The sequence below is a fragment of the Saccopteryx bilineata genome, chromosome 11, assembly GCF_036850765.1.
Source record: "Saccopteryx bilineata isolate mSacBil1 chromosome 11, mSacBil1_pri_phased_curated, whole genome shotgun sequence".
Lineage (NCBI taxonomy): Eukaryota > Metazoa > Chordata > Mammalia > Chiroptera > Emballonuridae > Saccopteryx > Saccopteryx bilineata.
This window is the reverse complement of record NC_089500.1, coordinates 11,282,384-11,343,331: the sequence shown is the minus strand read 5'-3', so window position 1 is coordinate 11,343,331 and position 60,948 is coordinate 11,282,384. Positions and strand designations below refer to the sequence as shown.

General features: G+C 44.8%; 2 long non-coding RNA genes across 2 annotated transcripts; both read right to left on the bottom strand.

Moving 5' to 3' along the window:
- Positions 1-8,978: 8,978 nt before the first annotated feature.
- On the bottom strand, positions 8,979-32,564 carry LOC136315425 (uncharacterized). The gene is made up of 3 exons (XR_010727505.1): positions 32,439-32,564; positions 11,687-11,833; positions 8,979-11,583 (listed from the first exon to the last, which is right to left on the bottom strand). It is a non-coding gene; the product is annotated as an uncharacterized lncRNA (long non-coding RNA).
- Positions 32,565-40,728: 8,164 nt separating this feature from the next.
- Positions 40,729-44,211, bottom strand: LOC136315424 (uncharacterized). The gene is made up of 3 exons (XR_010727504.1): positions 43,906-44,211; positions 42,540-42,695; positions 40,729-40,794 (listed from the first exon to the last, which is right to left on the bottom strand). It is a non-coding gene; the product is annotated as an uncharacterized lncRNA (long non-coding RNA).
- Positions 44,212-60,948: the final 16,737 nt, after the last annotated feature.

Sequence of the window (60,948 nt, the reverse complement as noted above, 5' to 3'; positions counted from 1 at the left end):
TTCAGGATGGACAGGCCACAAACGGTGCACTAGTTGACTGCCCACCTTGAGTCCCAGAAAGGGTCTCAGAATTCTCAGCATTTCCCCCACAGATCAACTCTGAAAATGCAAATAGCCCAAAGGAGACAAATTCTCTTCTTCCAAGATATTTTGATCCATTGCAGTGTTGATTGGGGCATGAAAGTCATGGCAACTTTTTTTTTTTTTTTTTTTTTTTCTTTTCATTTTTCTGAAGCTGGAAACAGGGAGAGACAGTCAGACAGACTCCCACATGCGCCCGACCGGGATCCACCCGGCACGCCCACCAGGGGCGAAGCTCTGCCCACCAGGGAGCAATGCTCTGCCCATCCTGGGCGTCGCCATGTTGCGACCAGAGCCACTCTAGCGCCTGGGGCAGAGGCCACAGAGCCATCCCCAGCGCCCGGGCCATCTTTGCTCCAATGGAGCCTTGGCTGCGGGAGGGGACGAGAGAGACAGAGAGGAAAGCGCGGCGGAGGGGTGGAGAAGCAAATGGGCGCTTCTCCTGTGTGCCCTGGCCGGGAATCGAACCCGGGTCCTCCGCATGCTAGGCCGACGCTCTAGTCATGGCAACTTTTGTAGAGCCGGGAAGAAAAGGGCTTTGATGCTGCCTGGGTAACACGGAATACAGATCCAGAGAGGACCAGGGGTCAGGGAGGACAGAACCCTCTGTCTCCGATGGGACAAAGCATCATCATTGCAGAAAGAGACATCTGAGTCCCTTACAGCAGTGGTCCCCAACCTTTTTTGGGCCACGGACCAGTTTAATGTCAGAAAATATTTTCACAGACCAGCCTTTAGGGTGGGATGGAAAATCTATCATGTGACCAAGACAAGCATCAAGAGTGAGTCTTAGACAGATGTAACAGAGGGAATCTGGTCATTTTTAAAAAATAAAACATTGTTCAGACTTAAATATAAATAAAACAAAAATAATGTAAGTTATTTATTCTTTCTCCGCAGACTGGTACCAAATGGCCCACGGACCGGTACCAGTCCATGGCCCAGGGGTTGGGGACCACTGCCTTTGACATAAGAAGAATATCCCGTTAAAGAGCAAGAAGGCACTGGGTTCTGGAAAGTTTGTGTCAGTAGATCAGTGTTTTTCAACCAGTGTGCCGCGGCACACTAGTGTGCCGTGAGACATGGTCAGGTATGCCATGGGGAAATTAAACATGGGTCCCCTGTGTGCCGGATATGGCCCGCGGAGGCTATTTATCCGGCCCGTCAGCCGCCTCCATCCGAACATAAACATTCCCCTCACAATCCCTCCAGCTATCAGTGACAGGAAGAGTGGACGCACAGGGAATGCTCACTGACCAATCACCTTCTAGGATTCATCCCGACCACTAGCAATGAACCAATAGTAGGCTGCCTCTCATCCACACCCAGGAAGGTCCCGCTCAGGCTGCCTTGCACTTGTCATTGTGTGGCCGCGGCGAGTAGTTGAAGCTGCTACTCCTCCCCATGGTCCCGATTTCTAATCCTGGTCAGGACTGGAGGTAAATGTTGCTACCACTAGATGAAGCCTCAGCCTCAACCTCAGCTGGTTATGTCTATCCTGATGGTGTATATAGATATTTGACCTTTTTCTTTTTAAAAGAGGCCCCCGCAGAGGGTGATATACAATGCATCACAATGTTATCTAACTTTAAAGCTAAAGTTTGCTGATCTTCCTTTGGACAGTTTTTGGTTATCTGTTGCCAAGGAGTTCCCCATTCTGGCCAACAAAGCTATTTTGACATTGCTCCCGTTTTCAACCACATATCTCTGTGAGCTGAGCTTCTCAAGCTTGACTGCGATAAAAACTAAAAACAGAGAGAGACTGAGAACTGTTGAAGAAGAGCTTCGTGTGTGTCTTTCTACCATTCCTGCCAGGATATCCCTTTTGTGTTCATCGAAACAGGCCCAGGTTTCACACTAAGTAAGTATAAATACATTTAGAAACTATATTATTAACTCTATGTATAATATGTACTGTGTTAAGAGTGTCATTTTGTGTCATTTTGGTAGGTGGTGTGCCTCAGGATTTTGTAAATGTAAAAAATGTGCCGCGGCTCAAAAAAGGTTGAAAATCACTGCAGTAGAGGACAGAAAAAGACGATGGCAGCGGGGAGTGGGGGGACAGTAACTGAGCTGGCTCCTGCGCAATTGTGCCCAGAATTGCCTCCACTGTGTGCAGATGCCAGTCCCACATGTGAAGACGCCACATTAAGCCACCACTGGGGTTCTGAAGGAGGACATGGCAGAGGGGGTCTGCCTGAGGGAAGCGTACCTGGCCTGGGATGCTGTGACGGGATGAGGGACAGAGAATAGAGTCAGGGACACCGGGGGCCCTGGAGAGCTGGGAGAGGGAGCTGAGACATGGGGAACAAGGGGCCATGCTCACTCCTTACTGCTGGGAGCTGGCGCTGATCCTATTGCTGCGTTCAAGACAGCTTGTTGACAAGGAGCCGGGGAGTGACCAGACAGAAGTCAGAGCAGGGCAGAAAAGGAGCAAAGCCATAGATTTTCTGCATAAAGCCCACTGTTCCAAAACCTCTCCAGTCTCATACCGAGTCAGAGGTCCCAACTGCAGCCTGCACCTGCCCTGCACCGTGGTGGACACGGCCAGGTACCAGTTAGAAGTATCTATCTGAGTTACAGAAAAGGGTAAAAACAGTGGCCTGGGCAAAGATGTCTTGTTCTCACAAACAAGATTTCTCTTGTTGCCTTTGTGACTCAGTGGTGTCAGGGCCAATGCTGCTGCAATTCTCAAGTTACAAGATAGCACCTTTGGCTTCAACGACCAGATCTCACACTGCATTTCAAGGCAGGCAGCAGAAGACAGGGCTGGGACAGGTTTTCCTCTGGACCTTCCTCTTACCAGACAGGAAAACCTTTCTGGAAAGGCCCCTGCAGACTTCTTCCATTCTTGTTGATCTGTTTCATGTTCCTGCCTTTAGACTGGGGACCATGAACAAATTCCCTAACATGACTAGATCCCCAGTTAATGCCTGTCCAAGATAGGTTACCTTGCTCCTTCCTACGCGCATGGAAGATGCGGCAGTGCCTTCAGAGGGCTCTACTTGTATTATTGCTGAGATCCGAGGGCAGACCAAGTGCTGCTGGCACACGGCGGAGCCATCAAGACCAACACAAGCAGGAGGCAGCTGGGCCTGCCAGTGGAGAGAAGAGCCTCCATCCCACACAGGCATCCTCTCCAAATTTAGAAGCAAGAACCAGCCTTCCCAGAGGCTCCTCTGAAACTGTTAAGAAATTATAATTAGACTTTGCGCTTCTGCTCAGCCTCTCGTAGCGGGAGCTCAGGGCGCTTCCTCGCACCATCTCATTAATCTTCACCCCACCATTCGAGGCAGCCGGCATCTACTGTCACCTTTATTTTCGGGATGAGGGAGCTGAGATGTAGGTGCAGGTTAATGTCTTGCCTGATGTCATTTGCTCAGTGAGTCACCAGCCATCTGGGGATGGGACCAAAACTGACGGATGAAAATAACTACCTCAGTTCACTGAAGAACCTGGGCAAGTACGTGGAGGTCATTTATTTACCCAGATGTCATGAGCCCTGAAAGGTGACTTCATGGACGGATGGATGTCAGGGCTCTGAACAAAGAGGCAAGAGGAGCAGAAGGAGAATGGTGATTCCCTGCCCAGGCATCCTGGACAAGTGACTTGCACCTTCTGAATACTTTCCTGATTTAAAAGAAAAAAAAAAAAAGAATGATAATACGTACCTTCCCACCAGGTGAGGTCATACCAAGAAGATGCCTTCTATGAACCTGGAAGGGGGTCCTCACCAGACATTGAACCTGCTGGGACCTTGAACTTGGACTTCCAGCCTCACAACCTTGCCTGCTACACCGTGGGTAGAAAACATGAGTTTGTCAAATGTATGAATGAGTCTGATCTGACTGTCCAAAGCACCTGAAACAAGCATGTCCATGTTTGGATGTTTTTTAAAATGGTAGTATCTACCCCCATCTAATTCACTCAGCTGATTCAAAGACAAAAGGAATGTGTCCAATGAAACCACATGAACTAGGACATTTTATAAAATCTGCCCATTGAGGGAGTTGGTGAAACCAACATTTAAAATCAGCCTGCTGCTGCCCTGGCCAGTTGGTTCAGCGGTAGAGCGTCGGCCTGGCGTGTGGGGGACCCGGGTTCGATTCCCGGCCAGGGCACACAGGAGAAGCGCCCATTTGCTTCTCCACCCCTCCCCCTCTCCTTCCTCTCTGTCTCTCTCTTCCCCTCCTGCAGCCAAGGCTCCATTGGAGCAAAGATGGCCCGGGCGCTGGGGATGGCTCCTTGGCCTCTGCCCCAGGCGCTAGAGTGGCTCTGGTGGCGGCAGAGTGACGCCCCGGAGGGGCAGAGTATCGCCCCTTGGTGGGCAGAGCCTCGCCCCTGGTGGGCGTGCCGGGTGAATCCCAGTCGGGCGCATGCGGGTGTCTGACTGTCTCTCCCCGTTTCCAGCTTCAGAAAAATACCAAAAAAAAAAAAAAAAGTCAGCCTGCTTCTCTGGGCTCACAAGGACGATCCTAAACTGTTAGCAGAGGGTGTATAGGACCACGAAGTTCCTTTCTGCTCTTCAGTGCACCATGAGCCTATTTTCAGCTCATACTGTATGGGACATGCTACACAGAATGCAGATCTAACTGGGATGTAACCTGTGTCCGCTAGGAAATACAGCCCAGAGAAGAAGGCAGACAGATGAATCGTGTATTTCATTGGAAGGCAAAATACATAAAACCAGACTTATAACAGCCAAGGAAGCCAAACGGGGGAGAAGGGGTAACAGCGGGTTTGGAGTCAGCCAGTGGGCTGGGTGGGGGAGGCAAGGGGGGAGAGGGGAGCAGCGCTCACGAGCTGAAACAGGAGAAACCCTCAGCTTTTCCTTTCCTTCCCCGGGCCCACTGTAAAGCCAGTAGCCAAGGCCACCATCACAGGCCCCTGGCCCATGCAAGTTCGCATTTGATTCAGACAGTCGATAATGAAACAACAGAGCCAAAAACGGGTGGGCCATTACCTTTAATCCTAGCTTGCACCGGGTGGGCAAGTAAAACTGCACACTGGGCTCCAAAACCCACTCATTCAGTGCTCACAAAGGCACTGACTTATCCAAGCTTCCTAGAATCAAAGCTTTCTACCTCACCAGCCCCATTCACCTCCCCATCTCCTTTTCTCTGCACAAATTCTGCACTAACTGGCTTTTCCCTCAGCACTCTGCCATCTTGGCTGCCTCTCCTCTTCTCCACGTGGCCTTACTCTGCTCTCCTCTCTGCTCTCTGCTCTAGTGCTAATCTCAGGAACCGAGGGAGAGCAAGCTCCCAGTCTGCCCCACTTTATAGTGTAAAAATCAAAACCTTTAATCCAATATACAAATAAGGAAGTCTCTGATACAAAGTCACTTATCTGAGGCATAATGAGATTCCTCATGAGAGTGCACCACCCCACATCATGCAATCAGTCAAGGGTGTGGGGAAAAGTTTAGCCTTAAAACTAAGCCTTAGGCTATAAACCACCCTGCCTGCTTACAGCCTGTCCCCCCACACCCATGCAAACTACAAGCGAGCAAACATATATCATATTTAAAACTTATTTGACCAACATCCACCATCCTCCCCTCTGAGCAGAGCGAAGCCGAGGCGATAGAGCAGCAGACGCTGAAGCTGGATTTGCTTTGTTTGTCCTGCAGGCCAGGACGCTCGGGGTGACAATATCCTGGGGCGCGCCTCTCTCTGAAGGCAGCCCTACTTTCGGCCACGGGAGGGCGCCTGTCCTCCTCCGCCGGTCCTTGCGTAGCAGCCAAGGCCGTCCCGCCCCCAAGCGGCATCTGGCTGGGGGGCGGTGCGCCTCCAACACCTTCGCCCGGGAGAGCTGCCCCACAGCTGTGGGACCTGGAAGATGGGGTCACAGGCACGCCGGGCTTCCAACACTGTGTCCTTTTCTTTCTTTCTTTTTTTTTTTTTTTAAGCGAACCGGGAGAGATGTGCAAAAACAATTACTCTCCCATCAACAAGGTATGCGATGAGGACAAGGACCTCTACAGAATTCTCAGGGAGCTATTGAGCTATTGAGGCTGTTCATCCGACAGGAGGCAGCTCAGATGCATTAGGAGGTGGAAAAGGAAATCGTTTCTCTGGGCCTGGCAGCGTGGTCTCCCCATCCCAGGCTTAAAATAGGGTGATGACAACTGATGTGTTTAATGGAAGACTGCTTGTTTGTTTGTGTTTGCCTCCTAGGAGTAATTAATTCCGTGATTCTGGCTTAGTCACTGGAGTAAAGTGGTTTGGGGTTGGGGTTCTTTTTATCTAAAATAAAAAAAAAAGAGTAAGCTTTCTTAAACTTTGAGATGAACAAGAATTATCATATGTTGGGCAGATAAAATATATTATGCTTACTTTGTTTAAGATGGCGCTGCCCATGTGGAAGCCCGTCGCCCATGTGGAAGCCCATTGCCCAGGTGATGGTATTGGTTGCCCTTCTTGCTTGGAATGGGCATGATTATATTAATGTGTGTTGGGGGTGGGCTGTGGGCAGGCAGGATCCTTGTAGCCTGGGGCTTGGTTTTGAGACTAAGCCTTTCCCACCCTTTTTGATGTGGGGTGGTGCACTCTCATGAGGAATCCCATTATGCCTCAGATAAGTAACTTTGTATCAGAGACTTCCTTGTTTGTATATTGGATTAAAGGTTTTGGTTTCTGCACTATAAAGTGGGGCAGACTGGAAGCTTGCTCTCTCTTGGTTCCTGAGATTAACATTAGAGAGGAGAGCAGAGAAAGGCCACGTGGAGGAGAGGAGAAGCAGCCAAGATGGCAGAGTGCTGAGTGAGAAGCCAGTTTGTGCAAAGTTTGTGCAGAGAGAAGGAGATGGGGAACAGAAGTGAATGGGGCTGGTGAGCTAGAAACCTTTGATTCTAGAAAACTTGGATAAGTCAGTAGCTTTGTGAGCACTGAATGAGTGGATTTTGGAGCCCAGTGTGCATTTTTACTTGCCCACCCGGTGCAAGCTAGAATTAAAGGTGATGGCCCACCAGTTCTTGGCTTCGTTGTTTCTTTACCAACTGTCCAAATCTAATACGAACCTGCATGTGAATGGTCACGATGGCGGCTCCTGGCTTTACATCATAGTATGTAAAAACCAAAATTACAGCATGCTAAAATTATTCCCTTCTCATAAAGAAAAAGGAATCTCGGGTTATGAAAAAAAAATTAAACAGTCTAATAATGACACACTAACACCCAAAATAGATCTTAAATAATCTGAGAGATGCTTGAGCTAAAACCCCCTAACTTGCTCCAGAATATCTGTCATGCTGCATACCCCATATGGACTATAAATGGTCACAGGTTCTGTCATCATCATCCTCAGTATATCAGTCAGACGCTGGCTCAGATAAAGCCCATCGTAAAAGGGTTCTAATCCTAATTTTCTACCTTTATTTGCTGAGTCTGGGTCCTATTGCCTGGTACACTTGTTGGGTCATGGACTGACTCATGTCATGTAGAAAACCTCTCTCCAGTTCTCCCCCACCCTCACCATAGCATACACTATAGGTTAAATCTGAATCAGAGTATAAATGAAACGGTGTTCTCATCTATAAAATTGGGGACATGCCTATGGATGCTATGGGTAACATGAGAAGCAATAACTCAGTAGCTCCTAAATGGCCACACTGTCATAAGGTTTATGTTTCTGAAATCACACCAACCACTCACTCCAAGGATATTTGAAGCCAGAAACGGTAAAGAAAATAAAATTAGAGAATAAAGATTATGGGATGGTTAATTTTATGTGTCAACTTGGTTAAGCAATGATGCTCTCAGTTGTTTGGTCAAACACAAGTCTCAATGTGTTGTGAGTATTTTGTAGATGTGATTATGATTTATAACCAGGTGACTTTGAGTTAAGGGCACTGTTCTTGATAATGCAGGTGGGCCTCATCAAATCAGAGCCAATTTCTTAAAATAATTCTCTTTATTTAGTGGGTGTGTTTGTATCAATATATACTATTAGTTTTATTTCTCCGGAGAACCCAGGCTGATACAGGTTTCAACTGAATCTATTTTTTATGCTATCTAAAGTAAAACAATGTAGAGACCTCCAGCAATGCTATTTGGCACATTATACATAGCATGGACTTCTCATTTTGTTTGGGCACCCTGCCCCTCACCAACAACCCACACCTTTCACTGGAAGCTGACCTGCCACCCAGCTTCCGGTGTTGTCTTAATAGGCCTGAGGGTGTGCTGTCCACTTGCCAATGACTGGCTTGTGAGAGGTCATGTGACTTAGTCAGGGCCCATGAGATTTGAGAAGCAGTTTGTTGTGGACTTCCAGGATGGTGCGTCCTCATTCTTCTGAGCAGCTTTACAGAAGCAGCACGCCCGCTGGGGTGGAGGAGAAGAAAGCAGCAGCCCCGGATTGGTACTGGACACCTCCCTTTGCTGGGAAATAACCTGGGTCCCTGATGATGAGGTTGAGCTGGTTGGAGCAGGCAGCCCTAAAGCCCGCACTGGCCCTGCGCTTCCTTTTCAGTGAAGCAAAACACCTTTTTATTGTGCGTGCCAGGTTGAGCCTGCATCCTTGTCAGCTGCAGCCAAAGGTACAAGTTTCTTCTTGCCCTTAGTTTCTCACCTATACGCTGGGAGGGTGGAGCTAGGTCTTCTGAGGTCCCCTCGAGAGCACAATAGGTGTGAATTGCACATTTAGGCACTGTCGCTAACTGTACTTGTCAATTACTGCTTAGAGACCCTATAGTATAGGTTTTTCTCTTAAAAACATCTTTATTTTTAGAAACAGCAATATGATATGTGAATTTTAAGTCCTTTAAGTGTAATTTGATATATGTATTTTTTGCAGTGGTCTTAACCCTAGTCAGCCACTGTCAGCAATAACTTTCACTAATTTTTTAATATATAAAAAGTTCTAAGAAATAAACAATAACCAGAAAAGCAGTCTGATAGGGAAATGGGGAAGGATAAGAACAGTTTCCAGCAAAGAAAATACTAATGAATATTAAACCTATGAAGAAATGTTTGACATTGTCAGAGAGAGAGAGATGAAAATTAAAATGACTGAGTTTTTCACCTAAAAGACTGGCAAATTATCAAAAAGTTTAATGACACACTTTGAAGAAGAATAAGAAAATATCAACATTCATACCAATAATAAAGATAATCAGTGAAGACCTGTATAGAAATGGTACAACTTTCAGCTATATGTTCTTTTAATTTTTATTCATTTTAGGGGAGAAAAAAACCCATCAATTTGTTGTCCCACTTACTTACACATTCATTGGCTAATTCTCACATGTGCCCTGATCGGGGATCAAATCCACAATTTTGACATATTGGAATGATGTTCTAACCAACTGAGCAACCCAACCAGGACCAAAATGTTACAACTTTGAGGGAAAGCTATTGGCATTGACTGTCAAAATTACAAAGGCTTTTTACCCTTTGACCTAACCACTCCCCTGCTAGAACTTTATGCTAGAATTACATTTGTGCATGTATAAAATGATGTTTTTTGTAACTGCAATAATTGCAAACAACTTAAATATGTATCAGTAGAGAAAAGATTAAATTATCATAGATGTATATAATAGAGTAATTCCCAGCTGCTAAATAAATGAGGCAGCTCTCTATGCAGTAAAGTGAACTAATCTCTAAATTATGTGATAAAGCAAGATGGAGAATAATCAGTATTGTATGCTACCATTTATATTTTTTTAAAGAAGAAATAGCTAGCCCTGGCTGAGTAGCTCAGTTGGTTAGAGTGTCATCCTTCTACATCAAGGTGGCGGGCTCAATCCCTGGTCGGGCACATAAGAGAAACAACCAATGAATGCATAAATAAGAGGAATAACAAGTCAGTGTTTTCCTAACTCTGTGTGTGTGTCTCTCCCCTCTCTCTCTAAAAATCAATTTAAAATTTAAATTAAAAAAATAGCTAAATATATGTTTATGTATAAATGAACTAGGAGACTACATACAAAACCTGGTTATATTGTGCTTATATCTAGGAATTAAAACCAAAGACCTAGAGAAAGAGGCTAGAGAGAAAGGTTAACTTTTCACTAAATAGATTTTTGAAACTTTTACATAGAAATGTTTATCAGTTATTTTTAAATTAATAAATTTGGGGGGGAAGTTTTATTATAAATACATTTCCTGATGTGCTATAATGACAGCAATTCTAAAGGTAAATTAGTCCTTATATTTTAGATAAATTATAATTAATGATCAGATAGAAAACAATGATTTGGTCCATTTGTTTTCATTTCCCTTTCTGTCTAAATGAGCTCAGCAGAAAAAGGGTCTGGAATTAAAGAGAGGAAATGAAATTTACCTCTAACGTTTAAAAAAAGAGGTTTGGGTTGGGTAGACATTTGGCTTTTTCATGCATTCCAACCTTAAGTGTCTTTCCTAGCTGTCTTCTAACCCAGTGTCCTAGTTCATTCCCACCCACTCATTCAAGTGGAAGTGATGAAATGCTTTTGGCTGGTGGACACCGGGCTGCACAGGCGGGTCAGACCCAGCCCTTGCCTTCTTCCTGAGCTCAGTCTTTCCAGTGCTGTTACCTTTCAAGCCAGGTGGAGAGAGCACTGATGTAATCAATAAGCTGAGAGCTGCAGGACCTAAAATATGAAGACCCCACCAGCAAAGCAGACCACCACCTGGGAGAGAAGATGGTGAGACTTCATAGATAATACTATAGCTCCCCAGAAATCCACTCCAGAATGAACCTCTTTCTTTCTGGGGTTTCAATGTCCCAAAAATGCTTATTTTGGAAGAAAAATAAGAGAGAAGGGAGGAAGTGAAAAAAAAAAAAAAAGAAAAGAAAAGAATAGGCCCAACTGACAAAAATAATCCAGGAGAAATAACCTCTGAATTTGGGATTAATACAGTCATTGATTCACCTGCTTTTTAACAGATGTTTCCTGAGTGCTTAGTACATGCCAGGTGCTGATGTAAGAGTCAGCCTCTGCCCTTGAGAAGCGAACATGCAAGAGAGACAGATGCTAAATGACTAAATGTGCATGTTGACTGGGTAGCTCAGTTGCTCAGAGAGTCATGTCAACACGCCAGGGTTGCAGGTTTGATCCCGGGTCGGGGCACACACAAAAGTCAACCAATAAATGCATGAATGTGTAGAACAACAAGTTGATGTTTCATTCTCTTGCAAATCAATAAATAAATAAAATTAAAAGAAAAAAAGAAGTGGCCTGAAATTACATCATTAAAAATTTAAAAATAATAATAATAAATAACTAAATATACAATGCACTGGCCAGTGGTAGCAAGTGCTGTAAATAAAGTAAAGCAGGGTAAGGAGGCAGAGGAGACAGCACTGCCATTTAAGGTGGGTGGTGAGGGACGTTCTCTAAGAAGATGCCATCTGAGAAGGGATGTGAAGGGAGTGAGGGAGTCACATGGCTACCCAGGAGAAGAGCTTTCCGGGCAGGGAAGGCACCGAGGGAGCCGAAGAATCAGGAGGCCAGCGGGAGGGGATGTCGTCACAGAGTTTAGGAAAACACAGCTGAGGACCAATGTCTGTTTCCTGCAGAAAACACACCCAACCGTGATGTCACTCCACATACAGTCGTGGATCTTTAGAAGCAGAAACAAAATCTTACATAGAGATGGGATAGGAGTCTACTCACGTGGGCTGCTCTTGGTGATGCTCATGAATTGCCCTCTGACCAAGAAATACTGTTCCACCCTGTGCTCACTGATCCTTGGCTTTCCTTCCACAGGAAGCAGTACTTTGCCATCTATATTTTGAGGTGATCTTCAAATTTTTTAAATGCCTTGGAAAGGTAATATGTAGATTAGAATTCATACCAAGGTAAAAAATAATAATAATAATAACGATTTTCTTATACTGCAGCAAGCAGGGTCTGAATCCAAGGGAGCACAGGGCATTGAGAAACTTAGACATGCCTGGCCTGTGGTGGTACAGTGGATAAAGCATCAACCTGGAATGCTGAGATCGCCAGTTCGAATCCCTGGACTTGCCTAGTCAAGGCACATACAGGAAGCAACTACTACGAGTTGATGCTTCCTGCTTCTCCCCTACCCTCACACATTCTCTCTCTGTTTCTCTTTCTCTCTCTCTCCACTCTCAAACAATCAATAAATAAAATCAAAAAAGAAAAAATTAAACATAACATAAAAAGGCTGCTAGCCCCAAGTCAAGCTTTAGCTGCAATGCTATTTTCTCTCAGTCGCCAAACAGAAATATTCTTGAGAGAGAGAGAGAGAGAGAGAGAGAGAGAGAAAGGTATTTCTGTTAAGCTTCCATCGCTTGTTAGAAATGTCCCTTAGGAACACACAACTCCCCCTGGAGTCTCAATATATATTCGCTTAGTGATGTTCTCCTCTGCCTTTAGCTACCTGGGACCCACCCAGAAAGAGGGCCAACAGCCAAGCCAGGCAACGACACGTTACGTGCTAATCTGTGTATCCTGTTCTATAGAATTCCAACTCTGATGAATTTTGTAAGTACAATAGAGCCAAAGACCCAAATCTGAAACAACCACATCCACAGAAGGAAGTGTTGCTGGGATTCTGATCTGAGCATGCCTTGTGCACTTCACTATTACAGACCTTTCCAGATTTGAAAACTAAGGGAAATCATTAAGTGTCATGTTAATTATATGTTTAGCACAGCTAACATATTAGAAATAAGTCAAGTTTATGATATAGTAAAGTTATATTTTTAACATAACATAGTCATATTCTGTAATAGATTGTGCCTGTTTTATAGTCAACATACACACGTGCATTTATGTCTGTTTTATGACCTTATTGCTTCTCAGCCTTTTGACTAAGATCAAGTGTCTTTTATGACCTTGAACATAATTTTACTATTAATATGATTATAAAGGTTTACAGAGGTAGTGGTTTTACATGAATTATATATTCTTAGTCTGGTCCATAGTTCCTTTTAAACAGGAATGGAACTTTACTTTCAAATCATTTAAGATTGACGCTGTCTTCTCAATAACCTGCTGTGTAGCACAGTTTCCAGGGACACAGTCACAGCGGAAACTGAGGCCTGCCCATTTGCTGTCCTTTTGTTTGAAACTTGTTTTTAATATCTTAATAAAATGTGTAGGTTCGGGGCTGGGTTTCCCCTGACCCTATCACTTGACAAAATCACACACATCTTTTGGATGTTCTCTAAAGATCGCATTTTCCAAAATAACATGTTCTATTCGTGTTTTGGGCTATGATGCGCATTTCTACTGGCCAACGTAGGAAAAGGCTACAAGGAGTGTGCACAGAAAGAGGAGGCGAGTGGAGAACACACCTGGTGCCCCACCACCTGGGTTCGCAGCTTAGACCACAGTTGATGGAAACGGAGGGTTTCGGGGTTGGCCTTTCCCCGGCCTCCCTCACCCACGACGCTGCTTCGGGATTGGCCTTTCCCGGCCTCCCTCACCCACGACGCTGCTCCCCAGCGCCTACCTCCCGAGAGTTCTCTACTAGCGTGATCTCTGCTCGGCCTTTGGCGTGACCTGATGATATATGTGACTGGAGTATATCAATTATTCTGAAATATATATATCAACTTTGCTGAAGAAAAACACGCTTTGCGTTTTCACGATTGCAACAATCTAAAGTTATTCATCCTGGTGTTGTAGGCTGAAGTAGTGCCCCCAAATTCATACATTAAAGAGCAAACCCCCAAGTCCTCAGAAAGTCACTATGTTTGGAGATAGTCTTTAACATGGAAATTAAATAAAAAGAAGCTTATCTGGATGGGCCCTAATCCAAGATAAGAACAAATCGGGATACAGACATGGCACCGGGAAGACCATGTGAAGCCACAGGGAGGTGACCATCTCTGAGCCCAGGAGAGAGGCCTCAGAAGAAATTAACCCTGCCGACACCTTCGCCTTAGACTTATAGCCTCCAAATTTGTAAAAAAGGTGATTCCCATTGTTTAAGCTACCCAATCTATGGGACCTGGTCGTGGCCGCCCTAGCTGATATACTTGGATAAACTTGAGTAAATTGATACTCATCACTAGCACTGGGTCCAGGACCACCCCAGTCCTCCCAGCTCTCCCCCTGCGCATGCGCACTTGAGCTGGACCAAGCCCTTCATCTTCCCTGCTTCCAAAAGTGGAGGGCCCCTTCGAGCCCACATTTCCCAATTCTTCCACATCTAATGATTCAGAGAGTCCGGCTCTTTCTATCCTATGGCCTCGTCATCCTCTAGACCAGGGGTCTCAAACTCAACTCAGCATGTGGGCCACAGAGCAAGATCACAGCCGTTCGGCCGGCCGCACTAGGTCTACAAAAGGCAACTGTTACGCAACACTTTTCTCACTGCAGTTGAAAACAAAAAAAAATCAGTACAACAAGCACAATCGTATATGCAGTTTACTCAGTGTCACAAAACGACCAGAAACTGTAGTTGGCATCACAACTGCTGTTAACTAAGCTAATATCTAGCTAGGATGCTAGAGAAATGAAAAATACAAGTAGGCCCCTAGGCTTACTTAATTTTATCCAAAATATTTTGAACTTCGTGGATTAGTCTGCGGGCCGCACAAAATTGTTTGGCGGGCCGCATGTGGCCCGCGGGCCGCGAGTTTGAGACCCCTGCTCTAGACCTTGAGGTTCTTGTTTTGAGCAAGTAAACAGGAGAGAGTGGTGGAGAAGACATAGTCCCTTCCACTTACATTCCATTGCTAAGAACCGTACTGCGGTCCCACCTGGATACCAGGGAGCTGGGCAGCCACCTCCCAACAACCCTCCTCTGTGGAGGGGACACTATTCTGTGCTGGCCAGCTGGCTGTCTTTGCCACATTCCTTTTACACCTGACCAGACTGTCAGCAGCAACATGTCCATGAGCATGTCCTGTTCTGACACTAGCCCTTCTAGGACCATCGAATCTTCAGGATTCACCAGCTTGCTACCATATTCGAGGATGTTATCAATGTCTTCCCTTCTTGCAAATGAACCTTATAAATTCTACTTCTGAATCCTGAAACCCCCAGGAGTGTGTCACCGTGAGTTCCCTAGAGACCTCATGGGAATGATGGGGATGAGGAGCAGAACAGGCCACGGGTCTATATTTGTCACTCGGGCTTTGGGGATGGAGCTTCCCTCAGGAGGAGCCCGCAGCTCCAGATGGGCTTGACTCACACACCCCGATTAGCACCGCTCTCTGTGGGCTGGTGTTGAGACCACAAAGGAGAGACTCTGCACTTTGAGGAGCTCCTCCTCCAATGGGGAAGATGGACTTTTAGACACAACCACAGGGCCATGTAAAACACACCGAAATGGAGGTGTAGAGAGGCCTGTGGAGCCATAGGGGAGGCAGGTCTAACTCTGCCCAGAGCACTGCAAGGCTTCTTCTAGGAGAAAATGCTGAAGATGCCCAGAGGTCGGGGGAAGGGTGTGCATTCCAACCAAGGGAACAGCTGTCAAGACATGATAGTGTGAATAGCCCAAAGCTGCAGACAGTCCAAGGGTCCATCAACCATCAGTAAATGAATGGACAGATACAAGGTGGTCTAGACACACGGTGGAATATTCCTCAGCCTAAACGGGAAGGAAATTCTGACACATTGTTACAACAGGGATGAACCTTGGAAAGATTACACAGTGAAATAAGCCAGACACAGAGAACTTATACAGGGATGGGGAAAGGAGTTTACAGTTGTAAGTAAACACAGCGGAGTATGTGTTTGTGTACTTATTATTGTATGAATTACTGCTGTTACAACTGGATCGTACGATTTCACTTAGATGAAATATCTGGAACAGGCAAAGCCATAGAGACAGAAAGTAGTCAAGGTTACCAGGGCCCAGAGGCAGAGAGAAGGAGGAATTATTATTTAACAGGCACCGAGCTTCTGTTTGGGAGGACGCAAAGTTTTGAAAACAGCAAGTGTTCATGGTAGCACAGTACTCTGAATATAATTAATGTCACCAAACTATTCTTTGTAAAATGTCTACAGTGGCAAGGTTCAGGGTCTTGTTATATGTTACCACAATTTTGTTAAAAAATAAATAAATAAAAACAATATGATTGTGTGAAAAGGGATAGGGAAAGGGAAGAAGTTTCTTAATGAGCTCTATTTTTAAACATTGAAAAATCTAATTAAAATCAATTTTGTTCCTGGCTATAGCCTGAAGCTTTCTTTCTTTTTCTTTTCTTTTTTTCTTTTTCTTTTTCTTTTTTTTACATTAAAAGGGAAGAACTGAACAAGATCAGAAAGGAAGCAACTCTCAGAAATCCAACTGCAGGGAGCTCCACTGAGATTTTATTTTTTCAGTGGATGAACCGCTGCTGAGTCGAGAAAAGCCCTGTGTGCTTCCACTAGGACTGTCTTCCTAGTGGTCTTTGTACTAGGTAGTAGTCCATTAAATTAGATTAAATTAAAACTGATTCAGTCGATGGCCTAAGCTTGCATAGTCAGTCTCCCCAAAGACAACATAGGTTTGTGCCGTTGATTCAAAAACCCCTCCCAGCTTGGCAACCACGTGGTAAAATAATTTATTGCCTTGGTGAAAGCAGGCAGTACTGTCGACCTACAGAAACATGGCGCCAGCCACCGCTGCCGAGCAGAGGCTCTTAGCTGGGATTAAATCAGCTGTTCAGGGGCCGTGCGTCACAAATGGAGACTATGCGCACAAATCAAGGGGCCAAACTAGAAAAGCCAACTCCGTTTCGACTGCATTGTGCACGCTAGAAATGGGATTTCACTCTGCCGAGGTTATCACATGGAAATTTTAAAAAAAGAAAAAGAAATGCAAAACATCCCTTCTTTTAGAAATAATAAATGGCATAAATCATCGTGACAGCTGACCATTACACTGTAACATTCAGTGAGTTTTGCACTAATAAGAAGCTGAATTAGATTAATAACTGTTCATTCTCCTACACATTTCAAGGAAATTAATTTAGCTCTCCACGTGTCTGAGCAAAATGCTTTGGAAACGTTAACTACCCGATTCTTATCACCAGAAAAACATTCTCTTCACACCTATTTGCACCTAGGACTTTGCTAAGCACTTTCTAAGCAATTCAAACGGATGGATTATATAATCTAAAAATGCAGTTTTCCTATTAAAAAGACAATCTGGAACTTTAGTTGAGTGCTATGCGGCACTGCCTTTTTTTTTTTAAGTTGGATTCTTTCTGGTGGTAAAAATGTGGGGAGGTCTTATTTCATACAAAGGATGCATCTCACAAGACCTGTGTAAGTAGAACTTGCATAATTCAGGAACGATTATCTCAAGGGAATAAATATAAAATAAGACGCGTATTCTCGGAGCACATTTACAAGTTGTAATATATTTTTGCTTGAAAGCCACTTTTCCTGTTCCTGGCATTGTGTCTAATATTTCACAGTGTCGTCTCCTGTATGAACTGCTCTGTGCGCCACCCTGGCTGCTTTGCCCTTCTCCTTGGCATCTCATCACATTTAACTATCTGTCAAAAGCTATTGATTTGGGGGCACATTTTTTCAGCATGGGCACATGCAGTGCTGTTTGATGACTCCCACTGCCCTCCCCTTATCTGCAGGGGTTTGTGTTCTAGGACCACCAGGGGATGCATGAAACCACAGGCGGTCCTCAATCTCTCCATATACTAAGTTTTGTCCTAAACATTCATACACTTCCAGGCTTCTCCTTGGCATATCCAAAGTGCCAGCAACACTACTCTCGCCCTTTGGGGCTATTATTAAATAAGGTGACTTGAACGCAAACATCGCAATCCTCGACAGTCAATCAGAGAACGGAGTACTACTAAGTGACCTACAGGCAGGGAGGAGAGGGTTTGTGTCCCGGCGGGAGGGAGCCCAACAGTGTGGGGTTTCATCACATCACTCAGACGAGGTGCCATTTTGCTGGGCATTAAAGCCATGGTAGCTAAAGGACAGACAGGTTCAGAAGGTGGAAGAGACCCGTGTCATCCCGTATGATGTCTGCAGGGCAGGCATTGCAGGGTTCACATTCTCCAGAAAATAAGGATTACTCACAGTCCGTGTTCGCCCCAGCACCTTTATCCTCCCTTGCCTCTGAGAAGGGGTGTGGGTTTAGGGTGGAGAAAGGAGTCTGGGCTTTAGTCCTGGCTTGATCATGCTGCCCTGCTGAGGGAGGTTAGAGCCCTCCCTCTGAGCTCAAGCTTTCGCATCTGTGAGGGATGCTGCCAACCTCTACCAGGCTCCCCTTCCTGGGTGGCTGTGAATTCAAATGAACTAATTACAGCCATTCTCAACACAGGGAAGGAAGCACACCAATCCAGGTGTTAGGAGACCAGTGCAGCCTGAAAAGCATTTGAAATTCTTTCTTAAAGAGAACAAAGATGGAGTTACCACTAGAACTGGAAATGGACTAGCTCATTTTAAATACACATGCAGGAACTGTGAAAAATTCCAAAGAGCATGAAAAAAAGGGCAAATAATTCATTACTCCATTACTAAGTGTAGACCCAGTAGTGACCACCATCGCTGCCAGGCATGTGCAGGTTCCCATTAGATTCAGACAGACAGTAAAGAAACTGTGGAGCCAAAAACTGGTGGGTCATTCCTTTATTCAAGCCTTGCACCCGGCAGTAGAGTAAAACACACACAAAAGGAAAACTCTTCCCTTTCTCTCAGGGCTCCCAAAGCCACTTACACATTCTCTGGTCCCACAACCAGGAGAATCTTCCCCGGGTTTTCCTAGAATCAAAGGCCCCACCAGTCTCAGTGGAGCTCACAAAGCCCCTCGCCTCTCTAGTTCCCCATCTGCCAACATGGCTTCTTACTCTGAAAAATTGGCTTCTCTCTCCTTCCCTTCCATCTTGGCTTCCTTCTCCTTCTCCTCCTTCTTCTCCTTTACAAACTTTTCTTGGCATGAAAACCCCCGCTCCAGTACACATTAGCATAACAAAGTCTCTTTCCAAGCAGGGTGGTAATTAGCAGTTTCACTTGGGCAGTGGCTATTTTTAACAATAAAAAGTGAGCAAACCCAAACAGCACAAATCTAACAAACTTATTTGCCCAACACTAAGAAACCGGCTGTCTGAAATGATCATGCACTTCCCCCTCTTCCTTTACCTGTGCCTTTATTTTTTTCATTACTATTATGACATATATCATTTTTTATTCTATTTTTAACTTATTCTGGGGAATTTTCATGTCATAATATAATATAATATAATATAATATAATATAATATAATATAATATAATATAATATAATATAATATAATTTCATGGAACAATAATTGGCACAACTGATCACTCCTAACTTTTAAAACACTTCTTTAGCTGATCTTCTAGAATATTATTCTCTCTTGACATTTTACCTACCTCACCAATGCTCCATGTCAGTATCCACCATTCCAATCTCTATCCACCTTCATTTTCTAAGTGACTCATCTTGTTACATGGTCTCAATTGTCTTTATATTTTGACAACCCTCAAATTTATATCTTTAGCCCAGACCTCTGAATTCCATACATACATTTCCAATGGCCCATATGCTATCTCCACTTGAATGTGGAGGTTGAATGATTAACATTCACACCCTTGGCCATGTGACTTCTACATTTTGTCTCCCTAAAGAGGCACGGTCTACTCTTCCTGCCACCCCTGATGAATGTGGGCTTAGCCATGTCACCTGCTTTACCAATAGGATGAGGCAGAATTCATGGTGTCCACGTTTCAAGCCTACCCCTCAAGAGTATGTGTTTCCACTTACTGTCTCTTGTGATTCTGTCATTTCATGAAAAGGACAAGGCCAGCCCAGCCCTCTGGTCTCAAGAGGAAGATGAGAGACTTAAACCAGTTTCCCTAATAAGGGACCTCAGGATAGGCAGACTAGAGCAGATTACCTATAAACTAGACCAGTGTACCAGTAGACAGGTAACTTGCAGACAGGTAATGAGAATAGTTTTATGTGTAGCCTAAAGCAGCTGAATTCCATTTACCCCCAGCACTATAATAAATAATTATGGCTTTAAGCAATTGAGGTTTTATAAAAAAATAATTTTAGATTTAATTTGTGTAGTATATATTTCATATCTTTAAAGGGTATAATACAAAGCATTTTGATTGTGTATACACTAGAGGTCTAAAACACTTAGCATTGTCAATCTTTTTAATTTAAGCCATTCTGATAGGTAGGTAGGGGTATCTCATTGTGTTTGTAATTTCATTTTCCTGACGACTAATGATGTTGAATATCTTTTTTGTGCTTATTGGGGAATTGTTTATCTTCTTTTGTGCTATCCAAATTGTTTTCTTCTTTCAAAATTGTGTATAGGTCTTCAGACCTTTGAGTTGTAAGAGTTCCTTATATATTCTAGATATGCTATTTGTTAGAGATATGTGTTATAAATAGTTTCTTCTGTGGTGTATTTTGGTTTCTAAATAGCAAAAGTTTTTCACTGTCATAAAGTTCAGTTTTCCTGGTTTGGATTCTTTTTGTGCCTTTCCCATAGCCCCTGAGACTGGAAATAAGGGGAGTAAGAATACTAGGGGAGGTATACCAGATGCCTGTTGAACCATGTGACCATAAACCCAATCTCCTCTGGCCAGAGAAGAACCCTTTTGGAGAATGGGCTCTAGTTAAAGCTTATTGCAAACAGAAAGGATTTATTTGATTCAGCAACTGTGTTTTCTCTGTGGCAAGAAAAGAAGGTATTAAACTGCAGAAGCTAAAGTCATGACTGAGCCAAAGCCACCTTGCCTGCCCATATTCTTCCGGCATTCTTCTCTAAGAGAGGTGAAAGGGGAGGGGAGGTGACATTGGTACCACATTTCCCTGAGACCTGTCAGCAAACCAGGATGGCTTGGATTGATTGGCATTGGCTCAGAGGGACTAAAAAACATACCCAAGGTCATCTAGTTAATAAAGGGGAAAACCAGAGCACAGATCAAGGACTATTTCCAAAGCCCATCTTCTTTCAACTAAATGACCCTACCAGCTTGCCAAAGTGGATATCAGAAAATAGACATCATTCAAAGGTACAGGGCAAAACCAATTCATCTGTAAAAGTTCTTCTAAGGAGAAGAAAGGGGGAAGGGTGGTTATTGGTCAAATAACTTTGTAAATATAATATATGTTTGCTCACTTATAGTTTGCATTGGGTGTGGGGGACAGGCTGTAAGCAGGCAAGGTCGATATAGCCTAAGGCTTAGTTTTAAGACTAAGCTTTTCCCCACACCCTTGACTGTTGCTTGATAGGGGATGGTGCAGTCTCATGAGGAATCCCATTATACCTCAGATAAGTGACTTTGTATCAGAGACTTCCTTGTTTGTATATTGGATTAAAGGCTTTGATTTCTATACTAGAAAATGGGGCACAGGAGCCCATGCAGGAGGAGAACAGAGAAAGGCCACGCGGAGGAGAGGAGAAGCAGCCAAGATGGCAGAGTATTGAAGGAAAAGCCAGTGTGTGAAGAGTTTATGTAGAGAGAAGGAGATAGGGAACAGAGGTGAATAAGGCTGGTGAGGTAGAAACCTTTGATTCTAGGAAACTCGGATAAGTCAGTGGCTTTGGAAGCCCTGAATGGAAAGGGAAGTGTTTTCCCACTGTGTGTATTTCTTGCCCACTAGGTACAAGCTAGGATTAAAGCTAATGGCCCACCAGTTCTTGGCTCCATTGTTTCATTACCATCTGCCTGAATTCAATGCAAACCTGCATTGGCCAGGCGGCTGTGATGGTGGCCGTGGCTACTGGCTTTACAGTGGTGGAGATCAGTAACGGCATGTTATATTTCTAGCGATGGGCAGTGGGAACAGACACTACAATTTATAGAGAAGGAAGGGGATTTGTATTCCCTGGGGCTAGAAGGTTGTTGGACATTAATAGCAAGAAAATTGTTAGGAAGCTGACAAAAGGAAAAAGGAAATGTCCTTGCTTTCTCCCCTGCAAAAAAACCAAAACAAAACAAAACAAAAAAACAAAAAACAAACCCTCCCTGCAGGAAGAGTGGGCGAGAACACAGGATGGGAAGGCGAAGCTGGTTTAGGACAGAAGAAAACACAGGAGGGGACCCTGAGAAAGTCCGGGAGGAAAACATGATGACATGAGAGCACTTCAGAACAGACAGAAAAAACGAGCTTATCTGTTGTAAGAAGAGCAGGACGGTTAATTAACAAGGGGCATAAAGATGGCCTTTATTCCTGCCCATCTGTCAGCTCCATCTTCCCCGCGTGTCTGCCATCACTAACACAGGTCGTTAATTTATTGAAACTACCACTGAAATTAGATTGCTTCTGGCTTTCCTATGGTTTTTAACTTAAAAAAATTTTGTGTGTGTGTTTATTTGTTTGCCTGTTTGTGTTTTTACTGGCAAGTGGCGGGGATGGGAGGGGGTATGCTCTGGCTGGGAAACATACTCTTCCCAACCCAGAACAAAGTAAGAGCACAGGAACCGGTCCTCATGTTCAGAAGCCCTCCGCCTGCCTTTGCAAACCAATTTTGTCGAATGTGCCCGCAGGCACCTCCCTTTTCCCCTCCGGTGAGAATTCAATTTCCAATCCGGAACATTCAGACAAAAACAGAAACAATGGCAATATGGTGTTCATTCACCTTAGCAAAGATCATAGCTAGATGGGTAGCTCTTATCACCAACACATCCAGTTTACATTTAAAAAATAATAATAATCCATTAGAGTCCCCTAAGAAATCAGTAGGTGGTACATTTCGATTACACCCATTTATATTTCAAAAACCAGGATAAAGAGCCTTCCTGTCAACTCTGCCACAAACTAGCAAAGGAAGAGAATTGTGACATTTTTTAATGTCACCATAATCAGATTTTTACATCAGCAACCAAGTGTATATTTTCAGAGTCATGAAAACAGACAAACAATCTCTGCAAAGGGCCTGAGGCCTTGATTTGATTTCTTTGGCTTCCCAAGGTTGCCCCCCAAAAGAAGACAGGACACCCAATTCTTCCAGCTCGTCAGACCTGGCCCGGCCCCAGGAGCAGTATATAAATAAGCTTTCACTACAAGGGTCCCACCCAGGCTGGTCAGCTGCAAATGTGAGCTGCTATTCTTTCTCCTTATTTCCCAGGAAGCCTGGGAGAGAAAGCTTGGTGCCTCTCCCCACCTGGAGCCATTCCCTGCCCCCTCCCCTCCCATTCTGGAACTGAGCAACCTTTTGACCAGAGATCACAGCTGCTCCTCACCTCCGGGCACCTGAGGGCCTGGTGTGCTGGACAGAGGGGAGCAAAGGCCAGACTGGGGAAGCAAACCCCAAAATGAGCTTTTCTCTCCACCTATCTTAGCTTCATTGGCTGGGACCCTCAAATCAAATGATAAAAGACAAATTAACAAGAAAAAACAAAACAGATTTAATTATGTTTGTGTATCCATGGGCATTGCACAAAGGTAGCAGGCAGACCATGGTACCTAAGATACCATCTTAGGCTAAACAAAAAGGTCTTGGGGGCTTTGGGGCTTCCAGGCAGGTTGGATGCAGTGGGGGGGCAGTTATGGGAAAGTGACAAGTAAAAGTGGGAGACAAGGGTTGTTTAGTAAAGTTTGTTGTGCAGAGTTAAGTAGGTTCCTTCTGCCTAGATGAGAGTTGTTAAGGATCTTCCTTGTCCCAGTAGAGCCCAAGCTCTACCTCGATCAGGCGTCCCTGACTCAACTTCCCACACAGTGGGACACTCCTGCTTCTCAGCAGGGCTGGCAGTCTCTTCGAGACTACTCTTGAGGTAGCTGTGAGGATGCTATTGATAAGTGCCGACACTGCCACCAGAGGAAAACACAACCGACACACAAGTTAGTTGAAAGAATCACACTGGCAGTTTATTACTCACAAATCCTTTTGGCATGCCTGGGTACAGCTTAAGGGGGCCCGGTCAGTGTGCTCCTCTTGGCTGTCTTTGGTTAGAGCTCAGAGCTGCGTGGAGACAGTTCACGTTCACATTCACGTTGGAGTCTGGGCTACTACCTCAGCCCCTCAGCTTTAGTACCTTTTCTGGCTAACGCCTTCTATCAGGTGTCAATCTATAGGATTATCACCTCAAACCACCTTTCCGGGAGTTCCTTGCACAGAACAGCTTTTATGTTAATCTACTGAAATGTTACATCAAACCACTTTTTAAGATGTTTTTGTTTACGTTAACTTACAAAGTTATGACATCAAGCCACTTCTTATCTATGTATAACTTCACACACATATTATATTAATCCCTATCCAGATGGCATAACTTTATTTAATTTTCTTAATTAATTTTAATATTATATCTTAATTACTTTTATATATCTTCCATAGTTCTGTTTTTTATATTTCTATATATTTAATTATTAAAACATTATAATACTACAACATTTCTGTACTGGAGGGGGAGATACTTTTTCAAGTGAAAACATCTTTTTGTTGTTGTTTTGTTTTTTCTTTTGTTATTTTCTACCTATTTTCTTTTTTTGTCCAATCACCTTTTAAGTATACTCAGATGAGTTCAGTTTAACTATCTTAAAAAACAACAACAAAAAAAAACAACCCCACCCACATCTTGAATTCTCTGGATTTTCTAGTTCCAATTTCTTGCTTTTCTTCAAGTCATATGAGCTCACTGGAGTCTTTCTTGGAATGCTAGCCCACGGCGTGAAGCTTCAACCTGGTCTCTGGAAAGTGCCTGTATAAATGTAAATTGCCTTTACAAAAGGATAATTTGTGCCTTGTTTTCAAAGCTTTTCTTGCACCTACTAGTTCCCAATAGACTTTAACTCGAAATAGTTTATTTGCCAAAGAGAGCTATTTGGGGACGGCATAGTCTAGTGTCCTTCAACTGGCTTTTGCCTGAAAATAAATATTTGAGGGAGGAGAAAAAAAATGTTTTAAAGCCTGAAGGACTGGATGGACATTAAGCCATTAGTTGCCACAAACTAAAAAAAGTATGTATCAGTAGGGGTTCAGAATGAATCCCCCCAAGATGTGTCTCTGTGGTATGTTGGTAGTTTTGAGCTAAAGGCAACTTTAGCTGCAGCTCAAAAGAAACTTCTGCCCCTCCCCTTAACAACCTAAAATAATTTGAATTAGGGGCCTTCCTTGCAATAAAAGATGACCACAGATAATTGATTTTGACCTATCTCTAGGGCAGGACAAACTTCCGATTATTAAACATCTGCTCTTCTTGTCATCCTGCAATGACCCTCTGAAATCTCCAAGGCCCTCACCTCACCCTTAGCTCAGAATGTCACATACACCGCAGTTTCCTTCTCTGTCTTTGAACCTCTCATGTATCTGGGATCTCTGAACCTCTCATGAATATAGAGTTTCCCTATGTACGTGCGTAATGAGATGTGGTTGTTTTTCTCTCGTTAATCTGTCTATTTAATTATTAGACCAGCTGATAGAACCCTGATAGAAGCTGATAGAACCAGCTTCTTCCTCCCCCACATATCTCAATTATAAAAGTTCAAAATAAAAAGAAAATGAAGTGGCAGAGGTACTGTAAAGCCAGCAGCCAAGGCCACCATCACAACAGCCTGGCCCATGCAGGTTCGCATTGGATTCGGACAGTCGGTAAAGAAACAATGGAGCCAAAAACTGGTGGGCCATAGTCTTTAATCCTAGCTTGCACCCGGCGGGCAAGTAAAAAAACACACACACACACACACTGGGCTCCAAAACCCACTCACATTCAGTGCTCACAAAGCTACTGACTTATCCGAGTTTCCTAGAATCAAAGGTTTCTAGCTCACCAGACTTATTCACTTCTGTTCCCCATCTCCTTCCTTGTGCCTGCACAAACTCTGTACAAACTGGCTTCTCATTCAACACTCCGCCATCTTGGCTGCTTCTCCTGGCCTCCTCCACGTGGCCTTTCTCTGCTCTCTGCTCTCTCATGCTAATCTCAGGAACCAAGAGAGCAAGCTCCCGTTCTGCCCCCATTTTATAGTGTAGATTCAAAACCTTTAATCCAATATACAAAATAGGAAAGTCTCTAATACAAAGTCACTTCTCTGAGGCATGATTGGATTGTACCACCCCTCATCAAAATGGGTGGAAAAGGCTTAATCCCAAAACCAAGCCCCAGGCTACAAGGATTCTGCCTGCCCACAGCCAGCCCCCAACACACATTAATATCACCTGGGTAACGACCTCCACATGGGCAGCATCATCTTTAACAAAGTGAGCATAATACATTTTATCTGCCCAACAGGTACCCTGGTGGATTAAGGGTGGACAGGTCCCCAAACATCATCAGCCGACACTCTGAAGTTTTAGAACAAACTTTATAAATGAGGGGGAGGATCATCAAAGTGTGGCCAACTTCCCCCAAATGTTCCTCAAGCTTACTTCAAAGATGCTATTCCCTTTGTGTGTTAAAGACCTGCCAATGTCCCTCTAATTGGAATATCCAGTAACATGGTTGTTGGGCAGATAAAATATATTATGCTCACTTTGTTAAAGATGGCGCTGCCCACATGGAAGCCTGTCGCCCAGGTGATGATATTAGTTGCCCTTCTTGCTTGGGATGGGCATGATTATGTTAATGTGTGTTGGGGCAGGGCTTTCGTGCCAAAAGGTTTTAAAAGGAGAGATCACGTTGTTCTGAAAGAAGAGTGATTATTTTCTAGGAGGAGCCCATGCTGTAGGAGAGCAGAGAAAGGCCACATGGAGGATAGGGGAAGTAGCCAAGATGGCAGAATGCTGAAGGAGAAGCCAGTTTGTGCAGAGATTGTGCAGGGAAAAGGAGATGGGGAACAGAGGTGAATAAGGCTAGTGAGCTAGAAAACTTTGATCCTAGGAAACTCAGATAAGTTAGTGGCTTTGGGAGCCCTGAATGGAAAGGGAAGTGTTTCCCCACTGTTTTTACTTGCCCACCCGGAGCAAGCTAGGATTAAAGGTAATGGCCCACCAGTTCTTGGCTCCATTGTTTCATTACTGTCTGTCCAAATCTAATGCAAACCTGCACTGGCCAGGCGGCTGTGATGGTGGCCGTGACTTTACAATGGTGGTACCTGGTGGCACCGGCTAACTTGTTCCAAGGCACCCAGAGAACTAATGTCAGGCGATGCCACTTCAAAACATGCCTCTCTGGCTTAAGGATTACTTTGAATTACTTATTTAAGACTCAGCAGTCACAAGGAAGGCTCTAAAGACATACCATAAGCTCCCCTTTTGTAAAAGAAACTTACATTTATGAAAAACATCTCCATTTAGGAGGATGACTCTTAATCACAAAAGACTCATTAATATAAAAGGCACTGACATAAACCTGTATAACAAAACTGGCCTGTTTTCCATAATCTCCTGGCCATTTTCCAGACCTTTCCTCCCCAACCCAGAAGCCCCCAAACCCCTTTTCTTTTTTTGGTGCTTTAACCTGCGGACAAAAAAAGGGAGGAGGGGTGTTCTGTAATAAAACTGCCAAGTCCAGTGAAGGAACATAACCTCACAGGGTGATCTGATCACGAATTCCTAACTGGGCAGGTCACAGCGGGGAGTCATGCCCCAGGCATATCACCTTTTTTTTGTTTTTAATTTTGAGAGTTTATTAAAGCTGGGGACACTGAAACAAGGAAGGGCCTAGGAGACAAGCAGCAGCAGGAGAGAGGAGAGGCGGGGCTGCCCTGGCTCTCTAGAACCTTCATGGGAAAGAAGTGAGGGGAAGCGGGGGTGCTGTCCTCTCACTCAGATGTCAGAGAAAAGGGGGCCTGGGAGGCCGGTCCAGATGGTTAGCGCAATGCTCCCCTGGTTGCAAGTCTCCTGGTGACTCTGAGAGTTCAGGAGAAAATAAACTCTCGAACAGGAGTTTCGAGGGGGTGTGCCCCAATGAGGATGGTTTACCTTTGCCTTACCTAAGCCCTGTGCCTGGTCTTGTGCACCTAGGACAACACACCTTTGAAAGGCCACTGATGGGCTTAGCTGGAGGGAGTGTTTTGCTTTAAACCAGTCCTTCTGGTAGAGCCCAGGTCTCAACCTGGCTGCAGCTTAGGATTCTCTGGGGAACTTAAAAAATGTCTTCAGCCCATCCAAGAGGAAACTAATCCAAATACCTGGGGACGGGGTCCAGACACTCCTTTTCTTTACTTCGTTAAACTCCCGAGATGATTCTAATACACAGCCAGCTCCAGAGCCACTCTGGCATCTGGGGTGCCCTCCCAGCCTTCAGCAATCTCCCCCCGCAGCTCTGTTGAGTGGAGTGTCCTAAGCAGACAGGGAGTCATGCTGCAGGGGTAAATGATGACATTTCCAGACAGGAAGTCATGCTGCAGGGGTAAATGATGACATTTCCTCTGTTTACTAAAGTGGAGGTAGGCAGCCTCTCCTTGAAAACATAATAGTTCCATTAATAGGCCTGACCTTTGGATGTCACAATGCAAGGTCATCAGCCTTCTGACCCTTGGGACTGCAAACACACATCTCCCAAATTAACTCAAGAGACTCTTGGGAAGAGTACAAGAGATGAACACAAGGTCCCTTCATTTGTCTCTGGAGAAGACAAAAGAAGTTCTACCTGGTCCTTCTCTTACTTTCCTCTATAAACTAGTGTGGAATTCCATGCAGGCTGAGCCATCTCTCCCCGTCTGCTTGCATTCCTGCCTTCTGATGCGCATACTGAAAAATGAAGTGTGTTCTCTCTGCAGCCTCTCTGTTGGTGTAAAGGGGTCTACAGACCCAAGACTGAAGTATGAACTCCTGGTCAGCACTGGGCATCAGAGATCAGAAGGAGAAAGAAGAGTTAGACAAGGAGTTAGAGAGAAATTATTAGGGAGAGGGATAGAGAACCAGGATCTTGAAGGGTTATAATATCTTTAAGATCAGTATGTTAACTTCTTAGTGCTGCCATCACAAATGCTATAAACTGGATGACTTGAAACAGCAGAAATTCATTGTTTTCAGAGTTCCAGGGGCTACAAGTCCCAAGTCAAGGTGTCGGCAGGGCCACACTTCCTCTAAGCCTAGTAGAGAGAACACTGCCTTGGCTGGTGACTGCCAGCCATCCTTGACTGGTAGCTGCATCACACCAACCTGTCCCCACTGTCACATGGCCATCTTCTCTCTGTGTCTCTCTCTCTTTTTCTATACCAATCAGATTGTATTTAAGACCCAGCCTAATGAGCTCAGCTTAATTTGACTACATCTACAATGACCTGATTTCTAAATAAGGTCACATTCACATGTCTGAGGGGTTAGGACTTCACTTATTTTTCGAAGAGACACAGTTCAATTTGTAATAATTAGCAATCTCAAAGAAAAAGAGAGTGATTAGCCTTACATGCTTTTGAGGAGGCTGGGACTGAGAGTGGGTGGTTTTTAAGAGCTCAGGAGTGACTGTTTTCAATAAATGTTGGTGGTGAGGAAAGTCAGCTTTCAGGAGATGAACAGAAAGTAGAAGGCAGCAAGAAGAGGCCGCCATTTTGGATGCGACTGGTGACAGTGTGGGACAGGGCTGGCAGCATGGCCTGGTCTCTGCTCCGATGCCACTGTGGCACTGACCACAGCAGCTCCCTGCCTTGGCTCCTCCCACAGTGCTCGTCATTTTCCTGCTTCCGAGTCTCTGCACTCTCCGGGGCCACCCACTGACATCCTCTTTCCTGTCTGAAGGACACCATGGCTCATCTGCGGGGGAGAGATAACGGATATGCCAATGAATGATGAGCAGGGGACCCAGCTACCTCCCTTTCCTTTCTGGTGACTCACTACTCTGGTATTCCCAAAGAAAGTGGGATGATTTTTTTATTATTAAATTATATTATTAAGATTTACATATCAGAACTACATAACTAAGGGTATGGACTTGTAAACAACAGTGCGATTTAACCCCACAGTTCCTACAGAGTATGCAAGGAGAGCTGGTCAGACATGTAAGCCCAAGCAGAGTGGCTCAGCAGGTGGCCAGGCCCAGACCAGAGAGAAGTAGGAGTCAGAGCGTGTAGACAGCTGCAGCATTCAGGCAGGGAAGCTGGGGCCCGGGGCCGCCCGATGGACGTGGTGCAGCTGCTCTCCACCAATGGCCTTCCTTCAACATCAGAGGAGGGGTTCCAGATTCAGTCTTTGGAAAGTCTGTCCTCTGTCCTGCCTTTCCTCCTCTGTGACCTGATTTGCTATACATTTTACTTATTCTTAAAAGACAGCCCCATTGAACACTGGTCCCAAAGTGTGTGCTTATTCTCTGTATAACATAAACGTGGGTTAACAAGGCACATATAGGTGGTATATGCAGAAGACTCAGAAGGCATGGGCTCTGAGCAGGATCCAACCCTGCAGCCCTCTAGGTCCTGAGGGCTCAAGAACCATTGGAGCTGAAGGCATTTGAGCTCTTAAAGTCCCTTATCTGCTTGAAAGCAGAGCTTCCCAAAAGAAACCAATTGTCCTAATTCCCTCCCCAGAGCAATGCTAATCTCTTCTTAGAAGGAAATTGGCACCACATCCAAAAAGACAGTGTCCCCAAACTATCCGACTTTCCATATATTCTCCAAGGGCTTATTTATCTTGAAAATAACCTCTTCCTCCTCTTCTTACTCCTCCTTCTCCTTCTTGTCTCTTTCTGGTCCTGCACAATTTATCTTTCATCCTTTCATGTGCAAGAGAGAAAAAACCTATGTCCCGCCTGGTGGAGCATGAGGGTAGCAGCACAAGGACAAGAACAAGAGCGAGTCAGAGCCAGCTGCCTTCAGGATGCCTCTGTGCCCAGGGATGCAATGAGTAATTAAGGGCTTGCTGGTAAACGTTCTGGCTCAGGAGTGAAACTTGGGCAGGTTCGCTTCATCAGTTAGCATCTTAAATGCCATGTTCTAGAACGTTCATAAAGAGGAGTGCCACTTGGACCTTGCCAGGACCTCTTCTAAGAAAGCTGTACAGTTCTTAGGTGTTTGAAAAAGGATTCCCTCACATTTCCAGATGGAACAAGCTGAAGAAAAGAAATCATCGCCTTCCTGCTGTTATGGTTTCTAGTCACACTTTCTGGATTTATGAGTTTGTGTAGAGGAGTCAAGAGTTAACATCTTAGAACAGTGCCTGGTTCAGATTAGCACAGACTAAATGTTAGTTGTTGTTACTGTTATTATTATTATTATTGCTATTTTTCTCTAGTGAGTCTGAATGAGCTCAGTAATTACCTCCTCCTTTCTAAAAGGGTCTTCAGGAATGTCAGGAAGTTGGGAGATGCACAAAGGTCTAACTGAGCTTTGCTTCTCTTGGGAACTGCATCCTGCTTCAAGTATAACTTTCTACACGTGCATCCTGCATTAAATGGGACTGTCTTTTCTTCTTCTTCTGTCCACTGAGAACGAGTTAAAAAAATCTGTTGCCCTATCAGAACTATGTAAACTGACCTTGGCCACGGATTATTCCAGACTCTTCCAAGTTACCTGCCTTGTCTATAGGCAAGTCTGAAGGATGGGTTCTAAGTGCAGAGACAAATATAATGGAGATTTTGGAAATTTGTCCCCAAATCCTAAAGGGAAAACTTAAAGAAGCATGTCCTCCCCTCGCTGCATCCTGGATCGGCAATCATGGGCCGTACTGAGGTTGTGGGTTCAATCTCTGTTCAGGGTCTATACAAGAATGAACCCAGGAATGCATTAGTGAAACATCAGATTGATGTTTCTCTCTCTCTCTTCCTTTCTCGCTCTCTCTAAATCCATAAAGAAAAAAGGAAAAAACGAATCATTGAGATGAAAATCCTAGTAGCCTGGCCTCATACATGGGGCTTGACCTCACACCTGATCATGTTCCATTCCTTTGCAGTCCACCCCCTACCTTCTGCTGGCCCTCTGAATCTCAGGCTCCTCCCTCTCTCCGCACCCTCCCTTCCGCAAGAGCCCTCCCACAGCCACGTCCACTTCCGCCTCCGCCTCCGCCTCCACGACAGGGTTCTCTGGGCCTTGCACATTTTCCTCTGAATACAAGCAGCCTTAGAAAAGGAAAACATTGCTACACACTTGGGATTCATTTCTGATAACTGCACATGCATTTATGTGAATAAAATCAAGTCAGGGAATACCGTGACAAAGAAGGACTTCACAGTAAACTGCATCATCTTCTATGTCTCAAATTAACTTAGAAACAAAGAAACAAACTAACCCGTGTTTTTCATCCTTCCATCCTTACTCGCCTGGGCGTCTCCAACAGCCGGCAAATGTCTAATGTGGAATTTTAATGCACAAAGGCTCTTTCGTGTTATTAAAGGACCTAAAATGTCTATGCAAAGGCGAGAGCCTCAGCAGTCAGTGTTTTCGCAGCCTCATTCAATTTCAGCTGCCTTTTCCTTGGAGGCTCCGATCAAGGCCAGCACTCAAGCCCTGAAACGTAATGTCAGCTCATGATCTATCCCAGCAACTATCACTGCATTTCCAGAGCACACCAATGGGAGTGATTACTCCTATTTCCAGGAAACCATATTTTTCTGGGAAATCGCTATATTTATTTTCTCCCTTAAAGTTAATGAAAATCAATCCTGAGTGAAGAAGTGACCATTACCTTTCATTCTGTATCCCCCGCTTGTTGTCGCCGTATACTTCACTCGCGCGTGACCATGACAACACTGTTTCCAAGTTTGTAGGATGCACTGTTGTTTACTGGCCATAACTTTAAAGGGGGAGAAAACTAGATATGAGACACAGAAACAACCAATCACTAAGCTGGCCGTCCACCACTCCAAGACAGGGCTATAAACTTACTGCAGAACTTACCAGTGCAAAGTGTTTACAGTACTTGGTCTCCACCAAGACGTTAGAAGGCCACCTGGTTTGAACCAGCCCTGCCCACTCCAGTATCAATATCTCTTTTCTGAATGTGTAAGTTATTTATTAATAATGGAGCAAGCAGAATAAGCTTTCCTTCCTTAAGTCTAATTTAAGGAATGCAGAAGATAAATGAGGTATGTCCTTGGATTTTATGTCTAGTTGAATAAATAAACACATACAAATCTTCAGGTATATCATTAAAAATAAGAATGAATACACTTTCCAAGAAAGATTCGTGGTTGTCCTTGACAGTTGTCTAAAAACATTATGAGCATACCTCTAATTCCAAGACTCACCTGTCTTGAATAATTTAGCTCAGTAAACCTTTATCAATCATCTATCAGGTACAAGTGACTAGGCTTGTCATTTCAGCGAGCATTAAGATGAATAAGACATGGTACCTGCACCAGAAGAACTTATTCATTTCTCATCCATTAAGGTATTGACACCCTGTTAGTACCCAATTTTATTTTCTGTTTCCAACAGAACTTGCATTAGACAGAATCAAAGCATGTGCTGCCCCTTGTGGCATGAACTGAATCTACACAGAAAACACCAATGCTGAAATAAAGAAGGAGGAAAATATTAACAAATTTTCCTAGAAAATCAGTTTGTGTTGATTGGCAACTGGGTTTTTTTTTTTTTAAGCGTATTCCTTTTCCAAAAAATTCTTAGATTAGTTCTCAAATATTTGTTCACATTATAATTTTGTTTCTGGTTTGTTCTAAAACAGATAGGGAAAATTTTATGCTTTATTACACAAAAGCAAGGGAATCTAGCTGCCCTCTCCTCAGCAAAACACAAAAATAGTGAGATAAGTGTTGAAAGAATCATGTTTTGTGCAACTTGGAGAGTTCCTCTTAAGCTGAGATTCTGGACACACACAAAATGTTGAATAGGTAATGCTCAGAGACAACCAATTTTAATAAGCCTTAAGGAATTACAGTGTTTGAATTTGAGTCAGCAGTATGGGTAGCAGTTCTACCCATATCAGAAGGGTTGGGATCAGAACAAGCAGCAGCCTGAGTCCTTGCCTGGCCTGCCCACTGGTCAGCCTAATGCACTGTCATATGAGAAAATGTTCTAGCCTCGCCTGAGTTTGGACTTGCTTAAAGGCTACATAAATTTCAGCAAAGTCGTTGAAGGTAGAGGGGAGAAAAATAATTTTCCTTCCATTTTTCTTCATTTTCAGCTGGGGTCCTTATAACAAAAGACAGAGTAACAGGAAGAAAACAAGTTTAGTAACATTTATAACTCACATATGCTTCAGAGACACTTAGAGGAAAAAAAAGTAACTCAAAGAGATGGCTTAGAACTCCAGCTTAAATACTATTTACAGCTAAAGACAAAAGCAGAAAGGTGTGGTGAAGGGAAGGCCAGTTAAGGAGAGGTTACCAGGAAATGTATGGTAAATAAGGTAAGGTGTTTTAATTCAGAATTAAATCAATGCCTTCATTAATGATAAGATCCTGTTGTGATTTAGAGTCAGCCTTCTCTTATTGATACAGAGTGGGAGATAACTCTAAAATGGAGATTTACTTTATAAATGTAAATTTTCCTTACAGAAGGGCAACTTTTACTATATTTTCAGGGTTTTAAAAAAATTACCTACTCATGATGTTGATTGTTGGTCAAATAAGTTTTTAAATATGACATATATGTTTGCTTGCTTTTGGTGAGGGAGACAGGCTGTAAACTGGCAAAGCTGTTATAGCCTAAGGCTTAGTTTTAAGACTAAGCCTTTCCCACCTTGGGATGGTGCACTCTCATGAGGAATCCCATTATCCCTCAGATAAGTGACTTTGTATCAGAGACTTCCGTGTTTGTATATTGGATTAAAGGTTTTGATTTCTACACTATAAAATGGGGCAGACAGGGAGCTTGGTCTCTTTTGGTTCCTGAGATTAGCGTTAGAAGAGAGAACAGAGAAAGGCCATGTGGAGGAGAGGAGAGGCAGCCAAGATGGTGGAGTGCTGAAGGAGAAGCCAGTTTGTGCAGAGTTTGTGCAGAGAGAAGGAAATTGGGAACAGGTGAATAAGGCTGGTGAGGTAGAAAGCTTTGATTCTAGGAAACTCGGATAAGTCAGTGGCTTTTGGAGCCCGGAATGAAAAGGGAAGTGTTTTCCCACTGTGTGTATTTCTTGCCCACCGGGTACAAGCTAGGATTAAAAGTTAATGGCCCACCAGTTCTTGGCTCCGAGGTTTCATTACCGTCTGTCCAAATCTAATGCGAAGAATTTGATGGTGGCCGTGGCTACTGGCTTTAAATTGATAATGGTTAAAATGATAACACCTATGAGAAAAATACTGTCATGACAGAAATCCCTCACCTAATATGCTATATTGATATACCTGATGCTAATGTTTGTATGTGTGGGTGCTTCCATGGACAACTCAGCATTGTCAAGACTTTAGAGGACTTCTCTTTGATTTCATGATTGCATGAAAGCTATTTTACAACCCTGTGAATTGTATATAACTAATAGCAATGAGAAATAATTCTTTGCTTTAGACATGCTAATTCTGTCCTATCCCTAGAGGTCCCATTAACTTCCCTCTCTTAATGTAAAAGCTAGAATGGCGTGATTCTGAACATTCATTTCAACATTCCTGTATTCATACATTGTTGTTATTATTATTATCTTTCTACATTCCATTGAACTGGTTGTAACACCTCACAAGTATGAGTTAAATAAAATCTTTAGCATGTGTTCATTTTATAACTGCACAAGATACATGATTTTACCCTTTTTTGATAAATTTTCTTTTTATTTTAATTTTTTATTGATTGATTTAGAGTGAGAGAGAGAGAGAAACATCTATTCACTGTTCCACTTATTTGTGTATTCATTGGTTGATTCTTGTGTGTGCCCTGACTGGAGATCGAACCCAGAACCTTGGCATATAGGGTAAATGCTCTTACCAACTGAGCTATTCGGCCAGGGTGAGAAATTATTCTTAAAGAGTCCAGAGTGAGAACCTGCCTGGATCCTCCACTCTGATCCAGCCACAGGCATCCAAAATATGACATCAAGGTAGGGAAACCAACGCTGAGAACTAGAAGCTCACACCTGTTCCGGGTATATTAGCATAATAATAGATGCTTCTCTCTGGAAGCCTTGGCTGGTCTCCTCTCTTCTCCCAGGGCTCCTCAGAGGTGAAACCATTTTACCCCAGGGAGGTGCTTTAATTCACATCTAAGTGACTAGACTACAAACTGGGTCTGCATCCTCAATCTTCTGGAGCCTGGATTCATTTGCAAGTAAATAAAATTTAACTTTCTTTTTCTAATAGCCCTTAATGTCAGCTACATGAAGCTACTGTGAAATTTTCATAACTAAAGGGCAAGCTTTGGCTTCAAATGCTAAGTAAGGCTCTTTAAAGATCAAAATCAAAACCCTGGCCCTCTTGTTATAGAACTCTTCATTCTTCCTCTCTGCCTTCCTGCTTCCCTCCATTGGAAGACACAATATTCTTTGTCTTTCCATCAAATGTATTTACTACCAAATCAGACCATAGCACTGCCAGAAATCCTAAACTGTTGGAGCTAGCTGGTGAGTCCTGGGTTTTTTATTTTGCTGAAACTCAGCAACTCAGAGAAGATAATACAATGGATAAGTGAAAGACAAGGATAGAGAATTAGTGGTTCCAAACTCATTGTTTTTATTTCTATCATGACCTGACCCTAGGGCAGTGATCTTCAGAAGTAAAGGGTAGGAAGTGATTATATAAATTTGCTTCAAGTTATTTTTCTTTACTTTTAATTTAATATTTAAAATTTTAAGGTATTTTAAAATATTTTGTGTATATCTTATAATATAGTAAGAATATAGTTTATGTATATATTTTATAAATAAATATATGTCAGGGGTATATGCTCAAAATATGAATGGTAAGAATGACCAATCAAAATAATTTAGAGGCCTTTTTTAAATTAAAATTTAAGCCTTGTGTTCAATAAAAGCAGGGATGGTAGAGAAATTCTCTCTCCATTTTGTGTTCCCATAAAACACAAAAGGCCACCAAGGTAAGACCCACCTCTGCCCTTCTTCAATAAATTAGGATCAATAAAATAATGGGTAAAACAACGAAAAAAAATTAGAAAAATAGAACAACGAAAGGCCTGTTCTGAGATGATAAGAGCTGGTTGACCCTTATAATTGGCTTATTTGTTGTTATGAACTGAACTGTGACTTTAGGGAAGTCATTAGGGTTAAATAAAGTTATAAAGGTGGGTCCCTAATCCTAAAGGACTAAGAAGAAACACCAGGTACCTCTCTTCTTCCCATCCCCCCCTGCACATGCAAGTACAGAGGAAAAATGGGTCATCTTCAAGCCAGGAAGAGAAGTCTCACTGTAAACAACCCTGAGGACACCTTGATCTCGGACTTCTAGCCTCCAGAACTGTGAGACAATAAATTTCTGTTGTTGAAGAGACTCAGTCTCTGTGGAATCATTTTTATAGCAGCCCAGATGAACCAAGCCAGCCCAATGCTTAATACACATATACTCTATAGCAGGGGTCTCAAACTCGCGGCCCGCCGAACAATTTTGTGCAGCCTGCAGACTAATCCACGAAATTCAAAATATTTTGGATAAAATTAAGTAAGCCTAGGGGCCTACTTGTATTTTTCATTTCTCTAGCATCCTAGCTAGATATTAGCTTAGTTAACAGCAGTTGTGATGCCAACTACAGTTTCTGGTCGTTTTGTGACACTGAGTAAACTGCATGTACGATTGTGCTTGTACTGATTTTTTTTTGTTTTCAACTGCAGTGAGAAAAGTGTTGCGTAACAGTTGCCTTTTGTAGACCTAGTGCGGCCCGCCGAACGGCTGTGATCTTGCTCTGCGGCCCACATGCTGAGTTGAGTTTGAGACCCCTGCTCTATAGGAACTAGAGGGCAGTCAAGGAAGGCTTGATGAAGTGGGATTTGAAGTATGAATACTAAGGCAAGATAGTTGGGGACATTATAAAAAGGCATCTTGGCGGAGAAGTCCAAGATCAAGGCCCCTAGCATGGTCATGTTCTGGTAAAGAACTTCCAGGTTTATAGACAGTGCCTTCATCCTGTGTCCACACATGGTGAAAGAGGGTAGGGATCTCTATGAATCCTCTTGTATAAGGCACTAATCCCAATCATGAGATCTCAACCCTCATGAGTTAAACTCCCATCAAAGGCCACCACCTCCTAGTGCCATCATCTTGGGGGTTAGGGTTTCAACATGTGAATTATGAGGAGACACAAAGGCTTTCCATTGGCCTCATGGTTCCAAATAGAATCATTGCAAACTAGAGAGGAAGTATCCTCCGATGGCCCAGACAAGCATGCTTAGACCAGTGACTATATTGCCCCGTGGCTGAGAAGGACTATGTTCCTGAGTGACAAGAACTTCGAGGAGGTGCAGGTAGAGGGGCAAGGGAATGACCCTCAGACACAAGCAGTCCATCTTCAAACCCGGCCTCGCTCCTCTGGTTACCTTACTTTCAAGGATGGTTTGAGTGGTGTATGTGTTTACAACACACAGAACATTACTCTGGGACCCCTTTCTTGTCGCACTTCTTATGCCCTTATGAGCCCAACATTCATAATATCTCATCCTTTGAGTTAAATTTTTCCTTATGTCTTGCAGAGATTTTCTATCACCAGTATAAATTACCAGGCTTGAGGAAAGGGCCCACACAGTCTAAGCACCTGCAGCTAGCTCTAGAAAGATGGTGATGCAATCAGCTAAAATCTGAAATGAGAACAAGATGTCTCGCCCGTCTTGGAGGAATCACACCCAAGTCATATAACCACGCAGCCTTTCAATCTTCTTATCCTTAAGAAGGGCACATTCACCCTTGAACTGGAAGGAATTTTATAGCCGTGAGTTTGCAAAGCCAATCTGAAAGGGCTACTAGTCACCCCCTGCATAACTCAGTGTCCAGGAGCATGTTAGTGCTTGCCTATGGCTTGCATATGATTCATAGGCAGTGCTTTATCCCCGTGTCTCAGGAGACCGGCTTTTCATAGCCATTGTTAACTGAACTGAAAAGACCACCTCGTTGGACCTATGAGTTCTGCGTTGACTTCTGAAATGGAAGTTGAGAAACTGATGGTGAAAAATTACTTCAGGTAGTATCAAGAATTGCCACACCAGGTTTGCAGGAGACGTGAAAGAGAGAACTGCCACCTGTTTTATTCGGTCTCCCTCCAGCCCCTCCCCGAGATGAGTTGCAAAACAGCCTGTGCTGAAGCCAGGCTACCACAAAATGCTGCTGCTGCAACTGCCATGACCTTAATTACTAGTGCCTATTATTCAAAAACACTGATTGAGTCATGGTCCCACTGCAAATGGGACTTAACGTGCTGTTTTACTGCTTGCTCAGGCACGGCAAATAAAAAATAATGGCAGTTGTAATTAACTTGGAACCAGCCTTGTAACCTGCCCCTCCACCTGTGAAGGGTAAAAGTTCAATTAAAAAGTAAAGTTATTAACAGAGTGAGGTGTGGACACACATCTGTCATACAGCACGTGACAGGATACAAAAATTACCCCATGCTGCCAGAGAATCACTAGGGGCCTGTACTAACTTTATTTTGGGGCCTTCGAAGATGAATAGCTCCATATATTAAGCAATTAAAATTACTCCACCTAAAGAGTCATATGATTAGTTACCTGCTTAAGAAGTCTAACTAGAAGTGTTTATTTTAGAGTCATGGAAGGTACAACAGTAGCAAACAACTAAACTCAAAGCAAAAAAGGGTGAAGCAATGCTAATACTGTAAGAGCCTCACAGAAACATCTGTAGACTACCCAAAAGGCTGGTTTGTTATTCAAAACCTTCGAAAAGACATTGGACACGGCGAGACACTGCTCACACCCACAGCCATTGGGATGGTTATCGTCAAAAGGCAGGACAATACCAGAACTGACAAGGATGGGGGAATATAAAATGGAACAGCATCTTGTGAAACAGTTTGGTGGTTCCTAAAAAGTTACAAAATATCCAAATGGCCTAGCATTTCCACTCCTAGGTGTACACTCAAGATGATTCAAAACATACATCCACACAAAAACTGTATACAAATGTTTACAGTAGCGTTATTACTAATAGCCCCAAAGCAAAAACAGCCCAATAGCCGTTGACTGATGGATGGTTAAATCATTTGTGGTCTATCCGTACAATGGAATATTACTCAGCCATAAAAAAGAATGGAGCACTAATAATATTTGACTACATGGATGAATCTTAAAAACATTATGCTCAGGCCCTGGCCGGTTGGCTCAGTGGTAGAGCGTCGGCCTGGCTTGCAGGAGTCCCGGGTTTGATTCCCGGCCAGGGCACACAGGAGAAGCACCCATCTGCTTCTCCACCCCTCCCCCTCTCCTTCCTCTTTGTCTCTCTCTTCCCCTCCTGCAGCCAAAGCTCCATTGGAGCAAAGTTGGCCCGGGCGCTGAGGATGGCTCTGTGGCCTCTGCCTCAGGCGCTAGAATGGCTCTGGTTGCAACAGAGCAACGCCCCAGATGGGTGGAGCATTGCCCCCTGGTGGGCATGCCGGGTGGATCCTGGTCAGGCACATGCGGGAATCTGTCTGACTGCCTCCTCATTTCCAGCTTCAGAAAAATACAAAAAAAAAACCACCAAAAAACCAAAATAACATTATGCTCAGTGGAAGAAACTAGACACAAAAGGCCACATATCATCCTATGATTCTATTTTGATGAAAATACCAGACTAGGCCAATCTACAAAGCCAGAAAGTAGATTAGCGGTTGCCAGGGCTGAGAAATGGGGGTGTAGCGGAGGGAAAACCTTTTTCATGGATTGGGCCCACAAATTATATCAATCAGAGCTAGATTAACAAAACAAAACATTAATTCCATATTTATGCACAGAATGATTCTCAAGGAGTCAGCCAAGTGACTGGGGCCTGTGTGCCATCTTAGGCTGAACAAAGGAAGAGGGTCTGGGTATCGGAGGGGGCAGGTTCCAGAAGGGGAGGGGAGGGGTGGAAATGATGGCAGAGAAGGGATGTCTTATTGTGCTGATAAGTCTCTCCAATGGTGTGCTGTCTGTGAGAGGAGCTCTGTTCCTGGTTTAGAAGCACCTTTACAAATAAGAGGAGAAATTTAGTTAAGCGCTGTTTTTGCTGGCTCTCAATTGTCTTCTGCGCAAAATAATCTTTGTGCCAGCGGGCATTATCATTAATAGACTTACTCTTCTGTTAACCCAATGACCCTTTTCCACACTTCTCTCTCTGCCTTCAGGAAGCGGTAGACACTAGCAAAGCAAATAACTGAGATCAAAGAAACACCTAGGAGTGAAAACAAAACTGATGTAGGCACGGTTCTCGAGGCCTTTGCCTGGGTGTTTGTACTGTAACGGGATTGCAAACTTTAACCCACATCGAGGGGAAATGTCATGTTGGTTTTTATCGTTCATAAGTAATCTGGCCTCCTTCCCATGATTTTTTTGATTTATAGATTTTTAACTAAATGTCCAAACCAGTTTAAAACCAAACCCAATCTGGTAATGTAAGCGCCGCTTTAGGAAGTGTTCACTATGCCGTGGGTAAAAGTGTTCAGTGCTTGGATAGCTTCAACGCCCCCCAGCCTGTCCTGCCCTGCGGACAATGCCTACACAATTGGACCGGAGGGCTGCTTGCTCTGCCAGCATCCTTGGGCGAATTCTTCAAACAGTGTCAATTATGATCTGTTCTTTCCTGATTTGGGCACTGCTCTTGTGGTAGCCTCTGCCCCCCCCCCCCCCCCCCCCCCCCCCGCCAACTACTCAGCCCTTGCTCACTTTTATAGACCCTGAGCCTCTGGTCCTTGTCCAGCTAGCCATCCGGGTGGTCTTCTGCACTTACAGACCTCCACCGATCCCAGCCTCAGCTCTGATGTCCTTTTCCCTCCATGGCAGGCCTGGGAAAGGTCTAGGCTCTTAGTTCAGCACGCTGCCAAGTGGGATTCCAGGCAGTCTGCCTCCCCGGGCCTTACTCTCTAGCATAATTGGCACAGTCGCCTCCCAGGTGGAGTCAGACTGGCCTGAGGAATTCACTCGGAGAGATTTGCAGGCTCCTAATGAGCATCTTGGTTTGACAGAGCCTTTTTTCGTCCCTTGGCTTGTCTCTCTCCTTACTTGAGCCAAAGCCAAGTGAGGCAAGAATGGAGGCACACACAGTGTACCCTTGGGCTCCTACTCCCTCCCGAGGCCCCTTCACAGTGCCCCAGGGCTGGAAGAAGCAGGCTTGCCAGCTTCCCTCGCCTGGCAATAAAGTCTCACTCTCATAATCAGGTCTAGCCTCCTCAGCGAACTATACGGGCTGGGTTGTCCAGGATCGGCCTTTCCGTTGTTAAAAGGGAGAGGGGAGTGGGAAGTGGGATGAACTGGAAACATGTCTTCATTCTCCTTTGAGTCAGAGGCCTCGGGCTGTGTCCATCTCTCCCTGCATTCACCCCGTAACACCCCCCCGCCTTGACCCAAGGCCAACGAATGCTTGGGGCCTCCGAGGCTAAATCTTGGCGCTCAAAAAGGAAAAAAGAAATACACGTGAATACTTTCCCAAACCTTTCCCTTTGCCATATATGTACACACTATTTGATGGGTGTGTTCAGCAGATAAGGCCATTAAGGAATCCTGGGATAGTTTCGCCTCCTCAAGTCCTGCTCTGTGCAGATCCGAGCCAAAGAAAGACCTGCATGAGGTCACTGTACCTAGACAAGATCAAGGTGTTCTCTCTTAGGGAAATCCTCAGTTAGCCAGACTGATAGAGCTTCTCAGAGGCCACCCCACCTGAAACATTGCCCTAGATAGCATGTGTGTCCTTTGCCAACGTGTTTAGTCAATGACCTTTCAGCTCTGCCCACAGATCTGTTTGTGCCTCCCAAGGTCATCGGTTCTTCCCAAGTGTGTGCACAGCCCGGGACTGAGTCCTTCCATCGATGAAACACCAGGGGGCAGTAGCGGCACTTGGGCTTTAAGGTGATGGGGTTCAAAACTTGAGCCCTAAAAAGGAAGGAAAAATAAAACGATGGAATAAAAGGGAGGAAGGAAGAGGGAAAGAAAAGGGGAGAGGAAGGAAGAAAAAAGCATGCAGTGTGGGAAGAGCTCAAGACAAATTGTCATGTTTTGACCCAGGTCCTTGCTCCCTTCTCAACGTCAGGCAAAGCATGGGACTAATCCCCGAGTGCACGTGGGGAGGAAGGCCTGATGCGGAGAGAGGACTGCAAGCCACTGAGGCTGGAGCCAAGCTTAGGAGGCTGGCTGAGCCCCCTGTGGGAAGGCTCCCCCACGCTCACACCACGTGGGACCCAGACCAGCGCCTTCCACACTCCGCTCTTCCTTCCCACAGCCCGGGATGTGGCCAGCCTCCTGGTCCTGCCATCAGCTGCCATCAGCTGCATGGCAGCCTGGGAGGTCCCCTCCCCTCTGAGCCCGCTGGAGAGTGTGGCCACGACCTGGCTCCCATTCCCGGCCCAGCCCCGAGCAAACCACAGTCCATTTTCTTTATATAAGAGATTTACTACCAGGAAACAGATAAGGGGTAACAAAAATAAGCAGAGAGGGAATTACAAAGATAAAAGCAATCTTTTATAGCTCCGATAGTGAACCTCTGGTTAATTTCTTCTCAAAACTGGATTGAATCGAATGCTTTGCTTTCTCTGAGACAGTGAAGGTGACCAAAGGGCCAGGTTTGCCCAGGGCAGGCAGAGGGGGGTCCTGAGACAGGAGACTCAGTGCTGGACAAACAGGGAAGAGCTAGTCACCCTTCAGGGAGCTCAAACATGCCCCCTCCTTGCCTGCAGACAAAACTCCCCAACCTAAACTTGTGAGAGGACCCCTGGTCAGGGCCCAACAGAAGTGGGGGTTCTGGCTCCTCTGGCTGCCTATGGCCTCCAGTGGACAATGCCCACTGCTCCAGACCACCACTAAGGACACTCTGCAGGCGACTGTCACTAGGACTGCTCAGGTAGATGGGAAGGGGAGGCAGCGCAGGTTGGGGTGCTCACCTGGCCACTTAAGAGAATGGTTATTTCTCAAGCCCAGGAAACCCTCTCACATCTGACCCCCCCAAGGGCATTTTGCAAAGTGCTACTTCCTGGAAGACTATCTTTTTTTTTTTAAAGATTTTTTTATTGATTGATTTTAGAGAGGAGAGAGAGAGAGAGAGAGAGAGAGAGAGAAGATGGGGTGGAAATAGGAAGCATCAACTCACTTCTTGTATGTGCCTTGGCCAGGTAAGTCCAGAGTCTCAAATCAGCAACTTCAGCTTTCCGGGTTGATGCTTTATCCACTGCGCCACCACAGGCCAGGCAAGACTATCTTATAAAGCATCTCAAAGCTGAGCCAGTTTTTTTTTCTTTTTTGTCTCCAGGATTTCCAATGTGGACATATGCTAGCACATACCATGAATTTCTTAGAGGAACACAAGCATCTCCCCTCCGCTCCAAATGATTAGACCGTAGACTTTCCCATCTTTCCTTCAGGGAGTTACTCTAACAGCCTTCAGAACCTGTGCCCAGAAGAGCATGCGACTCTAGAGCCGTGGTCTGACCCCACCTAAGCAGCTTGGGCCCTCTCCTAGTGACACCCAGCACAACCAGAACGAGCCTTCCCAACACATGCCACTTTGCCACGTGGGTTATTTTGAGCTGAAGGCAATGAAGACACAGCAGACTCAAGAAAAACTTTACCTCTCCCTTAATTACCTAAAGGAATTTAGGTAGGGAACCTAGTCTAGAAAAAGAGCCATTACAAAAGATAACGTTTTCCCTGAATAATCTATCTGTATGGCTGAACAAACATCTAATTACTGAACATCTGCTCTCCATGTTGTCCTGTGGATTAGCCTCTTCCGCATGAAGCCCCAAACGCCTGTCCCCTTCCCGAGCTCAGAATGGCAGATAACAGGCCTCAACGGCCTGACTTGTACTGGGGTCTCATTGTCTTTGTGGGGTCCTTGTATGCATGTAATTAAATTTGTTTTTCTCCTATTAACCTCTCTTATGGAAATCTGATTCTTAGAACAGCCAAAAAATCTAGAAGGATAGAGGGAATACTTTCCTTCCTTACTATTTCTCTATGGAGAAATAGTTCATAACATCGAGAAAATTTCACTAAGGTAGACCTACTACCCACCCAGCAGAATACAGACAGAGAGAGAGAGAGTGTGTGCACACTCATGGTCTGTGTGCCCTACTCAGTTCTTTGCACCTCAATCCAAGGTGCATATGCCATCTCTGCTGGCTTACAGAGGGCTCTCTCTAAAGGCGGCTGTATTTGCATGATTTATTATACATACTTCCTGAAAACTGTGTTGTTAAGTTGGTGCAAATTCCAGCTGATAGAGTGCCTGAATCATCCTCTCTTGTGCCAACATGCGTAGGATTCAGGCAAGTCACTGTAAACAAATGCTAATTTTGGTATATTTTTTTGTTTAAATGTGCTATTATATATAAACATTTTATGTTTTCTAGCAGCACTGAAGACTGTTGAATTGAGAATAATTAGAAGCAACACATATGTAATCATTTTCTTTTCCTTGCAACTGGACATCTTTTTCACTTTTTTCCTACATTTTGTTTTTGCAATTTTCTAAATGGCAAAAAAAGAAAAAGCAAAAAACCCAACAAGGGCTGATTTATTACTGAAAACTGGCTCTCAGAAGTAAATTGGAAAATGGTGTCTGAACTCCTTCATTTATTTTCCCCTCGAGCTGATGTGGCTTGTTTGTTATTCTGAACCTGAGTGCTGATGCTAAGAAAAGGGGGTGCCCTCCTGCAGGACAAGGGTCACCTGTAAATTTCCATGCCAAGTTGTGTCTCCAATCTCTCTGACTCCCTCTTCTCAGGGAGTGACAGTCACTGCCTGTCACTCAGTGACTCTGGAGCCCAGTGGGTCTGCAGGTTCACAGAAATGAGTTTGGCGGGCCCCACAGCGGGCCGGTTCCGTGGGGCAGACATCGTCCCAAACCAATCCAAGTTGCTTAATTAAAAGACTGCCAGCTCCTTGTTCCCTAATGAAACATAACAGTGTTCCTGCTATAGTGTAAAGAATGGGATCAGTCTTGTCTCCCACACACTGGGGAAGGAAGTCACTCTCCGAAGTTGTCAGTCTTTTCCTTTGGTCTTAGAGAGTTGATTTCTGGCAAGAGCCATTAGTGCACTTAGTCAGAAGAAGCCAAGGGTTTAAATGGAGTTTAAACAAACAGGCCTTTCACTCTCCTCCTCCCAACCCACAACCTTCAGCGCAACCTTCTCTGAATTTTGTTTGGATTTTTAAACATTGACAACACCCTTGAATAAATTCCCTCTTTCTGGACTAACTGGTCTCCACTGGCATCGAAAATGTCAAAATGCCACGGAAGGTTGAAGCTGTCTACGTGGCCATTTCCTCTGAAAAATTAACCTTCCCTTGGTTTCTCCCCAGGTTTCAGACCAACTGAGGTCACCTTTCAAAGAACAGCCTGCCCGCTCTTTCCACCTACACATGAGGGTGGTTCCTACTGACAGCTCATGTTCCTGACAGTGCAGCGGGCTCAGGGGCCCGAGTGCTCTGCTGGCCCCGGGAAGGCTGGCCAGGGAAGGCTGACCTGAGAAGGCTGGCCAGGGAAGGCTGACCTGAGAAGGCTGGCCCCGGGAAGGCTGCCCCAGAAAGGCTGCCCAGGGAAGGCTGACCTGAGAAGGCTGCCCAGGGAAGGCTGCCCCAGAAGGCTGCCCAGGGAAGGCTGACCTGAGAAGGCTGCCCAGGGAAGGCTGACCTGAGAAGGCTGCCCAGGGAAGGTTGACCTGAGAAGGCTGCCCAGGGAAGGCTGCCCCAGAAAGGCTGGACCCGGGAAGGCTGACCTGAGAAGGCTGGCCCCAGGAAGGCTGGACCTGAGAAGGCTGACCTGAGAAGGCTGGACCCGGGAAGGCTGACCTGAGAAGGCTGACCTGAGAAGGCTGACCTGAGAAGGCTGCCCAGGGAAGGCTGACCTGAGAAGGCTGACCTGAGAAGGCTGGCCCCGGGAAGGCTGCCCCAGAAAGGCTGGCCCCAGGAAGGCTGACCTGAGAAGGCTGACCTGAGAAGGCTGGCCCCGGGAAGGCTGACCTGAGAAGGCTGCCCAGGGAAGGCTGCCCCAGAAAGGCTGGCCCCGGGAAGGCTGCCCAGGGAAGGCTGGCCCCGGGAAGGCTGGACCTGAGAAGGCTGACCTGAGAAGGCTGACCTGAGAAGGCTGGCCCCGGGAAGGCTGACCCGGGAAGGCTGACCTGAGAAGGCTGAGTTTATATGTCGGAGAATGTGACGGCTAGAAGGAAGGAGATGCATTCCCAAATTTTACTGAAGGGAAAGCTGAAGCTCAAGGCCATAGAGCTGGCAGAGTGTGTGTGTGTGTGTGTGTGTGTGTGTGTGTGTGTGTGTGTGTGTGTGGTGGGTGGGGAGGTAGGGAAGCAAAGTGGCAGCTTACTCCTGCTAGACCTTCTCTAGACCACTAGCCTCCCCCCCCCCCTCGCCACCCCCGCCCACAGCTCCCGGGCTTGGAAGTCTTTCCTGGAGACAAGGAAGGGACAGGTTGTGGAAAGGAGGCGGGAGCACTGCGGAAGACAAACCAGTCTTCCAAAGAGCAGCAAACCCCGCAGGGGAGGATAGGGCAGGACCAGAACTGGTTGCTGGCATAAAAATGTGTTTTCTCTGCTTTCTCTTCTAGTTTATTTTATTTTAGCTTTTTTGGATTTATGTGCCAAGGTTTCAGTTAATTATGCTCCTCAGTTCATGGTACTTCATCACCTTTGTCCTCGCAATGGCCCTCTGTGGCTTTATTTATTCCTTTTATCTCCAAATCCTTTTCATTCTCCCTCATAGACAACCATTTTAATCTGCTTAATGGCTGTCTTTTTATTTGCATGTGTTCTAGCAAAATGGTATTTCTGTGTGAAACGTAGGGGTATATGGATGGACGGATGGACGGATGGAGAAAATTAAATATACATGTCTATATGGATATGTGAGCATTTTGTTTTGGAACAATTATGGACACAAGAAGTTTTTTTAAAAAATAGTAAGAGAGGCACATGAAAAAGTGCTCAACATCATTACTCATTAAAGAAATGCAAGTCAAAATCACAATGAGATACCACGCCACACCCACTACAATGGTTATTATCAAAAACAAACAAAAAACACAGAAAATAACAAGGGTTGGTAGGTCTGCTGCCCCTCCTATCAGCACAGCCCAAGTACTCCTGTGTCCTCACATGCCAGCCAGCACTTGGCACTACTGACTTTCTAATGTTGGCAACTCTAACAAGAGTCAAGTGTTTTAATTTGCATTTCTCTAGTGGCTGATGGTTTTGATCATATCTCCATAAGCTTACATGCTTTTTGAAATTTTTCCTGTGTAATGGGTTGAATTGAGTCCTCCCCCCACCGCTGCAAAAGACATTGAGGTCTTAGCCCCCAGTATCTGAGGATGTGATCTTATAGGAAATAGAATCTTACAGATGTAATTTGTTAAAATGAGGTCATTAGAGTTAGACACTAATATGATTGGTGTCCTTATAAAGTGAGGCAATTTGCACACATAAAACAGACATGCTCACAGTAGAGAGGTATAGGGAGAAAGCCATATGAAGATTGGAGTGATGCTGCCACAAGCTAAGGAATGCTGGGGACACCAGAACTGGAAGATGCCAGGAAGGATTCTTCTGCTACTGGTGCCAGAGAGACCCTGGCCCTGCTGACACCTTGACTTCAGGCTTCCGGCTTCCTGATCTTGAGACAATAGATTTCTGTTGTTCTATGCCACCAGTTTGGGGTATTTTGTCACGGCAGGAAATAAATGAACATGCTCTGTGAACTGCCCATTTTTCGGGGAGGCTCCCACTTTCTCCTCTGAGCGCGCAGAAGTTCCCTGTCTGCTCCAGAATCACCTTCATTTTTGCATTCTCTCTCCCTCCATCACCCCTGCCTGCCCCCTACTCCAGCCTGGGGCTGCTTTGAGAGCAGAGCTTCAAGCAGAAGGGAAGAGGGACCTAGGCAGCCAAGGGTGAGAGGGAGCGAGGGGACCGGAGCGTCTTCAGGCAGAGGCGGCTCTGTGCTGCCCCCAGACAGACGTGGGAAGGCAGTCCTGATCAGGGAGAGGGTCAGCCTGGAGAGAAGGAGAATTCCCTGTCATCCCCTAGTTGTCACGACCCCTTCGTCTCCAAGTCTCTGAAGCCCACCGAGGGTTAAGATCTGTACGTCTCAGCTGGATGCCCAAACTATTTTTGGACAAAGTTTACAGGTCATTCAGTCACCCATGCCCACCGTCCAGGGTGCTGGCAGTCTGCCTCCTGCCCCCACACGCGAGGTCTAGGGATATCGGCTCCCAGTGAAGAAATCATGCAGAGGCCCTGGTAGGTCTGCTGAAACTCTGTTTCCTCACTGGGTATCTTTAAACCCTTCAGAATATCCAAGGAGGAAGGCCATAAAATATTCAAAAGGTCTGTGCTTTAAAGAGGCACCCTCATTGCCTGAGCTGGGTGACACCAAGGGGAAGGGCTGGCCGGCTGGCAGAAGGCAGCTTTCTCAAGGGAGGGCAGGGCCAGGGCTGCAGAAGCAAATGCAGGGAAGTGTGACTGCGTCTGGGATGGGGGTTCCAAAATGAGCCAGTGTCAGCCATCATCCACATCCACTTCCCTGGCCCGTGTCTTCACTTTGCGTTCTGGTGGTACCTTCTCCCAGGGGCCTCCATAAATCCCCAAACACGGCACCTGGGGAACCAGGCCACACAATTGGGAATACTCACTAGACAAGCCCCATCCTGGACCTGGCGTGGGAGGTGAAACAGAAGTGACGTCTACTTCACACCAAGAACAGCGAGGAGAGAGGCTCCCCTGGTGTACCCTCTGCATATCAGGATTTTAAAAGAGATTTTCTAAAAGGTCTCTCTCTTGAAAAGATCAAAGAACATAACCGAACACTTACAGCACTATTGCAAGTCTGGAGAAAATCTGGTGTAAATGTTTTGGCAAATAAACCTTTTAAAATATGTCATTCAATAGTTTAACAAGTATGTATTACTATTAATTCAAGGCACTCTGTGACTGTTTTTTTTTTTCTTTTTTAAAAATTGATTTGAGAGAGGGAGAGAGAGAAACATCAATTTGTCGTTCCACCCATTCATGCCATCATTGGTTGCCTCTTGTATGTGCCCTGACCGGGGGTCAAACCTGCAACCTTGGCCTATCGGGATGGTGATTTAACCGACTGAGCTACCTGGCTTACATATCTTTTAAATAGAATATCACTACTGAGCTAGACCTAATCATCCCTATATACATGAAATTTCAGGTCCTGTATTAGGTTTTATAATCCTGGAGTGAGGAGGGCAACTTCACAAACAAGACGTGAAATTCAAAAGCCACAAGGGGAAAAATGTGCAGATTATATAATAATAATTCTTTTTAAAGCCTCTGCCTGGTGACAACAAATATGAGGCAAATCAAATGAAAAGACCAGAGGCAGACCTGAAAACAGGTGTACAGGACATTAGGTCACTGGCCCTACTATTCACAGGCCTCGTACAAACCTCAGAAAAGACCAAACACCAACAGGGGAAAAGCGACCGTGACCGGACCTGGGAGAGCAGTGGGGTTGCGGACACCGAGACAAACCAGACATTTCAACAGAGAGAGCCCATGAGCAAAATGAAGGTCGAGAAGCTACGAATGGGTAAAGAGAGAGAGAGAGAGAGAGAGAGAGAGAGAAAAGAAGAAAAGAAAAGAAAAGCAGTGTTCAGAGATATTTTTTGAGAAAAAAGGTAAAATTATGACTCACAAGATATAAATTGAACACATGTTAAAGATTTTATTTTACTCATAAAGAAGGAACCAAGCAGATGTTCCAAGTGCTTCAGGGGAGAAGCTGAAAATAAAAAAGCGCCACATGTAGAGACGAGGCCGATTGCAATAAACGTGCGCTGGGAGGCACAGCTAGCTACCTCCGCGTTGGGGCGGGGCACGCGGCCGAACCTCCGAAAGACGGAGAGGAATTTGCACAGCCAAAGCTAAGAAGCGTTTTGCGTTCCATCAGTTACCACGATTTACAGAGTTGTGCAAAAGCGCCTGTGGCATTCGAGTCCTGTGGGGCGATGCGTCGTTTCCCACGGGACCACAAAATTTTTCTTTGCAGCAGGATGGGTGAGTCTGTGACACCAGACTTGGCACCCCAGGAAGGTTGGGGCGTTCGCTACAGAGGGAATGGGGGAACAGAGGGGCTCTGCGGAGCTGGGAGCGAGTACCGGTACTGAATCCACCGTTCACATCGCAGTAGCTGAGCTTCCTCCTGAAGGTGGGGTGGGCTGACAAGTATTTGAAGATGCTAAAGCAGGGGGTCGGGAACCTTTCTGGCTGAGAGAGCCATGAACGTCACATATTTTAAAATGTAATTCCACAAAAGTCATACAATGACCCGTGTTCATCATGCATTATCCAATAAAAATTTGGTGTTGTCCCAGAGGACCCACAACCATGAACATGAGCGGTAGGAAATGAATGGATTGGGATACATGAGAATGTTTTATATTTTTAACGTTATTATTTTTATTAAAGATTTGTCCGTGAGCCAGATGTGGCCATCAAAAGAGCCACATCTGGCGCGAGCCATAGGTTCTCGACCCTTGTGCTTCAGAAACGCTTTCCTTTCAAAGTGGGATGCTATTAAAGGAAGGAAGGGGCTAAAACTGTATCCGCACGAATGGGGCAAATGTCTACACATGCCTGTCCCATCTTCGGCAAATTTGGTTCTGTTTTAATTTCCGGGATAAAGCGCCTCAGGTTCTGTGGCTTCAGTGTTTGGGGAGGCATTGCTTTAAGAGTCTTCCCTGAACCTTCCTGCACTGCTGGTGGGAATGCAGACTGGTGCAGCCACTGTGGAAAACAGTATGGAGATTCCTCAAAAAACTAAAAATCGAACTGCCTTTTGACCCAGCTATCCCACTTTTAGGAATATATCCCAAGGACACCATAGAACGGCTCCAAAAGGAGAAATGCACCCCCATGTTTGTGGCAGCATTGTTCACAATAGCGAAGATCTGGAAACAGCCCAAGTGTCCATCAGAGGACGAGTGGATTAAAAAGCTTTGGTACATATATACTATGGAATACTACTCAGCCATAAGAAATGATGACATCAGATCATTTACAATAACATGGATGGACCTTGATAACATTATACGGAGTGAAATAAGTAAATCAGAAAAAAAACTAAGAACTATATGAATCCATACATAGAAGGGACATAAAAATGAGACTCAGAGACATGAACAAGAATGTGATGGCAACAGGGGTGGGTGGGGAGGGGGTGAAGAAGGAGACAGGGGTTGGGGGAGGGGAGGGGCACAAAGAAAACCAAATAGAAGGTGACAGAAGACAATTTAACTTTGGGGGAGAGGTATACAGCACAATCAAATGTCAAAATAATCTAGAGATGTTTTCTCTCAACATATGTACCCTGATTTATCAATGTCACTGCATTAAATTTAATAAATAAAAAAAAAGAGTCTTCCCTGCTCTCAGCCATGTTTGACATCTGTAGGGCACATTTTACAGAGGGTTCTGTGCGCAGCGCTATGGTGTATTCCAAACAGATCTTGCCTGGAAGGAACTTCTGTGTGGCTATTTGAAAGCTGGAATGCAGTAGAAAAAAAAATGTCCCCCAGGTGACCACTTTTCCAAACCAATAACAATGCTCTCTTTTTTTTTAAGACTCCCCAATACAGGGACTGCTTTCCAAATGAAAAAGTGGAAAGTGTGAAGTATAGAGGATTGTCTTTAATTTGTCCAAGTATAGGAAAGGACATAAAAATATTTTTAAAAATTAAGTTGGTTTTAGGACTCCCACATATTGAAAACTATAGTTAAGTGCAGCTTGGAGTCGCCCTGGGCATTTCAGATCATGTGGTTAGTAGATGCAAGATGTAGTTTGAATAGCAGATATTAGATTTTTTGTATTTTACTAAGTAAAGCAAGATGGCATTCTAGCAGTAATCAAATACAGCTAGAACCACAGGAGGGTGAGGAGGGAGGAGCAATTGCTTGTGCAGATTCTGGAAGGAATTCTGGGTTTCTCAACCTCTGTTTTTCTCCATTCTCAGAGCAAGAGACATCTGACCTTTACCAGCAGCCCTGTCTGAACTCCAACCTAGGAGCTGTTAAATAAAGGTGTTGGGATGCTTCTAGGCGTGCATGATAGGCTGCCACACACGCTTGAGTTTCAGGGGACCTGTAGTTCAAGGTCTGTAAACAGTCCCCCCCGCCAAGCCCAGACCTCAGAACCCTGTTCCCTGCTGATGCCAGTCTTGCTGGACTTTGAGTATCATCCCTTCCACATTCTCTGTGGTCATGGTCTGCCCGTCCGCTGGAATGTCCTGACTTCTGGGGATGCCACCCACTCCCCCCACGCTGAGTGCCCCCGGGACTCTGCTCACACTCATTGTGTCCTCCAGGTGTGCTGCCCTGGCCTCCACACCAGCCCTCAGGCCACCACCAAACAGCACTGCTGCCCCAGTGCTAGGTCTCATGCCTGGACCTGTCCAGCTGTGTCTGTCCACACATCACTGGGCCACGTCTGTCTGCACTCTGAAAATTTAGGTAATGCCCTGGTTGCTGCATTGTCTAAATTTACATCAGAAGTGAGTCTGTCGGATCAATTCATTTAGTACAGAAACATCAAGAGACCCTGAGAGCTCCTGGTTCAAGTTCACTTGCTCATTACCTAGTTATTTCTTCTGACAAACGGAAAGTTTAGTCTCTAGGAATTTTTTTTTTAATTTTTGTGACAGAGACAGAGGGACAAATAGGGACAGACAGACAGGAAGGGAGAAGAGATAAAAAGCATCAACTCTTCATTGTGGCACTTTAGTTGTTCATTGATTGCTTTCTCATATATGCCTTGACTGGGGGCCTATAGCAGAGCAAGTGACCCCTTGCTCAAGCCAGTGAACTTGGGCTCAAGCTGGTGAGCCTTGCTCAAACCAGATGAGCCTGCACTCAAGCCAGCGACCTTGGGGTTTTGAACCTGGGTCTTCTGCATCCCAGTCCAATGCTCTATCCACTGCGTCACGGCCTAGTTAGGCTCTAGGAATTCTTATACAGCCTGCTCCCCTCTCCGGCTTACACTCTGAAGACCCCTGCTCTCTTCAACGTATCCCCAATGTCAAAAACCTTGCTATGTTTCCTTCCCTAGTCTGTGTTTTATAGAAGATGTATTGTTTAGCTTTGTAAAAATAATTTTAGACCAAGTATTAAGGCTTCTCTTCCCCTATATTAAAAATCACTATCCCCTGGGTACAAATGTGTGTGTGTGTGCATGCATGTTGGAATAAATGACATTGGAGGTGTAGTCCAGCTCCCCTTGATCTGTCTTCCCTCACCATCACTTACACTGTGCCGGGCACTCTGCTAAGGGCCTTACATACACTCTCATTCAATCCTCCTAACAGTCTTATGAAATAGGCCCTCTGATTAGCCCACACTGTTGGACGAGAAAAGTTCCAAGCTTCACAAGGAGCGTGTTGCTGAGCAAGATCTGGACCCAAGCTGGCAGACCCGGGATGCTGTGATCTCAGCATCATCTTTGCAAGCCAGTCCATGGCATGGCGCACTGCGGGCCCTCAGCACGTGGGTGGTAAGTGAATGCATGCTTAATCCTTCCCTTATTTAGGGTTTAACACCCACTCACACATTGTACATCTACTTTTTCTAGCCACTGTGCATTGACATGGAGAAGCAATTAATGGTTCATCTAAGATAATTATCATGATTACAAATTAAAAAAATAATTATTATACAGCAGAAACAAGTCTAGAACAGACTATATATATATAGTTGTCAGAAAAGGATCTTGCTCCAACATGGTCTTAACAACATCATCATCAATCAAAGATGATCTCTCAGAACATGGCTTATCAGAAAGGTCGAAATCACCTGTTTTGAATTTTTCGAACCATCTTCTGCATGTCCTATCAGAAACTGTACCTTCACCAAACACTTTCAATAAATTTCTACATGCTTCTGTAGCATTTCTTCCTTGTTGAAATTCGTAAAAATTACAGTGGCGTAAATGAACTTTATCAGTAGCCATGGGTACACTATCGCTTCACACATAAGATTAACGTGAATCAACTTTGTTTTAGTTAATTTGCTACGTCAGTATGTATACATTAAGTGATAAAAATAGAGAGGCACACATGCGCCAAATAAACATGTACTTATGTGTCGAAACTTGTGATAGAAACGGACAGAACTTTCCGGTAGACTATATATATATATATATATATATATATATATATATATATATAGTGGACTCTTTACTTTTATCAGCCATGATGACTCCATTTTCCTTAGAGAACAAGATTCCTTTTTTCATGTAACTGAGGAAAACTGAAAAGAAAAAGAAAACTGAGGAGGGTGTGTGGTAACCCACAGGATGTTAGACCTGGAAGGGATTCAGTTCATCTGGGGTGCCCAGGAAGAAGTCACTTTTCCCCTTCCAGTGGTTTACAGTGTCCCTTCCCTTGGCAAAGCAGAAGGTGATCCCAGGTCACACCATGGAGCAGTCACCATGAAGAACTGCAGCCCAGAGAGCACGGGTCACCAGGAGTCTCCCTCAGCCGCCCAAGGCCATGGCCAAGAGCTCTGGCTTTGAGATCAGCCCCACCTGGCTTCAGATGCCATCTCCACCACTCACTGCCCACGTGACTGGAGGAAAGACAATGGCATCCACCTTCTGGGGCTATTTCTAAAATGCAGTCAGCATTGTTTCCTGGCATTTAACGTAGAGTAGCTATTACATTGGTTGTTAATTATGATTACCGACTAACAAAGCCTACAGTAAAGTTTCCAGAGAATTTTGAAAAGAAACAAAGCCTCCTATGAAAGTCACTTGGCAAAGACCCATTATGCAAAGTGTACTTGACGTGTTTGCAGAAGCAAAGAGAAAGGAGTCATGCCTACGAAGCCTAAAACCAAGAAATGGATATCCCTACCCAGATATCCTGGGGCAAGCCAATATGGTACGACCAATGAGACAGACAAAAATATCCCCAGACCTGGAGGAAAAACAAACTCCAGGCCAGAACTCTTTCCTTGTTGACACTAATTAAGAGTTGAAGCCAAGTCCTTGGTAAGAGGAGTTGATATCTGCAATAGAACTCATTTAATATTTCTAATCATTCATCACATATAATATAAAACCTTGTAAGTAAGCACTATTACAGAGTGAGGCTTTAGTCACTCTCAAATTATTTCATTGTTTGCATAAGATCTGGAGTTGAAAAAAAAACCCCTCTGGGTATTTATTTGATAGGGAACCCTCCTGTGGAGCCCAGTTGCCTCTCCCAGTCAACATCCTAGAATCGAGTAGAAAAACTAGCTCAGCTTATTTCTGACTAGGCTGGGTCAAGCAGCAGTCCTCTGAGAAAGGTCACCTGATGTGAAACTCACTAAGCAGTCAGCCATAAACCAGAGGGAAAGGAGCCATTTTCTATATCCTGCTGTCTGTGGTTTCCATTTCTAATGTCCACCAGGTCCTGTCCATTCCCCAATCAAGACAGAACCCAAATGTTTCACCCTCCTCCCTTGTTGCTCCATTTTTTTATGGCCAACACCTCAACTCTCTTGGTCCCGTCAGATCAATTCTCTATTCAACAGTCAGAATGATCATTTAAACCTCAACTCATCTCCTTGCACTGCTCAGCTCCAAACCCTCAATCGGCAGAACTCCCCAGTCCGTGCAGGGCCACGTGGCTCCTGCTCACTCCTATCGGCCACTGTCGACTTAATTCAGCTTCCCAAACAGGGCGCTCCTTCCAAGGACCTCCTTACAGCTGGTTCCCTCTCCTTGGGATTCTTTTTTCTGCTTTCTAGGCCTTATCTATCCTCGGGCCTCAACCCCAAAATCACTCCTTTAGGAAGGCCATTCCACGCCATCCAGTTTCAGTTTAATCTCTCATTTCCTTTCCTCCCTATCATTTATCACAGTTTGTAGTTTATTCATGTGTATGCATATCTATACGTGCACGTGGATCTATACAACATGTGTATATGTCCATACAAACATTTTTTGTGTGTGTATTTTTCTGAAGCTGGAAACGGGGAGACACAGTCAGACAGACTCCCAGCATGCACCCGACCGGGATCCACCTGGCACGCCCACCAGGGGTGACGCTCTGCCCCTCCGGGGCGTCGCTCTGCCATGACCAGAGCCACTCTAGCGCCTGGGGCAGAGGCCAAGGAGCCATCCCCAGCGCCAGGGCCATCTTTGCTCCAATGGAGCCTTGGCTGCGGGAGGGGAAGAGAGAGACAGAGAGGAAGGAGGAGGGGGGATGGAGAAGAAAATGGGCGCTTCTCCTATGTGCCCTGGCTGGGAATCGAACCCGGGTCCCCCCGCACGCCAGGCCGATGCTCTACCGCTGAGCCAACCTGCCAGGGCCCATACAAACATTTTTAAAGTACCTGTCTCTGCTTCAAGACTGCACTCTACGGGGGTAGGAACTGTGTCTTGTGGTTACCAGCACGTACCCCGTGCCTAGCAGAGCATATGACGTGAAGGCTGAACATTTGAATATATTAATGTGCATGGCTGACTTGAAAGGAAGAGAGGAAGAGGCAGAGATAAAAAGTTCCCAGTATGCACCACCCAGGTGCTGAGTGTCCTAGGAGAGGAGATGCTGTTTAACCAGGTGACAACAGATGTGGAAGAATTGGAAACCAAGTATTTGTATTTAAAACAGAAATTCTACAGACTTCCGTTAGCTGTTTCCTATAATACAACAGGGAGTTCAAAAGAACAGTTAACTGAAGGAGGGTCATCTCAGTTCAGAGGCGAAAATCCCTTCTGTGCACATTTCTTATGCTTATAAACCCCAAAGAGGAGAGGGTTTGATGACGGAACAAAGACGTTGCTACTGAGAGACAGTCTTGTGCTATTGATTTGTGTTTGCTGAGCCTTCTCAGGAGCAAGAGGCTATTTTGGCCTGAACTAACCTCCCTCCCTAGATCCCATGTCTTCTTATTATTATTTTATTTTTCATTTTTAAAAATTTATTGATTTTAGAGAGAGAAAGAAAAGAGAAAGAAAAACACTGGTTTCTTGTTCCACGTATTTATGCTTTCATTGGTTGATTCTTGTATATGCCCTGACCAGGGACCGAACCTGCAGCCTTGGGGTATCGGGACAATGGTCTAACCAACTGAGCTACCCGGCCAGCGCAGGTCTCACTTCTTTTAATGGTCAGTTGGGTGGCTGGTTGGCCTTTCACGCCTTCAACAGACAGACTCAGAAGTCAGCAGAGGTAAATTCAGGCAATGTTCAGGATGCAGGAGTCAGGCACTTCTTCCAAGAAGAAGTTTAGGAAAGGGAGACTTCCTTCCAAAATCCCTGCCCAGTTGTTCCATATTCCAGAAGCTATTAATTTTCTCTGCTTCCACCACAAGAAAATGTTTGGTCTCAAGGGAAACAAGCCAATTAAGTGGTTGCTTAAGGGTGAAACCAGAATAAGTTAGGAAATTTTAATGGAGCCGCTAACTGTTCCTCCCCAATTCTAATGAGGACAACATCCCCATCGAAATTTGGTAGAGAGATACCATCAGTGTCAGCCAGGGAATGCAGTGACATACTGCCTTTGCAGCAGCCTAAAGCCAGGGGAGGACGTTGCTCTTTAGGGGATAGAAGCTAGACAATGCCTTCAACTGCAGAGGGCATGCTAGGTAAACCGTGAGCCCCTGGGCAGCTGGATCCCAAATCCATCCTCTGCTGTCTCCAGCACATAATGGGATTGCACAATGGGTGGGCTCTGGCCCACTTCTGCTTGATGGAACGTTTTCTGGTTGCTGGACCTCTCTCAGTGTCCTTACTGAGTCCCTGAAAGTCCAGCGCTGCCCAGGCTCTTCAAGGGTGAGGATCCAAGGGGGAGGGAGGGCACATGCAGAATGCGCCGTAATAAAAGCGGTGCAGCTTCCCGATATGTTCCAGTGAGATGGAAAAAAATATTAAAAATGTAAGCCTCTTAAAATGCAAATGGTACCAGCGTGCCTTGCAATTTAAAGACTCTTACCCATTAAAAAGAAAAAGAAAGAAAGAAGAGAAAGAAACCCAGAAAACTGAGATGAAGTACTGAGAGAGACATTCGGAAAATTGTGATTCTGACTCAGCAGCTCACACCACGACCCTGGGCTCCACTGCCCTCATTGGGGGTGTAGTGTCACCATCTCTACCTCTCCCATAAAGTTGTTTTGAGTACAAATCATGCTGATGACCATACAACTCTCTTGTAAGGTTAAGAAGTACCTCTGTAAGTGCCAAATATTATTACATGGGGTCCTTGGGTTATGATACAGTTCTGTTTCTACAACAGTAACATAACCTAAGTTTTGGTGTAAGTTGAAACACACCCTAGCCTAAGTCACCCACCTACCCTAACACACTTGTAAAATCATAATCTAGAACATAAAAACACAACTACGCCACAGAAAAAGGAAAAGGGCATAAACACACTGTACTGTACGCTGTACTGCGTATTCTTCCGCAGTGTTCAGCCAAACTAGTTTGCCCACGGAGTCTGTAAGTACAATGCTTACGGCGCAAGCCGAAACACTCACACCTCCATTTTTAAAACTTTTTATAAGAGTGAGGTAACGTATGTCAGACTGTCGTAACCTGAGGACCCCCTGTAGTTTACTCAATTAGCTTTCTACCGGAAATGGAGGGAGAGGAAGCAGTCATTTCTGCAGAGTAGAGTGGTTCAGGACTCGGCCACCTGTGCACCCCCCCACACACACACAAACACAGGCAGGCATACCCTCATCTTTCTCTCTGGAGTGAAAAGGAAAACTCCTACGACTGGGTCACTTTCCTTGGTTGATGGCCACAGGTCTTGCCAGCCTTGACTCAGAGATTCTCTCTTGCTCTCATCAATCTTTTTTTTTATTATTAGCCACCTAATCTGACATTTTTGTTATATGTAGCATCCTGAACAGACTAAGACAAGGTCATACAAGAAATTTTTATTTTATTTTATTTTTTTACAGAGACAGAGAGAGAGTCAGAGTGAGGGATAGACAGGGACAGACAGACAGGAACGGAGAGATGAGAAGCATCAATCATTAGTTTTTCGTTGTGCATTGCGCCACCTCAGTTGTTCATTGATTGCTTTCTCATATGTGCCTTGACCATAGGCCTTCAGCAGACTGAGTAACCCCTTGCTTGAGCCAGCGACCTTGGGTCCAAGCTGGTGAATTATTATTATTTTTTTTTTGCTCAAACCAGATGAGTCCACGCTCAAGCTGGCGACCTTGGGGTCTTGAACCTGGGTTTTCTGCATCCCAGTCTGACGCTCTATCCACTGTGCCACCGCCTGGTCAGGTGCTCTCATCAATCTTTGGTGACCAGGCGGTGCCATGGTTTTGCCCTGCATGAAGTAGGAGCTCTCCACCACCACGTGGCCCAGAAATCATTCAAGACACAGCTCGAAGGTCCCACTTTCACGTGGCCCTATCAGAATTAAGTGCTTCTGATGCAGCTCCACGTCCCAAGCCTGAACATCTGTTCAGAGTGTCATTTGTCATGCCCTGTGCATGTGTGGGGCCTGCTAGGCTGGAGGACCCGGGAGGCCCAAGCTGATGTCATTCTGATTTCATTCTCGCCGACTGACCCACCTAGTTCCTGGCATAGAGTAGGAACTTTATCAAATTTTCCCTTAATTAAACATCATTGTTCTGTTTGTTTGTTTGTTTGTTTGTTTGTTTGTTTCAAACACATAACTCTTTTCAGTTCTGGCATAACAGCTCAAAGCAATGTTTTGCTGCTTCACAGCTAGAAAACTGGAAATCTGCCACTGAGGTGAGCAGAAATCTCCACGGGGCTGTTTTTCTTCCTCCATATCAGGAAAGCCATGTTTCCTGACAAAATACTATCCTCCTGTGTGATGAGAGAATCGGGGCGCTGGGCAGGATGGTGTGGGGGACAAACATTCGTTACTGTGAGTCAACACAAATCAAAAACACTTTCCCAGCCTCTCTAACCCAGGTGGCTTTCAGCTGCTCACATAATTTAGCCGTGAGCAAACCCAAAATGTAGTCACATTTTGTTGCTTAGCTTTCTCATGTTCATTCAATATTTACATCATTTCAGAAGTTGTTATTCACTTAGAAATAATGAACTGTTGATGAAAGTCTAAGGTTAAAATGAGATTATAGGGTATATGTAATAGCATTTGCTTGTTTATGAATAGGAAAGATTTGGA